Raw genomic sequence first — 72,089 nt, 5'->3', positions numbered from 1 at the left:
GGTTTATCTCAAGAGACCTATATTGACAATGTCTTGATGAGATACCAGATGCACAACCGCAAACCAATTGATACTCCAATGGAGAAGGGTTTGCATTTGAGCCTTGATATGGGTCCTAAGACTCCAGAGGAGAAAACCAAGATGGAAAGAGTTCCATATTCCAAGGTGCAGTGGGTAGCCTTATGTACGCTATGATGTGTACTAGGCCGGATATTTGTTATGCAAGTGGGTTTGGTTAGTCGATACCAATCAAACCCGGGCATAGAGCACTGGAAAGCGAGTCAAGAGGATATTGAGATATCTCGGAGGAACGAGTAACTACATGTTGTGTTACCAAGGATCGGATTTGCGGTTAGTTGGCTATAGTGATGCCGATCGGGCTGGAGACATCGATGAGCGCAAATCAACCTCTCGGATATGCTTTCTTGCTGAATGGCGGGGCCATTTCATGGTGTAGCAAGAAGCAGGCTTGTATATCCCTCTCGACCATGGAAGCAGAGTATGTGGCATGCTCCGCTGCGGTTCAAGAGGCTGTTTGGTTGAGGAGATTCCTTCGACATACTGGGATTGTGATGACATCCAAAGAGGCTGCCCTTGTCTATTGTGATAGTACGGCAGCTCTTAGCTATGTCAAGGACCCCAAGTATCATGGGAAGACCAAACATATATATACAGTTGAGATATCACTTTGTTAGAGACATTACATCAAGAAAGAAAGTTGTACTTAAGCACATTTCTACTAGTTTGATGGTAGCTGACCCTCTTACCAAACCTATAGCCAAGGATGTTTTTATTTCTCATGTGAAATCCTTGGGCTTGCGTAGATTGTGACTTATTTTTGTACTGAGACTTTCTTATTAATGAATAATATGAGTTCATTCCAGCATTTTTATTATTCACTTTCTGTGTGATTGTGTTTCTTCTAGCATAAAACAACATATGTCAATAGGCAAGAGAATGGCTCACTCACACGAGCATTCGCCTCTGGCGCCTTGGAGGCGAGCAGAGATGAGACGGATTGTGAATGACTTTGTGTAGGTCAATTCATAATCATGATGTCACCTTGATTTGGAATCAAGATGAGTTTCTCTATTGTGAAGAGAATCGACATGAATGTTCCCACTATTCATGTTGCCTATAGGAGCCAGGTGCGAGTACTTTATGTGGCGCTAGGGTGGCGACAATAAAGAAACTCGGGTTAGGCGCAAGGGGTTGCGACTGGACTAAGACCCGTATGGTGTTGAGATGGACATACGTTCTATTGTATATAGAATGCTCCACCATAGCACATATATCATACTATGTGTGCTTAGCGATCATTGGAAATGAGAGGATGGATCCCTCGCTCCTCTCATTGTGTGAGTCCTGGACCTTATGGTCCATTAGTGTTCTTAGTGACTTTCGACGACATCATGAAACGAAGGGTTGATGTGGCTACTTTGGGGTGTTACCTATGGTCATGATTGATTCGACCTAAAGGGGCACTACCGGGAAAGGAGTCAATCCTAAGTGTAGTGATGGTCTGGGGCGAAAGGAAAGGTTTGATTCAACTGCACCCTAAAAAGTGTTTGTCGGCGCCAACCGTATGTGTTACAAAGTAGTGAACATTTTAAGGACAAGAAGGTGATCTCTCAGAGGGATCGAGATACCTTTAGTCAGGTGAGTTTGAATAAACCTAGGACACTGTGTTATACTAATGCTTATTTGATTTATTTTTATGAGTGATGTGCCATTCTGGCCTTCCGGGAAGGTTTCTAGTTTGGGGCTCACGCGTGTGTGTATATCACCGGTCGCACAACCCATTTTGCCAGTATGACTTGTGGATATTAGTGTCCTGGGACACGAGGTGGTCTATGTATCTGGGATACATAATGAAGAGATCAATATATATGTATATCTGGGATATGCATGTGTGTCTGGGACACGAGGTCTATGTATCTAGGATACATAGCAGAGAGATTGAATATGTATATCTGGGATATGCATGTGTGTCTGGGACACAAGATGTCTATGTATCTGGGATACATAGCAGAGAGATTGAATGTGTATATCTGGGATATACAAGTGTGTCTGGGACACATTGAAAGATTAACACTTGCCCTTGTGCAAGTGGGAGCTGTTGGAATTTATTAATTTGATTAATAAATTAAATGCCCAAGGGCAATATTGGAAACTCACTATTAGGGCGGTTACAAAATAGGGTTATATATTTTGGTAACCACCGCATTAGTGAGCAAGTAACGGAGTGATTCATTCGCATGAGCGAATCTCTGAGAAACGGCGGCTCCACTCTCTCTCTCTCTCTCTCTTAGAATCGCAGGCTTAGATTTTCTTCTTTGCTTGTATTTGATCTTCATTCCATTAATCCACGGCATTTGGGTTGTGGATATTATTCCCTTTCCCTGTGACTGAGGAATCTCGCCGGTAAATCTTTGGTGGTGGAACGAGGACGTGGATCTAGACTTCCGCTGTGAATACTTCAAGTAAGGGAAAGCAAATCCAGGTAAGGAATTTTTTCCCCATCAATTAATTGAATTGAATTACTTTTGATGTATTACCAACAGTCCTGATGTTCTTCCAGATTTTACGGCCGAAGCGAATTTTTACAAAATTGAAGCGATTCTGAGGTGATGATACTTGCCTTTCACTTTTAATGAAACATTCTCATGTCCATTTGTTGTCTTTTTGTTTTCGTTCTTCCTATGACTCTGGAACAACCCAGGCCTTGGCGCATTCCTCAAGTTTCTTCTGTAAGATCAGAAGCATCCTGATTTTGTATTTCTATTATTCATGGCTGATGCAACTTGTAAAAATTCTACTAGACGCATGCGACCGGAACTAAGTGCAATGTAATTTCAACTGAAATACCAATTCATTATTACAAAGATTCAGGATTAATTACAACAATAAAAGAAGATTCCAAAATTTTGTAAATGGGTTGACCACAATTTTAGTTTTATTTATTTATTATTATATTGCAAGCATTGGTGCGATGATAATGTTTCTGTGAAACAGCCTCAGATGCTGGGTAAGGTTGCATACATTATGAGCTTCTAGACAATGTAGTGGAGTTCTGTGCATTGCACACTTTTTTATATTATATTTTGTATGGTGAGAATTTGCACACATTTCAGCTCCAATTGCCCCCAACCAAAAAAAAAAGTCTAAGATGAACTTGACCTTAATTATCAGATTGACTGGTTTCATGTTAAAAGATGAAAAAAATTTACAGAAATCAGCAGGGAGAAATGAATGATATCAGGAGAAAAAGTTTGCACAAAACAGTAGCCCAAAGATGGGATTAATGGATTCATGTTATCATTTTCAGTTCTTGACAAGGCCAATGAACAAACTAATAGGCGTCTTGCAAAGCATATTGTTGCTTTGCACTTCGAAAATCCTGGGGTATGATGATTGCCAATACTGCGTTTGCCTGTAAGAGATCTAATGGCATGTTGAAAAGTCTGCATGCAGAGCACCGTGCAGGATGTCTTAGACCTTCCTACGTACATTAATTGCCTACGTGAGCTATGCCAGAATGCACATTCATCCACAATTATCTGATGAAGCTGCAGAGGAATTAACAAGAGGGTATGTTGATTTGACGAAAAGAGACAACTTTCCAAGTAGCAACAACAAGGTACGAAATTTGACCATGTCTTTTTTGTTTTTAACCTATTCTTCTTGATCAGAATTTGCAATGCTTTCTTACATCCTCCAATGAGCATGTTTCCCATGTCCTCACTCCTCAACAGGTGATAACTGCAACTGCTAGGCAGCTTGAGAGCCTAATACGACTTAGTGAGGCTTTGGCTCGGATTCGTTTTTCAGAATTGGTTAGTGATGCTCTTTGTTTCAAAATTTTAGGATTTTTTGTGTCAACATAATGAGATTTGGGGAATATCTTTGAGGGTATTCAAGTTTGCTTCTAACTGCTATTGTAGATTCCTCTGAATTGTAGAGAATAAATAGGAATGGAAATATGAGAGAGAATATAGGGAGAAATTCTTGGATCGTGAGTTAGTTTTAAATAGAATTTAACATTTTATTCCTTAAAATTAAAACTAGGGGTTTAGAAAAAAGAAAGAACAACTAAATAAAATTAAAAAAAAAAAAGTTATGCTGGAATTAAGAAGCAAGAGCAAATGGATGAGAGTAAGTTTTTAATTAGAATTTAACTTTTTATTCCTTAAAATTAAAACTAGGGTTTTAATGATAACCATTAGATTATGATTAAGAATGACATTTGTACCCATAAAGTGAAAGAATGCAAAGAAAAACTCTAATTTTGATAAGTAGGTTTCTTACCTTGATGGGTAAGTCTTATGTATTTATAAATAAACATGGTTGTTGTACAATATTCGTTTACAATATTTAAATTTGAATTCAAAATTAAAAACTTGAATTCAAAAATTGAATTCAAACCATAACAGATCCGTTATGGTCTTTCATCCCCCTCAAACTCTGCATTGGCAGGTACAAGAGTTTGTCTCTATGCTTGAAGAAAGCTTGTGATGTTAAGCCCTTAGTAAACACATCTGCAATTTGATCATCTGACCGAACAAAGTGCACTTTTATGGTGCTGTTCTGAACCAAGTCTCGGACAAAATGATAGTCCACTTCTATATGTTTTGTGCGAGCATGTAGCACTGGATTTGCAGCCATTTGTGTTGCAGACACATTATCACAATAAATATCCATTCCTCTTGGAAGTTGTACTTGCAAATCACGTAGAACATAAGAAATCCATAGTAATTCAGATGCTGTGACAGCAAGGGATTTGTACTCAGCTTCCGTACTTGATCTAGATACTGTAGGTTGTTTCTTGGAAGACCATGATAACAAATTATCCCCAAGAAAAGTGCAAAACCCACTAGTTAATCGGCGTGTGTCTGGACATCCTGCTCAATCTGCATCAGTGTAAGCAGCTATGAAAGAAAGTTGGGTTGGTTTCGAGAGAACACCAGCACCAATAGTGTGCTTGACATAACGTAAAATACGTTTTGCTGTTTGTAGATGATCTTCTGTGGGAGATTGCATGAACTGACACACTTGATTGACTGCATAGGAGATATCTGGTCTAGTGATCGTCAGATATTGTAAGGCTCCTACTAATTGTCTATATGGTGTTGGATCAGGTAGGGAATAACCTGTTGTTGATGATAACTTTGTTCCAACAGCAATTGGGGTTGTGCATGGCTTTGAAGTTTCAATTCCTGTAGACGTTAATAAATCAATGGAGTATTTACTTTGAGTGAGTAAAAGACCATCTGAACTTCGATTAGCCTCAATTCCCAAGAAGTAATGCAAGTGTCCCAAATCTGTCATTGCAAATTCTTTGCTCAGGCTTTGAATAACCTCTTGAATTGTAGCTTCATTGGCTCCTGTCAATATTATATCATCTACATATAACAGCAATACTATCATTGTACCTTGGGTTTTGTGTGTAAACATGGAAGAATTTGCCACGCTTTGCTTGAAACCTTCTCCTTGTAGGTATGTTTTGAATCTGTGAAACCAAGCTCGTGGAGCTTGCTTGAGACCATAAATTGCTTTTCGTAGATGACGAACATGGGTTGGTTTAGATGTGGAAACATACCCTTGTGGTTGTTCCATGTAAACATCTTCTACTAAGTTGCCATTCAAGAAGGCATTTTTCACATCAAGTTGATGTATTGGCCATGACTTTGAGAGTGCAACGGTTAATACTGTCTGAATGGTGGCTGGCTTTACAACTGGACTAAATGTTTCATGAAAGTCCACTCCTGCCTGCTGGTTGAACCCCTTGGCAACTAAGCGTGCCTTGTATCTCTCAATGGAACCATCACTTTTTGTCTTGATCTTGTACACCCACTTACAGCCTACAATATTCATACCCTTGGAATAAGGCACCAAGTTCCAAGTCTGATTGTCTATCAAGGCTTTGTATTCTTTTTGCATTGCATCAATCCACTTTGGGTGTTTTGAGGCTGATTTGTAGGTTTTAGGTTCAGTTGGGATGTTGGAGATGGTGGTAAGAAAGATTTGAGGTATTGGGTGTCTAATAGTGAGTAAAGAGAGAGGGGGTTTTGGTTTGGCGGAATTGGTTTTACTCCTAGTAATCATAGGATGAGATGGTTGGGGCTGTGATTGGTCTATTGTTGATGAGGATTGATTAACATCGTGGGTTGGATTTTCCATTGATATGGCTGGTGATGATGTTGTAGGGGTTGTTTGTGATGGTTGGGTGCTTGAAATAGGTGAAGAAGAATATGAAGTGAGTGGAGGCACATTTGGTGGGGTGTGTGGGATGAAAACAGGTAGAGAAATAAGTTCGACTGGTGGTTTGTTTGATGATTGATGTGATGGGGGATTTGAAAAGGGAAATTCCTTTTCTTCAAAAATAACATGTCTGGATAAATATACCTTGCCAGTGTCCCTATCTAAGCATCTATAACCCTTGTGATAGAGACTGTAACCAAGAAAGACACAAGCCTTAGACTTTGGCGATAATTTGTCTTCTCTGTAGGGTGTCAAGTTGGGGTAACAAAGGCAGCCAAAAACTCTTAATAAACAATAATCTGGTTTGAAGCCAAACAATGCTTCATGAGGAGATTTTCTCTGCAATACTGGTGTTGGTAACCGGTTTATTAAATAGACAGCAGCAGTAAAGGCTTCTAACCAATATGCTTTGGGCATGTGAGCTTGGAATAGAAGAGATAAACCCATCTCTCGTAATATGTGTCGTGTTTTCTTTCTGAAACTCCATTTTGTTCTGGAGTATGAGGACATGAAATCCTGAATACAATGCCACATTCATCAAGATAGTTTTTGAAAGCTCCCCCTTGTTAACTTTAAGGCTCCATCACTTTGAAAAATTTTAATAGAAGTAGAAAGCAAGTTTTCAGCCATATTTTTAAAATGCTTGAAACAATGAATTGCATCAGATTTAAATCGCAGAGGATAAAACCAAGTAAATAAACTAAAAATCATCAACAAAAATAATATATGAATTGAATCCACTAATTGACAAAGTTTTAGTGGGACCCCACAAATCACAATGAATAAGCTGTAAAGGTTGAGTAGTTCTACTAACTGAAATAGAAAAGGGTAATTTGTGATGTTTGCCAAGTTGGCAAGCGTCACAAATTTTATTGGATCTAAGTGTTTCAAAGGAATTAAATAAGACACTATTTCTCAAATGAGTAAATACTGCAGAAGAAGGGTGACCAAGCCGGCGATGCCAAATATCAGAAGGAGCTTTATTTCCATAAATAGCCAAAGGAGGGACAGCATTGGCCGAGAAAGAATACAATTTATCTTTGACTGGACCCTTCAGTAGAGTGATGCCTGACTCCAAATCCTTAACACAGAAACCCCATGGAAAAAATTCAACAGAACAATTATTGTCAGATGTAAGTTGAGAAATGGAAATTAAATTCTTTGACAATAGGGAACTATTAGTATATCATTAAGAGATAAATGATTTAAATTTGTTTTCAAAGTTGAGGAGCCTATATGAGTTATAGGGAGTTTCTTACCATCACCAACTGAAACCTGATCTTCTCCTTTGGGTTTGTAAGTGGGTAGCATGGGTGGATCAAATGACATATGGTTGGTAGCACCTGAATCCGGTATCCACTGTGCATCATTCTGTAGTGTAATTGTTGGGTATTTTGGGTACCATGTAAGCCAGCATAAGGAATGTGAAGTGGTGGATTAGGATTATTTCGGCGCTGGGCATAACGGAAATAGCATCTATTGGCCGAATGGCCTTGCTTAACACATATTTGACATTTGAAGGAATTAGTATTAAAGGTGTTTTGGTTTGGTCGGTTATAGGAATTTTGAGATCTTGGAGAGCCATTTGATGAATTTCGGAAATCAGATCTAGGTGGGTTTCGGTTGTTGGGTGGATAGGAATTAATACTATTATTAGGCCGATTAAATTTAGGCTGATCTGTAACAAGTAATGCAGTAGGGGAATGGGAATCAGTTAAGATTGATTGGGTGTTCCCATAGCCACGGCACGGCGTAACCGTTGTTCATGAATAAGTAGTTTGGCCCTTAGGTCGGTAAAGGTAACGGGTGGGGTAATATTTTCCACAGTAATGATGAAAGTGAGATAATCCAAACCAAAACCATTTAATGTATATGCTATCAAGTCAAAGTCATTTACCTTGTCATTGATTGCCGCTAAGGAATCAGCGATGGACTTAATTTGTGAAGATAGTCCGTAATTGTGCTTGTTCCTTTATTGATCATCAGCAATTCATTGCGAAGATAAGTCCTTTGAGCAGTGGACTGTTGTTGGAAAAGTTGTGCAAGAGAATCCCATACATCTTTCGCTGTTGGAAGACCAAGAATATGAGAAGAAAGAGACGGTGTGAGGGTGGCATTGATGCAGTACCATCAAGATGATGCATTAGATCACAGGTAGTAAAAATGGATTCTAATTGTTCTCTCAACATAAGATAATTTGCTCCATCAAGATAATTTGCTCCATAAGTAGGTTTCTTACCTTGATAGGTAAGTCTTAAGTATTTATAAATAAACATGGACTGTTGTACAAGATTCGTTTACAATATTTAAATTTGAATTCAAAATTAAAAACTTGAATTCAAATTTAAAAACTTGAATTCAAACCATAACAGATCCGTTATGGTCTTTAATAAAGTGAGAAAAATTAAGAAAATATGTATGGATTTTTAAAATTTCAAAAATCTTGGGATACACACTCAATTTATCATAAATTAAATAATTAATTAAAAAATCAATGATTATGATTAGAAATAATCATATTAATTACATAAATTTAAACATCCAATTAATATAACTTAAAATTAAAATTGCTATTAATAGGAATGGAAACTTTACGAGAAAGTTTAGGGATTCAAAAATAAAATGATTATGATTAAATATAATAAGATCGATAGTTGAAATTCTAAACGAGATTTAAATTTCCATTACTAGGAATGAAATTGTAGGAAAAAGGTTTAAAGATTAAAAAAAAAATCAATGACTATAATTAGATCTGATAAAATCAATGGTTGAATTCTAACGAGATTTAAATTGCTATTATGAGAGTCAGATTTTAGGAGAAAGAAAGAACAACTAAATAAAATTAAAAAAAAAAATTATGCTAGAATCATGAAGCAACAACAATTCGTGAGTTAGTTTTTAATTAGAATTTAACTTTTAATTCCTTAAAATTAAACTAGGGGTTTAATGATAACCATTATATTATGATTAAGAATGACATTTGTACCCATAAAGTGAAAAAAATTAGGAAAATATGTAGAGATTTTTAAAATTTCAAAAATCTGGGGATAAACACTCAATTTATGATAAATTAATTAAAAAAATCAATGATTATGATTAGAAATAATAGTATTAATTGTAGAAATTTAAACATCCAACTAATAAAACTTAAAATTAAAATTGCTAATAATAGGAATGGAAATTTTATGAGAAAGTTTAGGGATTCAAAAATAAAATAAAATGATTATGATTAAATATAATAAATTTGATAGTTGGAATTCTAAACGAGATTTAAATTTCCATTAATAGAAATGAAATTGTAGGAAAAAAGTTTAAAGATTAAAAAAAAATCATATTAGAGAACATTTCACAGTATATACATATATATATATATATATTTTTTCCCCCTCTTCCCTCTCTCTTTCTTCTCCACGTTTCATAATAGGATTTTTTTTTTCCACCTCTCTTTATTATTTTTAACTCCTATTTCTCTATTTATTCAATTATCATTATTATTTTATTTCTTTTGTTATTTCTACCCCCATTCACCATCTCCTATAAATACCTTTGCCTCTTAGTCTTAGGTTACATTTTCTTTTCTCTTTAGTTTTTTAGGCATTCTCTTGTTCTTTGAATTCTTGATGAGTTTCTAGTTTTTAGATTCAATGTTTAGATCCATTTTTATTTTTTATTTTTATGTAATGCAATAATTATTCAAGTTGTTTGGTTTCTTTTATGCAAGTGTATTTTCTTTATTCCAATTAATATAATCAATTTTGGATTCAGGTTTCAAGTTTTAAGAGGATTTGTTTTTCTCTAGGTCTAACAACTGCAGATTTGGATCATTCTAGATCTAGATGTTAGGGTTGGTTGAAATTCAAATCCATCGATTAAGGGCTTCTTCTTCTTTTTTTTTTGTCGGTTATTCAATATTCAAAGAGATGCAAGTACGTAGTTTTTATCAATAATCTTCTCTCCCCCTCCATTCCCGCTTCTGTCTACCCCTCTATAATCTTAACTATCTTTTAGCATTTATTTAATGTTTTCCTTCCCCTTGGGTCCTTATCAAATATGCTTACACTCTCGCATCTCTTTGGTTAAGGTTCCTTTTTTTCTTTTTTTATTTTTTTTTTATTTTTTATTGTTTTGTTATCTTTTATGTTATTTACTTTCTCCAATTTTTCTTTTATATTTGTTCCTCTAATCAGGGGACTGTAAGCTCTGGCAAATGGTCCAATATCAAAGTCATTTTAGTTGAACTCCCTTTCCTTCAATCTAGAGTTGACACTCGAATCATCTCCATTTTTTTTATTTTATTTTTCTATTGATATCAATTTTTATTCTTGTTTTTACTTATTTATGCATTATTAGATGATGAATGGTTATGTTACATCTATTTATATTTTTATTTCCAATTCAATCATGTTAGATGCATGTACTAGGATCGCTTATTTAAATCCGTTAATTTAGTTTAAGCAATTAGTTAAAATTTTGTATTCTTCTCACTCTCGCATTATCATTAAGAAGGTTAAGTCAAAGTGGTATATCCCCCTGAGATCGACCCGTTAGCTACATGATACCGTGCGCAGTTTTATTTTGCAAAAAACAGGCTTGCAGTTAAATGGTAAATAAAAATTATGAAATGTCTTTTGTTCTTACTGTGTTTTGCTTATTTGCTTTTAGTACTAACTGATATGGAGAGTTTATGATCAGACCGGGTTCATACCTGGTCCGACCCTCGACCCCGGTCGAGACGGAGAAAACCGAATCGCTCCCGAGCGAACCGGATCCGGAAGATGGCTTGCTGAAGAAGAAAGCTTATTCGGCTACAAGCGTGCCCTAATCTTACTTATGGATTAGGGTAATCACCCTGATGATGGCAGACTCAAACTGACGGCTGCGGATAATCATTATCAAAGGGATAACTATAGCATAACCTAACGGTTATCTCAGGAGTCCTCTACTAGCCCAAACTAGTAGAAGTCTATCGCTCAACGGATCTCACTGATAGGATCCATCGACTACCCGAAGAAGGCTCGAGTGCATCCAACGAAGGAGATTCGAAGGTACACTCTATATAAACCTCACTACCATACAAGGTGAGGGACGGATCAATCGATCAAAAAGAATACTATCTGAGACTCAGGTTCAGATACATACTGATAGACCTAGACTATCAGCGATCTGCTATCTAGATCACCTTTCCTGTTTCTTCATTCATTAGCTCTGTGTTTCTAGCAGAGCCGTTTGTGATTAAGTTCATCAACTGACTTAGCCTTCGGAGGTGGACTCCCGACCCCAGCGGTCGGGCCACATCTGACACTTTCGTTTTGCAGGATATCACGTGGAGATCCAAGGGCTGAGCAGATTTTGGACGCATCATTTGGCGCCGTCTGTGGGAACGACTTGAAAAGCCATGGTGACTAGATCAGCAGCCGCTGCACAACGCAATTCCGATGTTCAGATACCTGGAGTGAATGGCCAGGGAGGACGTAATCCTCCTCCTGATACAATCCAAGATCAATTGGATCAGGTAAAGATTCAACTCTTGGAGGTGAGCCAAGCACTCCGCATGCTCACCAGACGAGTGGTTTTACCACAAGAGCTTGATCAACGCGATTCAGGGAGACGTGCATTGCCACGTGACCAGAGAATGGCTGAAGACTGGAATGTTGATCAGAATTTCTGTGAAGGAGACCGAGGACTTCGGAGGATCGATGATCAACCGAGGCGAGGCGATCGGTTCAACAGACCGCAAGAGAGTACAACTGATTCAAATACAAGGTTGGATACGGGGGTAAGAACTCACTCACCCATCGTCGAAGAACCGTTTGTGATGATCGAGCGATTTGTGACGAGAGGAATGTTCGGGAAGGACGGGCTATTCGTGATGATCGAGTAGCACGGGATGATCGTGTTAATCGAGGTCGTGATCATATTGCTGAAGATCACCCGACCCAGATTGGTCAAGAATTGGCCAACATCAATGAGAAGTTAGGGCAGTTGGTTAAGGGAAGAATAACTGAGGATATTTACTCAGTCATTCGGAAGACTCCTTTTGCTGAACCAATTGCGGGATATTGGTTTCCCCATAACTTCCGTTTGCCTAGCTTCTCAACATTCGATGGCTCCGGAGATCCAACAGCTCACATCAGCTATTACCAACAGACCATGGCAGTTTCGAGTAATTCGATGAAATTTTATGGGGGTTTTTGGTTCATCTCTAATCGGAGCAAGCACAAAAGTGGTTTTCTAACCTCCCCTCTCGGAAGGATCGTAAACTTTGACGAATTGGCGCGCCAATTCATAGGACGATTCCAGAGTGGGATACGAGTCAAGAAAACGGAAGAAACCTTGTTTCTTGTCAAACAAGGAAAGAACGAATCGATCGAGAGAGTTTCGAAAAGATTCAACAAAGTGACGATGGAGATAGAAAACTTTGACGAACAAGTAGCCAGAACAGCTCTATTCACAGGACTCACTAATCGGAAACTCCTGGAGTTATTACTACAAGATATACCCACGACTTATGCTGAGTTGGTACAGCGATGCAGAACGAGCTGAAGTCATGGAGATTCTAGATGCGCGCCAAGGAGATAATAAAGTCTCCAATAAGGAACAAAAGGCTCCTGAGCGAAGCAGAAGCCAAAGAAGAATGTTCGCGATCGGGTTGGAAAATCCCAGCCTTGGCGCCAAAGATCCCCCGGTAGAAGTGAGTACACTCCATTGAATGCTCCTCGGGCTGATATTTTGAATATCCTCAAAAGAAAAAATATTTTGAAGTGGCCGCCTAAAATTCTTTTGAAACCCGGAGAGCAGCAGGATCGGGAAAAGTATTGCCGATTCCACAAGGACTATGGTCATTATACTAATGACTGTCGTCATATCGAAGGCGGATATTGAGAGATTGATATCTCGGGGACATCTGTCCAGTTTTGTTAGCAGGAGAAGGGAGGAGCCACGTGGGCCACTTGCGGCTGCTCCAAAAAGGGATCGTTCGGTTAGTTCAGAACGATCGAGGGAGGCCCCGAAGTCTAAAAAAGGCAAGGAGGTGATTGAAGCTGCTACTCGGTCACCGATCCTTACCATCTTCGGGGGTCCAGAGCCCGAATCATTCCGGAGTCTAAAAACCAAATCCAAATTTGTTGGAGCCGGAGAGGCGCAGAAGCAGAAGAAGCTGAACGGTGAAGATTCTATCACCTTTAGCGAGGAAGACGAAAGAGACGTATGTTTACCTCATGATGATGCTATAGTCATCAAGGTAGAGATTGCACGGCGGGAAGTGCATAGAGTTTTGATTGATACGAGGTCCAGCAGCTGACCTAATTTCCTACGAAGTGTATCAAAAATTGAAGGTGGATCGGGACTTGATGAAACCTTCATCTACACACCTATATGGCTTTGCGGGGGTCATCTGCAGTAGCGGAAGGATCGGTTCGGCTTGGATCTTTCCATTGGAAGTTTTCCTAAGGAAACAAACTGTCCGAATCAATTTTTTGGTGGTTCGAGAACTACCAGCCTATAATATGATTCTCGGGCGACCATCTTTATCCAAGATAGGTGCTATTGTTTCGACAAAACACCTGAAGATAAAATTCCCGACTGATATGGGAATTGGTCAAGTCTCCTCTGACCAAAAGATCTCTCGGCAATGTTATGTTGCCTATTTAAAAGACAAGGAGGGTCCGAGGAAGGTTACTGCCCTCCCCATAGAAGTTTGAGATGATCGGGAAGAGACAGAGATGCAAAGGCCCGAACCAGTGGAGAAACTGGAGCAAATCCAGCTGTGTACCGAGGATGAGAAAAAGATTACTTATATCGGGTCCGAGCAAGTGGAAGAGTTTAAAGATGAGTTGAAGTTATTTCTTCGACGGAATAAGGATGTATTCGCATGGTCTGCTGAGGACATGCTCGGGATCGATCGGGCCATTGCAGAGCACAAACTCTGGATAGACCCTAAGGCGAAACCAGTGATACAGAAAAGAAGAAATTTCTCTATTGAAAAGTATGAAGCCGTTCGGAGCGAAGTTGAAAAACTTAAGAATTCTGGTTTCATAGAACCAATCGAGTGCCCAACTTGGTTGGCCAACGTGGTGATGGTGAAAAAGGCGAATGGGAAGTGGAGGATGTGTACAGACTACACGGATCTAAACAAAGCTTGCCCAAAAGATTGCTACCCGTTGCCTCTGATTGACCTCTTGATAGATGCGACTGCAGGATATGAAACTTTAAGTTTCATGGATGCCTACTCAGGGTATAATCAGATCCTTATGAATAAGGAGGAAGTAATCATGGTGCGCGTAAGCTGGCCCAGATGAACCTCATCCAAAAAAAAAAAAAAAAAAAAAAAGGGTTCACGCAATCTACATTTGTACTCTTCCTGGTTCAAAGAATTTGTTATAAATTGAAAAGGTATAATAAATACTTTACACCATTAGAAGGGGATACTTATGTCTTTTTGAAAAATAATATCATTAGGGGGTATAATTGGTATTTTGATTTGTTTTAGGCATTAATTTTAGAAGTAGATAAAAAATGAGAATAAAAAAAGTAAATAAAAGGACGTTGCTTTTCGAAGTCAAGTACTATTCTTCGGTATGGTATTGATAATTTGGTATGGTACCATAACATACTGAATTTCAAACCCTCATATCGAAACGTACCATACTGAATTTATATGGTACGGTATGAAAACAATATTTCTAAAAACGGTTCAGTATGGTTTCGGTATAAATTCGGTACGAGAAAAACGGTACGACTCTATATATGGTAAGGTATAATTTCGGTATTAAAAAAACCCATTCTTTTAATCTTTTCACTTGCACCTAAGAGTATTTATGATATTGGTTGTGTAATATGATCTTGTAGTTAATATTTAAACTGTTTAGATTTATAATATATGAAGAAGAAGAATGGTATACTTGTATTTTTTATACAATATACTTTTAATATAAGATTTCTTAATTTGAAATCTATTTTTCATTTTCTTTTAACAATTGGGTCACCCAACCCAGGAATAATGTTAAGATGGACTGAACCCTAAATTGGACCCAACCTAGGAGTAATGTCAAGATGGATTGGGCCTAAATTGGGCCCAACCCAACCTAGATATAAGCATGGTAGGAAAAATCGATATAACCTAGATATAAGCATGGTAAGATGATATTTGTTTCGGCAATATCTCGCCATTTCTCGCGATATATCGAAAAATATCGATATTTTCATTTTTTTTTTTGTGATTTTTATGTTATTTCTTGCAATTTTTAGGCGATTTCTCTCATGATTTTACAACAAAATCTTTAGGATCATGAACAATCTTACCAATTCTATCCCAATGATTAAAGACTCAAGAGGTAATGTGCTAAATGTAATTAGGAGGAATTACCAAAAAAAAAAAATGTAATTAGGAGGAGAATCTACATAGAATAATTTCTAGAAATAATTCAAATTAGTAAGACATTTTATAGCAAAATATTCAAGATTAATGAGCAAGCTTACAAATTATATTCTAGTAATTTAGTCTTCAAAAGTCAACATGTCAAATGTGGTTAGGGAAGAGTATATACATGAAATAATTTATGGAAAGAATTTAAATTATGAAGGGATTTTGTAATAGAATCTTAAGAGTGAACGGGTAATCATTCCAATTATGTCTGAATGATTTAGGCTTCATAAGGTAACATATTAAATGTGGCTAGGCAGGAGAATTAAATAGAAATATTTATAGGAAATAATTCAAATTTACCACATATTTGCATCAAATTATAATATGCATCAAATTTGGGCTCAAAATGACCAAAATTATTGACAAAAAATACTCCCCAAAGCTGGAGGTGAAATATCGCCGAGATCTCAACAATATTTTGTCATACCACCCAGTTCGCTGGTTAGTGAACCCGATGAATCGGGCAATATTTCGCACCTTGGATACAACGGTGTCAAATTCGGTATATAGTACGGTTTTGGTATACGATAATTTGGTACCGTATTTGGTGTATACAGTGGTATGGTATTCAATGGTATGTTACCTAAAACAAAAACCGTATTGTACTAAATTTAAAAAAACGATTTCGACACATACTGTGCTGAATTTGAAAATAGTGTAGTACGGTATTGTTTCAGACAGTTACACAATTGATGCCCTTAATTGTCTTCTTCTTTTATTATTATTTTTTTTAATGCGCTTTTTTTTTATAGCCGGGCCTCTCCAATGAGAAGTTAGGCTAGCCACCCTGATACCCCTACCCCTCCATTGGCTTAATTGTTAGATGGAAAGAAATTTTTAAGTCAATCAAGAAGGTATTTGGCCCCAAAAAATAAAAAACGTAGGATGTACAAGAACTTGGAAGAAAGTCCATTGCACGTTGTTCAACTGACTGCCCGACTTCGGTCATTGGCAATTTTGGCAGTGCTCATCAAAGACTCTCGAGTTAGTCTTCTCCTTGTTCCTTCTTTCTCCGATTCTCTGATTTATAATTTCTGATATATTTCTTCTTCTCCAGATAACTTTTGCCTTTTGGAATCTTCTGTACACCGTCAGTACCGTCTGTTGCTCGGAAGTAAGTCTCTCGCTCCTTCTTTCTCTTTCTTTCTTTATGTGGGGGTGCACCGTGAACCAGATCAGCTTAACTTACAGCTCGCTGATATCAATGAAGGCCTTCTAAACTGCTGTCATTATGTTCTATTTAGTTTGCAGTAATCTTTAATGAAACCATGAGTTCAAGGCCTGATTTTTCTGATAAATCCTCCCTTCTTTTTAGTGTTAATGTTCCTGTTAGTTCGGGTTCTGGATTCTGTTGTGCAACAACATAATCTCTGTATTGCTGGAAAGAGGTTTCAATGTCATGGTTTTAATAAGAGACAGGGGTGACTCGATCTATTTAAGGTTTGCTTATACGAAAATCAGAATGGATCTATATTTTATGGGAACTGCAGCAGTTTAGAGTCCCTTGTAGGGAAAAAAGAAATAAAATACTTCATATCTTGGCCAACCGTTGACCTGTTTAAGTGAATCAGCGAGGCAAGTGCGAGATTCCAATTGATTAATCAGCATTCATTTCAGATCAGTTATGATTCATCCTGATTCTGTAGCACACGCTTATTGGCTAAAATTGGGTTTTCAGACTGAATGCCAACCCCCCCATTTTATTTTTTTTGGAGAAAGAGGGGGAACTGAGCTGATCCGATCCCTGATACTATGTTTTCAAACATCAGGCAATGAGCGAAACATAACTTGCAAGACTGCAGATCATCTGGCAATCAAATTATCTTCTCTTTACAACATGTCCCAGGTTAGGACAAAATAAGCCAACCTAGTATTCTTAGAAATGCTAGGTGCCAAAGCTTACTCCCTGCTCATGTGCTTGACTTCTCTCCTAGCTAGCTTGCAACCAGGGATGCTCCTTTGCTTTTAATCTCCGGCATGATAGATGCCCAGAAGAAAAAGTTTTTAATGACTTTTCTAATTACATGGTGGTTGTGAATGTTTGGATTTTTTTATCATCTTTACATTGTTAATATTCCAACACGTAGCAGTTTGACTAGAACTCCATAGAGTTCCTTCCCATGGGACAAAGAGCTCTACATCTTTACAACTCCAAATTGAAGCAAAATATAATTTTTTGGGAGATGGTGGACTAATAGAGGCTATAAAAAGCAGAAACTGGTAAAAAGATGGTGTGGTTAGCATTCATCTATTACATTGTTTTATTTCGCTTGAGAAACTTCCTTCTGTAATTTGTATGCTAGATGGGTGGTTGAGTGATTTACATGTTTGCTGCTTCTGATATATCATCCATAACATGAGCTGTATCGTGATCATCCTTTTTTATGTAAAAATTTGTAAAAGTATTCTTGAAGTCTTGGCCTGTTTTGTACCCTCACGTATCCATTACTTTGTTACTTATTATGGTGCCAACTACTGGAGACTTGTTTTTTGTAAATTAAATTTGTGAAATGATTTGGGGACACTTGCTAATATGGGTGCCAGCCCTTTCATTTTTGTTTGTTAGGGCTAATCCTTTAATTTTCAGGTCTGCAACGAAGTGCAAATTGCTTAAACGCAAAGAAAGACACATATCTTGGAGAGTACATTCTAATGGCAGCTCCTTTTGCATCCTCATCTGGTTGGAGTTATGATGTGTTCCTGAATTTTAGAGGTGCAGACACTCGCAGGACCTTTACTGGACACCTTTACAATGCATTGGTTGCTGCTGGAATTCACACTTTCAAGGATGATGAAGAACTCCGAACTGGGGAGGAGATCGGCCCAGAGCTACTATCTGTGATCCAACAGTCACGAATCTCAATTCCCATCTTCTCGAAGAATTATGCTTCGAGCAAATGGTGCCTCTATGAGCTTGTCAAGATAGTTGAATGCAGGAAAACCATGAATCAACATGTCCTGCCCATCTTTTATGATGTTGATCCTTCAGACGTTCGTAACCATACTGGAAGCTATGAGGCAGCTATTCATGAACATAACAACCTCTTCCATCAGAAGGTCATAGATGAGTGGAAAGAGGCTCTAAAAGAAATTGGGGAATTGAAGGGATGGAATTTGAAGAACATTGCTAATGGGTAAATACAACAGTCCCTATTTTAATTCAGTAGGCCTCACATTCAATTACCATCTGGTCAATTTTTATTGCTCTTTATTTTCCTTTCTTATCTTTGAAAAATTAACTATATCAGTCTCACCATAAAATGACCTTTGGAGAAAGTGTTGAGGAAAAGTCTGCTTAGCTTAGGTTTGGTTTCAAGTATGACCTTGAATGGAGCTTATCGGAAGGCAAGGATCTGCTTAGCCAACCCCATTTAGGAGAAGAAAAAGAGGTAATGGGGCTGGGCTGGGGAGAATGAGGGCTGGTACTTACTTGGGATTGAATTAGGATTGCTGAACTTGAAGAATTTCTGCATAATTTACTCTGGAAGTGCCGCAAAGCGCCCCCAGGGAACCCACAACTTCTCTTCCTTGCTTTCAAAGCTTAATTTATATTTTATTCATAAATCAACTGATGTAAATCCAATTCTAGGGTTAGGGTTTCTTGATAAGATTCCCTAGAATTTAGGATTTGCCTAGAATCTTCACTATGGAATGCCTAGGATGGGCATAGATAAGCTATGTGATTTTTGGATTGTGGAAATGATGGATATGGGTCAATCCAAAATTATGTGGGAAGGCTTTTGGAGAAAAGGGAAACATTAGGGTTTTTTTCAAAACCCAAGATGGGATAGTTTACTGGGTTGTAGGATATTCAAAATAATATTAGGGAAATTAGGAAAGGTAAAGGAAACCTGCCATTAGGGTGTGGAGGGGTTTGGGGGATAACTCTTGGGAAAAGGGAGGGGAAAGAAAAGGAAACCTTAGGTATGGGAAGGGTTTGGAATAAAGGGGACAGCAATATAGACAATTTGGCATGTAATAGGGTGCTATCAACTTCTGCAAGGAAGGAAAGGGAAATATCTTGGATAAGGGAAGGGAGACTTGCCATTGGGAAGGGGTGGGGAAAAATCTTGCGGTTCTTTCTCTTATCTCTTTCTTCTTTTCTTTATTTTTTGTTCTTTATTTTTTTTCCTTTAATTATTTCTTTTGTTTTTTTCTTCTTTTGTTTTTTTCCTGCTTTTTCACTTCTGCCGCAAGAAACAGAAAATTAAAAAATAAATAAACAGAAACAAAAGGGGGGGGGGGAAGAGGGTGCCGTAGAGTTGGAGGAGGGTTTCTTTGCTGCTGCCGAGGTGGAACAGTAAAGTTTATGGAGATTCTTGGTCTGAAACAGCAGGTAATAGGAGTTGTAAGGTGTAGGGAGAAGAGGAGAAAGAAGAAGATGAGGGCTGGGGTTGGGGAGGGGTTCAACTTACTTGTTTGAAGAATCTGGAAGAGATTGGTTGATGTAACCTGGGTTGGACGCCCCAAAATTGGGCCCAAATATCTAGACCCAGAAAATGCTTCCTAAAGCTGGCTGAATTACTCCAGGGGTATTTTAGTCATTTTCAGCCCCCTTTAGGACATGATATGGTCTTGACAAAACCCCCTCGATCCAAGGGTCATGTGTCTACTTATGGTTTTTTGTTTGAGTCAGTATGAGAGTTATTGTTTTTTTTAAGTTGTGTGTTGTGGATAAGATAAGATTCCTTTTCCCAATGGGATCTTATCCGTCGGAGTTTGTTTCTATTTGGAAGTTAGTCTCTTATCTCTTAAAGTTGGCTTTTTTCTGAAATTAGTTGAGTCCTTATTTGGTAAGTAATCGTTAAAGTTCAAGTTGTGAGGTAGTTGGATCTTTGTTAGATAGGGAGTCTCAAATTGAGTCAAATTGTCTTGTAATTTGGCTATAAACAGCCTCTTTGATTAGGAGTAAGGCAGGTTGGATATTTTTGAGTTAAATACTGGCATGGGCATGGTGGGGAATGGACTCTTATGGCTAGGGCTGGAGAGTAATTCTCAAAACTTCAGAAATTCCAGCAAACATCTTCTCTTATTCTTCTTCAAAGCATTCCAGCAGCATTAATTCAAGTCATTCTGATGAAGACATTAGTGAGCAGTTTCGAGTTTACCGGCGACGCCGACGTAGAGATCATCCCACGACAGCATCTATGTGGATGGACGATGAGAAACACTGCTCATAGGCAGTTTGTCATGTTATTTTCTTAGTCTTAGTGGGTTGGGTAGTAGTTTACTATTTAAATATTTTGATTTCATGTTTGAGTCTTTATGGGCTGGGCCTAGAGTCTGTTTGGGCCCAATTTTGAATTATTTTGAGTTTGGGTTATATATACAACTTAAGTTGGGGTTATTTTGGGAATTAAACATGTAGGGTTGTGAGGAATCAATTTTTTTATTTAAACCATGTATCAAATTCGTTTTTGGCAATTTTGAATGAAAGAAAAGAATTAAAAAAGCTCACGCTGCTCTCTCTCTCTCTCTCTCCTGGCGGTGTTGGTTTTCTCTCCTCTCTCCAGGTAAGTTTTCTCTCCTCCTTTCACCTTTGTTTCCCACTAGAAAACTTCTCCTTGCTCTCCTCTACAAAGATCTACTCTTTTTTTTCTCAAAAAAGACCTAGTTTCTTCCCTGGAAATCTTCTTCTTCTTCCCCAAACCCACGGTTCTGTATTTTTTTTTGGCAGAATTAAAAAAAAAAAAACCTTTTTTTTTTTTTTTTCTTCTTTGTTAGTCTAGTTGTCTTCTGTTAGTCTCCTTTCCCTTCTCTTTGTTTTTTTCTTTTCTTTCTCTCCCTCTTTCTTATCACCTAATCTCTTTCCTAGGATACGCCATTACTTCAGAATATTATTTTCTCCTTTCTTAGGATTCCCACTTCTTCAAAATATTTTTCTTTCTATTATTTATGTTCCTAGATGCTTTCTAACCCCTGTTTTGCAGCCAGGATCAGTAGGTAACATTAGCTCTCCTAAAATATTTCTCAATTATTTGTTTAAAACAAAAACTTCCTAAGACTCCCTTTATATTGTTAATTGTTGAATTCCTTGATAGAATTCTGATCTTGATTAGGATAGTTCTATTTTTCTTTAAGTTTCTTAATAGTCTTGCACTCAATTTAGTATTATGGTGCCAAGATCCCCATCCCCTTGTTTCCCTATCGATTCTTGTTTAGTTGTGCTTACCAGTAAGACTTATCGTGTTTATTTCTCTACTTTAACTGTCTTACATGCTTGATAAATCAGATTACAAGTGCTGCAAAATTCCTTTCTTTACTATCTGTCAAGAATAGGCGTTAATTCTAAGAGTCTAGTAGCCACTTTGTAGGTCCCCTAGTTTCTAGGGTTTCTTCTACATCAATTTTGGTATCAGAGCCAAGTTTAGAGTGTCAGTACTGCTGGACTTTTAGGTTTCGAGTTGTTAGAATTGCTGGTTTTAGTTTAGGTGTCTTTAGGTCAGACTGTGTATGGTAGTAACCCGAAGTGGAAACGAATATTCCAATATGAGTTGGTTCATCAAGTGCCCAATTGACCCCTGACCAATTGACTCAGTTGCTCCAACAAAATGGAGAGATCTTAAAGGCCATTCAAACAACTCAAGAAGAGTTAAATAACCAAAGGGCAGCACAGGCAGCCCAAGCCACCACCATTCAGGCCATAGAATGTAATGTTCGGACCCTTGCAACACGACTTACAGCCATAGAGGGACAGCAAGAGCAGCATGGACATAATACTCAAGCCAATGGACCTAGGAATGAAAACTACCAAGTGGACCTCCAAAACTTTGACCACCGCCTTGAGGATCTTGATAGAATTGGGGATAATTTCCAAGGTAATGGAAGAGGTAGAGGTAGAGGTCGTGGAGCACGTGGACATCTTGGACCTATGCATCATGCAACCTATGAGCATGAAAATGCTCTTGACACCCATGATAGAGGGTTCGATATTAGGAGGATAATCAAGGTAGAGGCCCCATCTTATGATGGCCAAATAGATGCAAAAGTCTTACTAGATTGGATTAGACAAATGGACAGGTACTTTGATTTTTATAATATGTCGGAAGAGGTTTGCTTTAGGTTTGCTAAGATTAAGCTTACCGGGGCTGCCCAAGATTTTTGGACAGAATTAGAGTACCAAGAGAACAATCTAGGACTTGAGCCAGTGACCACTTGGGTTGAGATGCAAGAAAGGCTTAAAAGGGAGTTCTTACCTATCACCTATAGGCTGAACTTGTTGAATGAAATGAACACCCTAAAGCAAGGGAAATAAACTATGACTGAGTATATGGCCAAATTCAATGAACTTAAGATTAGAAGCCGTACTCGTGAGGATGTTGAGCAAACACTTTCTAGGTTTATTACTGGACTTAACTCAGATATCCGGTTACGACTTGCACCCCACTTAGTGCGAGATGTCCCTCAAGCCTTTAGGATTGCTCTAGAACTTGAGACGTCCATGAAGATTTTTCCTCAAAAGAAGAGCTTTCAGCCCGAAGAATCTAGTTTCTGAAGGTCTACCCCCAACACTACCAATTTCCAAAGACCCCCTGTTAACCCACAGCACCCAATTGATAACAAGGGTAAAGGCATTTTAGGAATTCCCCCATGAAAGCTGGCCAGGTCCAGTGTTTCAAATGTCAAGGATTTGGACATGTTGCTAGGGAATGCCCCAATAGAAATCTTTATGTTGGAGGGCAAGACCATGTGGATTTAGATCAGGATGATGATCAGGAGCCTGAGTATGAAGACCATAGACCAGATGAGGACATATCTGATGAGGATCTCGATATGGTATATGGGTCTAAGCTTGGAGTTGTGCGTTGTATGGTATCACAACCCAAAGATACTGATGATTGGCGGCGGACTAATATTTTTATTACCTACACTTGCCATCAAGGTAAGAACTGCCGAGTCGCCATAGATAGTGGAAGCTGCATGAATGTAGTTGCTCAAAGTGCTATTTCCAGAATGGGGCTCAAACCAGAGGCTCACCCCAAACCGTACAAGGTTGCTTGGGTTGATCAGTCTACTATCCCTGTAACCCTTAGGTGTTTAGTTCCCTTACATTTTTCTAGTTATGAGGATAGAGTGTGGTGTGATGTCCTAGAGATGGATGTTGCTCACATCATTCTAGGGAGACCATGGTTATATGATAGGGATGTCACTACCTACGGGAAATCTAACATCTGTATCTTTGAATATAAAGGGAAAAAGATTCGATTGACCCTTAGTGCCCCAAAAGAGTTTAAGGTTGTGGAGCATAAAGGCAGTACTATCAAACAAACTTGCTCTAAAACACTTGGCATACTAAATCAGCAAGAATTTGAAGTTGAGTGTAAAGAATCAGGAGTTGTTTATGCTCTAGTTGCCTCGCAAAGTAATCCAGATACACATCACACATCAGACAAATTTGTTAATGTTCCAAGAAAAGTGCAACCCTTATTAGAGGAGTTTCGGCAATCGTTTCCCGAGGACCTACCAGATGAATTACCACCTATGCGTGATGTCCATCACGTCATTGATTTAGTCCCGAGGTCCTCATTGCCAAACTTGCCCCATTATCGCATGAATCCCAAAGAACACGCTGAGTTGAAGCGGCAAGTAGATGAATTGCTTCAAAAGGGATTCATTAGAGAGAGTCTTAGCCCTTGTGCAGTACCTGCCCTACTCACACCAAAGAAGGATGGTACTTGGCGTATGTGTGTAGATAGCCGAGCCATTAATAAGATCACCATTAAGTATAGGTTTCCCATACCTAGGCTTGATGACATGCTAGATATGATGGCTGGTTCATTAATCTTTTCCAAGATTGATCTTAAGAGCGGGTACCACTAGATTAGGGTTAGACCTGGGGATGAATGGAAAACGGCCTTTAAGACAAAGGATGGCCTCTTTGAATGGTTAGTTATGCCTTTTGGCTTAACTAACGCACCTAGCACGTTTATGAGAATAATGAATCAAGTGCTACAACCATTCAATGGCAAATTTTTAGTGGTTTACTTTGATGACATCCTCATCTATAGTAAAACCCCGTCTTCCCACTTAGATCACTTACGTCAAGTTTTCCAAGTGCTTCAACGAGAAAAGTTGTATGCCAATCTCAAGAAGTGCACATTCATGAGTGATCAAGTTATTTTCTTAGGATTTATTGTGTCAGCTCAGGGAGTATCTGCTGATCCTGAGAAAGTGAGAGCCATTGTTGAGTGGCCAGAACCGACTAACATCCATAAGGTACGAAGCTTCCATGGCTTAGCCACTTTTTGTAGGAGGTTTATCTACCGGTTTAGTACCATTATGTCTCCTATCACAGATTGCATGAAAAAGAAGGAGTTTCGATGGACTAAAAGTGCTGAGAAGGCTTTTAAAGAGATTAAGAAGTTGATGACTGAGGCTCCAGTCCTGCGCCTTCCAGACTTCTCTAAAGTCTTCGAGGTTAATTGTGATGCATTTGGCATTGGGATAGGTGGTGTCCTTAGTCAAGAAGGACATCCTGCTGCATACTTTAGTGAGAAGCTTAACGAAGCCAAGCAACACTATTCCACTTATGACAAAGAGTTCTATGCGGTTGTCCAAGCCTTGCGCTATTGGCGCCATTATCTTTTACTGCAAGAGTTTGTGTTATATTCTGATCACCAGGCCCTAAAATACTTGAGTGCCCAAAAGAAGCTAAATCAGAGGCATGCCAAGTGGGTTGAATTTCTACAAGAGTACACCTTTGTACCCAAACATCGACCTGGTGTTGAAAATACTGCTGCTGATGCATTAAGCAGAGTTAATATATACCTCCACCACACCAATGCTACAAGTCGGGCCAATGTGTTACTTCAAACAATGAGTGTTGAGGTTATAGGATTTGAGCGAATCAAGGGCCAATACCCCACTTGCCCTGATTTTAGTGAGGTATTCACTTCCCTCAGTGGAGACCCTCCTATTAGCCGCTTAGATTACCTTCTGAGAGATGGTTTCCTTTTTAAAGGAACCAAACTATGCATTCCTAGGACCTCACTTCGAGATTTCTTGATCTGGGAATTGCATGCTGGGGGAGTTACTGGTCACTTTGGTCGAGATAAGACAATTAGCCTAGTAGAGGACCGATTTTACTGGCCAGGACTCAAAAGAGATGTTGCTAGGGTAGTGAGTCAATGTAAGACATGTCAGACTGCTAAGCAACAAAAACAGAACACAGGGTTGTATACTCCCCTGCCTGTACCACGTGCTCCGTGGCAGGACCTTAGTATGGATTTTGTGCTTGGCCTTCCTAGGACTTTGAGAGGTCATGATTCCGTATTTGTAGTAGTAGACCGTTTCTCAAAGATGGCTCATTTCATTCCTTGTTCTAAGACAAGCGATGCATCAATTGTGGCTAAACTCTTCTTCCATGAGATTGTCAATTACCATGGGTTACCTAATACCATAGTATCCGATAGGGATGTTAAGTTCACTAGTCACTTTTGGCGGACTCTATGGAGGATGATGGGAACCAAACTCCGTTTCTCTTCTGCATTTCACCCCCAAACCGATGGTCAGACCGAGGTTGTTAATAGAAGTCTAGGGAACTTGTTGCGTTGCCTAATAGGAGAGTACCTTACCAGTTGGGATCGGGTCCTTACCCTGGCCGAGTTTGCCTATAATAGCTCTAAGAACCGAACCACTGGTCTGTCACCTTTTGAGGTTTGTCTAGGATACCAGCCCAAGGCTCCTATAGACCTTATTCCAGTTGTGTCTAGCTCTAGGACTTCCCCATCAGCCGAGTCTTTTGCGCAGCACATATCTGATTTACATGCAAGTATAAGACAACGAATAGCACTGAGTAATGATCAATATAAGTCCAAAGCTGATGTGCATCGACGACTGCAAGAGTTTCAAGAAGGAGATATGGTGATGGTTAGGATCAGACCACAGCGTTTCACTAAAGGTAAAGCGAGCAAGCTACATGCTCGTAGTGCAGGACCATTTGAGATTCTGAAGAAAATAGGAGCTAATGCCTATGTTCTTAATCTACCAACTAACATGGGAATCAGCAATATTTTCAATGTGGAGGACCTTATCCCCTTCCATGGCACTCCTACTACTGCATCTTTCTATCCAGATGACCTTAACACCCTTCCTTTTGTTTTTGATGACCCTGTTGGTATGACCCCTTCACTCCCTACTAATTCAGTACCACCTATGCCTAAATTTCACAACAGAGTTGAGACAGTTGAAGAGATTCTTGATGAGAGAGTTACAACTACAAAAGAGGGAGGTTACAGAGAATTCCTCGTTAAATGGCGGGGGCATCCTTAGATCGACAGCACTTGGATCACGATGGAAGAGCTACAACGACTTGACCCAGACATGCTAGAGTACTACCAGAGCCTTTATTCACCGGAGGTGAATTCTTCAAAGTCGGGGAGAGTTGATGAAGACATTAGTAAGCAGTTTTGAGTTTACCGGCGACGCCGACGTAGAGATCATCCCACGACAGCATCTATGTGGATGGACGATGAGAAACACTGCTCATAGGCAGTTTGTCATGTTATTTTCTTAGTCTTAGTGGGTTGGGTAGTAGTTTACTATTTAAATATTTTGATTTCATGTTTGAGTCTTTATGGGCTGGGCCTAGAGTCTGTTTGGGCCCAATTTTGAATTATTTTGAGTTTGGGTTATATATACAACTTAAGTTGGGGTTATTTTGGGAATTAAACATGTAGGGTTGTGAGGAATCAATTTTTTTATTTAAACCATGTATCAAATTCGTTTTTGGCAATTTTGAATGAAAGAAAAGAATTAAAAAAGCTCACGCTGCTCTCTCTCTCTCTCTCTCCTGGCGGTGTTGGTTTTCTCTCCTCTCTCCAGGTAAGTTTTCTCTCCTCCTTTCACCTTTGTTTCCCACTAGAAAACTTCTCCTTGCTCTCCTCTACAAAGATCTACTCTTTTTTCTCTCAAAAAAGACCTAGTTTCTTCCCTGGAAATCTTCCTCTTCTTCCCCAAACCCACGGTTCTGTATTTTTTTTGGCAGAATAAAAAAAAAAAAAAACCTTCTTTTTTTTTTCTTCCTTCTTTGTTAGTCTAGTTGTCTTCTGTTAGTCTCCTTTCCCTTCTCTTTGTTTCTTTTCTTTCTCTCCCTCTTTCTTATCACCTAATCTCTTTCCTAGGATACGCCATTACTTCAGAATATTATTTTCTCCTTTCTTAGGATTCCCACTTCTTCAAAATATTTTTCTTTCTATTATTTATGTTCCTAGATGCTTTCTAACCCCTGTTTTGCAGCCAGGATCAGCAGGTAACATTAGCTCTCCTAAAATATTTCTCAATTATTTGTTTAAAACAAAAACTTCCTAAGACTCCCTTTATATTGTTAATTGTTGAATTCCTTGATAGAATTCTGATCTTGATTAGGATAGTTCTATTTTTCTTTAAGTTTCTTAATAGTCTTGCACTCAATTTAGTATTATGGTGCCAAGATCCCCATCCCCTTGTTTCCCTATCGATTCTTGTTTAGTTGTGCTTACCAGTAAGACTTATCGTGTTTATTTCTCTACTTTAACTGTCTTACATGCTTGATAAATCAGATTACAAGTGCTGCAAAATCCCTTTCTTTACTATCTGTCAAGAATAGGCGTTAATTCTAAGAGTCTAGTAGCCACTTTGTAGGTCCCCTAGTTTCTAGGGTTTCTCCTACATCACATTCACAGAAGTGCACACGCAGTTTACAGCAGTCCCAAGTAAGTTGAAGCCCCTCACCCCCCATCACATCCTTTCCCTCACCTTCTCCCCCATTCGCAAGACACTCCTGCCCCTCCCCTTTCTTGTGCATAGCAGAATGTTTCCCTTTTCCCAGTTGGTCCCTGTTTTGATCAAATTCAGAGACAAAGTAATTCAAAATTTCTACTACATCGAACCTCCTGAAGCCTGAGCCTAATTCAGACCTTGCCCATGTTCCTGAACCATTAGAATAAGTTCTGAATCTGCAGAAGCAGCAAGGGCATAGCTTGGCATAACCCTCCTGGATCCTTTTTCAAACCCTAAGTTGGGTTTTAATTTGAAATTTCAGACCTGATTCCCCTATCAGAGCAGGGTTTTTAGAGCCTTAGCATACCCTAAACCACCTAGTTCAGCCTTTTTAATTGCTGGAAATCCTGGGCAATCCTAAGAATCTAGGGAATTTATGAACCTACCGCTAGCCCTTGATTCGGGGTTTCATCATTGGTTGCTGGATTTCTTGCTGAAGTCTTGCTTGAATGCTTGTAGATGCTGGAATAAAGAAGAAAGGCTGCAAATCGATGGTTGGTTAGTTGATCTTGAACAAAATCTTACTTCAACCATGGCCCTCTCAGCTAGGAAACCATGATCCTTAATAACTTTATTCAATCAAAGACTGAAGAATTACAAAGACTACTAGGCTATTTATAACCTTCAAAGACTTGGAACCTCTGTGGGAATCCTTAGTAGACAAGGATCCCACCACTTGACCTAAACCCTTGGATTGGATTCTACTAACTAAGACACTGAAATTAGACTTTAAGTTAGCTTAAATAAGCACATGCTGAATTCTCTTTTAGTCAAAACTTTTACTCACATGTGCCAATTTAAGATAACCAATGACTTAAAACAAATTTTAATCAAAACACAACTCTTAAGATCACTTCAAAACAAGGTCAATTTAAGAAATAATAAAAAGACTCAAAACTCTAGAAACAGAGTTGGAAATAATTCCAACTCTCAAAATAGGGCTTAAATGCAGTAAATACCCCTACTGGTGGGTTCGGCCAGGTCAAGGGGGCTTCTTGGAGCCATCCAGGCGGCCCCACTTGGGTTCAACCAAGGGATCTTTGTGTTAACATCATCTACTTGCTGATTACAATGCTAGGAGGCTTATTTATAGCCTATTGAAAGAAATTAAACCAGGACTCTTAGCTTAATGCAAATCAAACTAAAACTCCTAATTAACTAGGACTTTAACCCACACAAGGAGCATTCATAACTTTAGAGGAATCCAATTTGAATCCTAAGAGTAGATATGGATTCCTTACAAGAAGTAGGACAACTCTACGGGGCTCGTTCACAACTTAGGAATCCAACTGTAATCAGGACTCTTCAATAACTTGACAATTAAGGACTCAAATTCAAAAACAAAAATAGATCTAGGGTCCCACAAACATAATGGTCCCAACTAAACCCTAATTTGGACTCAATGAAAATATGCAAAAAATTACCCGAATAACCACTATGGTACTAGGGGCCATAGGGTTTGGGAGAACAACCTTGGGCCCTATTTCAGCCCTAAATATGGTTTACATCAATAAGTTTAACCTGTTCCGAAGAACAACTTATTAGCTGCCAGATAATGATGTACGAAAAATGGCTTGAAAATAGAGGGATCGTGATGCAAATTCATCACACAAAATGGACTTGTTTTATACTTTTATTAGGAATAAGTCTAGGTTGAGTTCTACATGTGTTGGGCCCTTGATCATTGGTTCTAATAGGCCACTTTCATGAGCCTAAATCATGTTAATGAGATTGCTTACTAGATTTCCTTTATTAGGACTTAGTTTATTGTATTTGTTTGCTTTTAGTTGTGTTGAGTCACTGAATGTGATGCATATGGGGTGACCCATGAGGTATCTCAGGGTCCCGGACTTGGAATGGGCTGAAATTCGTCACGTTGATCCGAAATGAGCCCGTGAGAAGGACACACTTTGTTGCAGTGATGAACTTCATTTTTGCGCCTTTCGGGATCGTTTTGAGTGTGTTTTGGGCATTTTACTGTTTTTAGTGGCATTTTCATTTTAGGGTTTCTTGGCACTATAAAACCATGTTTTGTGCGTCTTTTGGAGAGAAGCTGAATATTGTTGTTTTTGAAGAAACTTTTGAGAGACAGAGTTCTCCACTTTTTATCCAATCTTCTGTTTGGTCTTGTTCTTTGTCGTTTCGGCATTCGAATGCATCTCAACATAGGCTAAGTTTGGCTGAGTTCAGTTATCAGATTCCTGTTCCAACTCGAAGTCTTTGTTATTAGTTATTTTCATTGTCACTTAGGAGTCATAGGAATGTTAGGACTTAAAGTTTGACTACAGTCTGGGTTAGTTTTGGTCAAATAAGGTTACCTTGTTAGTTAAGGAATGGATACGCCTTTCCTTTTTAGTGTTTGTCTCTATTTTTGAGTTTCTGAGTAAGTTTGTGACGGAGGTCAGCATTGTACACACATCTGATTAATGAAAAGGGTATTTCTGCTCTCCTTTTGATGTAAGTAAGTTAGAATTCACATCAAATCACAAAGTCCATAGCATTTCTGGGGTTTACCAATTGCTGTAGTTGAAAGAACAAATGGAAGGCTCTAGAAAAATGAAAATAGAGGTTGGAAAAAAAAAAAAATATATATATATATATATATATATATATATATATATATATATATATATATATATATATATTTTTTTTTTGGGGTGGTGGGGTGGGGTTGGAGAAAACGTTGATGGTTTGTTGTAGATATAGAGTATGAAAGGGAGGAAGAGTAGATAGAAGAAGAAGGTCATCTTTGATGCAGTTCTAAATTGTTAGGGAACTAACCAGAAGCCAATTTCCGGGATCTGAGATGAAAAGTTGAGTTCAGTTATGTTAAGTGAGTATAGGTTTTTAGGACAAAACTAGGGTTAGCGGTTAGGATCTCGTAGAACCTATGGTTGTTGATGAGGTTAGGTCAAGTAAGTGTAGGGGATTCTAGTGATGAATGTTTGTTTCAGTGGTGTAATGTTGCTGAATTTGATGAAACAACGAATAAAGGTTTGGTTTTGGGTTTCTGAAAAGGAATCTTGGAGGGAATTTAGGGTTTATGATAGAAATTTGGATAGGACTTTGGGTCGAGTTTTCTGAGGGCAGAGAGGGTTTTTAGACCCAAATATGGGACTTTCTAATGGTTGATTAGGTCTTGGCAGGATTTAGTTTCCCCAGGAAGAAACTAAGAGGGGGGGGGGTTTGCTAGGTTTAATTGAACAACTGAGGCTGCAAATTGGATTGAGTACTATTGCAGGTAATTATTTGATCCAAAATTGGGTTCTCGTGGATGGCTGGAATGGCTGGACAAAATTGGTTTTGGGGATATGTATGAAAACAGAAGGTTGATGTTTAGAGGATTAGAAGAATAGCAGCAGAGTTGGGAGAAGATTCAAGTCATTCAACTTACCAATCAATGACTAATGGAAGGCTAATTAGCTTAGAAGACCTTGATCTTATGAGAATTTCTTGCAAACAAAAAGGTTGCTCAAGAGTACAGGATATTTGCAGTTTCAGGTGCTATAAGAATTTGGGGGCAGGGATTGGGAATTAGAACCGATTATTCAAGAGGTAGCAATTCTCAAACAAGAACTATTATTCATCAAATTATGGGGTGCTGATCTAGCCTCAAGTGAATGAGGGCTAGTTCTTTTAGGATCTTATCAAACCAACCATAGCCTGAGGTTCAAATTAGGGTTTCACAATTTTAGGGTTAGGGTTTGGGAATTTGAAGTAGTAAGGAATTAGGGCTTAGACTAGGGTTTGATTGGTCTAATAGGGCTGAAATTGTGATGGAAGGTTACTAAGGTTGGGGGGATGAGGTTCCCAAAATTTGGGACAGATCTAATGGTTAGATTGGCGTAGATCTGATCTTGAATTTTGGGTCTCTAGAAAAGTCCAAAAATTCAAGAATATTATGCGCCGGGGGGGGGAGATAGTGATATGAGAATTAGGATTTAGGGAAGATAGGGAGGGCCTAATGGATTAGAAAATAGAAACAGTAGTTTAAGATGGGAGAAGATGAATGGGATGAACTGAATGGTTACTTACCAAATATGGAGTGGTTGGAATGGAGTGAAGGAAGATCAGCAGTATGCCGAAGGAAAATTCCTTCAATCTGAATGTCATAAACCAGGGCTGGGGTATTTTAGTAATTTCCCTAGACTCAGGGTTTACCGTTTGCCCAGGAAATTCCAACAAAAGGTAGAAGGGTCTCAGGGTTTCTAAGGAGGTTCGAGAGCCTGCTGAAACTTAACTTCAGATTTGAATTGTTTTGTAATTTGAATTTCAGATTTGAAAATTCTGCAACTTTATATTTTCTGCAATTCTCAAGGTTGAAGGTGAAGTGCAGAATTTTTAAAGCAAAGGGAATTGGACAGAACTGCAGAAAATAATGGTAGAACTTGAGTCTATGGCTTCCTGCGATCCTAATTGATGTGAAAAGGCTGGAGAAGGGGCTGGGAATCAGGGTTTCCTCAAATGATTAGGATTTAGCTGCCATGGGCAAGAAGGAGGGGGGGGGGCCTGTGGGTGCTAGGGTAAGTGGGGGAAGGTGCTGGGGAGTTGTGGGGGTTAAGGAAAGGGCTTAAGGGAGTCGTGGGAGCTAGAGGAGGCTGCTGGAATGATGTAGCAGCAAGGCAGGGGGCTTGGGGAGGTTGGGCAGGGCAGGGGAGGGGTGGGGGAAGGTTGCGGATGAGAGAGGGAGGCTGGGAGTGGTGGTCGGAGCTCTTGGACTTACTTGAATGCTTGCTGGTCTTGATGATTTAATGCTTCTGAGCTTGAAGATGGCTGCTTGAATGCTGGAAGTAATTAGGAAACTCTCAATGACAACCACAGGGTCCTCCTCAAAGGAACCCTGTTGCTCACTCTGGCAATTAATCAATCAAAATTCTTATTCATAAAAACTGAAAATCACAATGCAAGAAGAGGCTGTTTATAGCCTAAAATAATAGACTCTGACTGCAACTTGGATCTCCTTAACTAATATGATCCCATTACATATTGGATTGGATTCTTATCCAAAACTCCTAACAGATACGATAAGGAGTCTTATCTTATCTAAACTACTAGGTAGGACTCCTTCAAAAGCAACTTCAACTCAAAATATAATACTCCAAACAAATCCATACCTGTCTCAAACTGACTCGATGACATTCTGAAAAATTCCTAAATTAATTTCAGGGGTAAATTAAAGGCTAAGAAGCCCAAAATACCCCTCATAAAGGGTTTGGCCAACCTATGAAGGTTTCTTCGAGCCATCCTGGGGTCCCACTTGGACGGTCGGCCAAAGGGGGTCTTTGTGTTCACATCACTGAATCCCTAGATGCTTGACATTTTGATCTCCTGCAAAAAAACTCAATAATTTTTTTCATCAAATCTGTCTTTGTTACAAGCATAGATTGTCTATTTATAATAATAGCCTTTAACAAATACTCCAGATAACATTCAAATAGGACTTCTACTGGGACATCTACTTCTGACCTTAAAAGATTCGTCACAATCTGGGCTGACTCAAATAATTAGTTTAAAACAGAATTGAACTCCTGACAGTACTTTACATCAAAACAGAATTAAAACAGGACTTCTTTCTTAAATAGGACTCTTACTTATCTCAACCTAGACTCACTCAAATAATAATTTAAAAACAGATTTGGACTCCTGGCAATCTTCTAATCATAATTATGCCCAGCTGGATTCAAGTTGGGCTGTCAAAATGGCCAAAACCCCCTGGTATCGAATTATGCTTCTAATGCTGTTGTGCGGTAGCCTAGGCTGATGCTGGCACAACTGAGCAATTACATTTATTTGTAGGCATACATGGCTAACATTAAACTTAGAGACAACATTAAATTAGAATTCCCGACTAGGATTCACTGTCAAGTCCTAACCAAATTACAACTGCAAAGATAAGACTGAACTAGAGGACTAAAAAGATTTTTAAATACCATAAGCCTATGGCCACTATTTTGGTGTTAGCGTAGAGAGGAAACCTTCACCTGCTCTACACTTGTGGGGGGCTGATCTAGGGAGAAATCCCTACACCTGGGACTGGTTTTTGGCAGCCAAACTGCGTCACTCTTAACTTCATCATCTTTGAAGCGCTCTGTCTTGGTTTCGCTACTAGAATCTTGATTCTTTATTCTTTCCTTGCTTGTCTTCAATCTTGAAAGAGTTTTATCTAAATCAAAAATGGAATTGAAGGAATACCTACTTTCCAGGCAATAACTATTCCCTAATAATTGCTTTCCGGCAATATTTCCCCTTTAAGGTTAGTTCAAACCAGTTCAGACCCCGAATGATAATAGAATGAAGGGAAAATTACTAATCAAACCCTATGCTGTATCTACTTTTACTGTTACCCCCAGGGGTGGACCCACTAAGGGGCCGGGGGGCATGCCCCCCCCCCCGGATTTTTAAAATTTTTTACTATTTCCTTAGCTTTTTCATTTTTTATATTAATTTCCTTCATTTTTCCAGCTTTTTTCTCTTCTCACATGTGTAAAAATCACTATTTGGCCCTCCCAAAATTTGAAAACAATTTTTAAAGGTAAAATAATGGGTATAAATGTCATCTCTATTTAAAAAATAAATCTTCAATCCCTATTTATTCTCCCTTCTCTTTTCTCTCACATCTTTTCTTCCTATTTATTCTCCTTCTATAAACGTGGGTTAAGGGAAATTTTTGAAAAAGCCATTTCTAATGGAAACTAACTTAATTCCTATTAATTCTCTTCTCTCTCACATCTTTTCTTTCTATATATTCTCCTTGTATAAACGTGGGTTAAGGGAAATTTTTGAAAAAAAAAATATTATTAAATATTCAAAATGTCATTTCTAATGGAAATTAACTCCTCAATCCCTATTTATTCTCTCATATCTCCTTTTTTCTCTCTCCTCTTTTTTTCCTATTTATTATTCTCTTCGGTTTCTTTCATTTTATTTATTCTATAAGTGCGGATTAAGGAAATTTGGGAAAAAATCTTCTGCACAATTAGGTTCTCTTTCTCTTTTACTTATTTTTTATGTTATTCTTTATTTGATTTTATATCCTTTGTTTTTGTATTTCTTTTGCAATTTTTATTATTTGATTTTATATTGTAAATAAAATGTCTATAATTGTAAGGTAACTAACTACCATTGGTTTGCATTTCTTACCTAAATTTTTTTTTGTTTGCAAATTTTTTAGGGTTAAAGTCACGTGTATTTTTGTTTTAACTGATGCTTTAATTTACCTTGTTGAAAAAAGTACCATTATTAATAATTTACCTATTTTTGTCAAATATACATGGGCCCCACAAAATATATGTAGGCGTATTTCTTAATATAATAAAATAATTCATAGGTGGGACCTTAATGGGTCTTATAAGGGCCCACAAAATATGTGTGGCGATAAAGCATTGGTGATTCCCCAATGTGAACTTTTATTATTCGCCCCCCCCCCCCACTATTGAATCCTGGTTCCGCCCCTGGTTACCCCCAACTGTTACTAGCCGTTTATTAACTGATGATGTGGCAACTTTTCATTTTTTCAAAATTCTCTGGAGTACTGCAGGCCAATAGGCTTTACGGCCATGCACCTTGAGATCTGAAAGAATATCCCGGAGTTTTTCAATGGGGAATTTACCCCCTCTTTTGTTGACAAGGACCCCCTCCCGGATCAGAGGGTGATGCAGGACACCTCCAACTTTGACCTCGTCTTCTTCATCCGTACACGTATCAAAATTATTCTTTCCTGAGAGGGATATTCATACTACACTAATTTTCAAGTCTTTGACCAAGGATCTGCCTGAACTAGTGCCAAGGAGTGATGAAATCCCAGTGGTTGAACTGGTTCCCATCACTGTCTTAGGGAATAGCCCAGACAGTGATAAGATGGCAACCCCTCCGTCAATAGATCAGTAGAAATCAGCGAGTGGGTACTTCTTGGATAAGGAGCAGTTAGAAAGACTTAGCCAGAACTACTTATCCCAGGGGATGGGCTAAGATCTTCTTTTTGACTGAAGAAGAAAGGCGAGATTGGAATTGAGAAGGCGTGGGATCCGCTACTATGGCTCCGAAATGGGCCCGTTTATTAACCACTTATCAGATCCTATTTCCTTCACTGTCATGGAACTGACATTATGGCGATGAAAACCACCACGGTAACCATTAAACCTATTTCCAAAATAACGATACATCAATTTACTGTTCTACCCTTTCCCTTTTTTTGAGTGAATGCTCTTTCCATCTTCTTCGGCCTAAAACATTAGAAACCCATGGCGGTGGTGTTTCTTGATCTTCGCAAATTGGGAGAGTTGTTTTTGCTTCCTGCAACCCCTTCGTTGGATCAATCCACAATAGCACATATTGCACCTAAAATGTCTTTGTTAAAAAATTTGATGACCTTACCAGCAATACCTGGTGTTATCATTACATATGATGCAATGTCACCATTCTTGTTAGGTTTTTTTATTAAGATCTATATTATTTATATATTAAGTTTCAAAATTGGTTTTTGCATTTCTTTTATTTAATTGTTTTGTTTGTGTGTGGGACCCTTGAGGTAAGGGTGGTAATAAGGCACCATGAGGTAAGGGTGGTAATGAGGCACCATGAGTAAAGGAGGCCCTTCATGACCTTGGTTATGAGGCCCTTCATGACCTTGGTTATGAGGCTCTTCATGACATTGGTCATGGGTCTTAAAGGTCTTGATCATGGTGATGAGGTGGGCTTACTTGAATGGTGGAATTACTCAAATTCTACCTCTTGACCTTCATTTCTCATTTCAACTTCATGACCATTCATGGCCATTACCATGAGTGGGGGTTAAGGTCTTTGAATGGGTTAAAGCCTATTCATTCCAAAGAAGTGAATATGAGAGTTACTTCCCCAAGTAGTGGGGAGGTTAGGTCAAGGGGGGTTTATTCACATTAGTGGAGGAGGGACAAACCATTGATTCTCCATTAGTGGAGAATTGATTCTCCCCTTGTGAGGAGGTGTGGTTTGGGCCTATATAAACCCAACCCTTCCTTGCATATTGTGTGCTATTGTGACACTCCTCACTCACATTATTTGTTTACAAAGTTCATTTCTTTCTTGAGTTGTCTAGGTGTTGTGCTATAGCTTTTGGCTCCTTGAAGGGACTAGAAGAACTACCTCATCTTCTAGTTGGAGGTTGCTTTATCTTGGAGGTGGTGGTGCGAAGAACCCTTGGTAGTAGGGTGCATCAATTACCTTAAAGACAGCATCAAGGTGTGACTCAACCTCATCGATCAGTGGTTCGTTCGGTTGCAACTTCAAGCTCTTCAGATTTGCTAAAGATCTTCATCTCTCAATTGTATTGCAATTTCATTTTTGTATGTTTGGAGAATTTGTAATACAATTACCCCAACAAGTTTAAGGTAATTGATTTGGAAGATCCAATGGCAAGTCTTGGAGATGGTGACTTCAACAAAGACGGAGACAACAACATTGAGGTTGTTGATGGAATTAACACCGGAGGAGATCCTTCAAACAATACTATTGAAGACAAAATCAACAAACAAGGAGACAACACATTCGTTGGCATGGTAAGTTAGGTCATAGTAGTGTGAAATATATCACCAAACTATGCAAGTTAGGGATGATCACCAATAAGATGGAATCTCCCAAGGACATGTGTAAAACTTGTGTGGAGGCTAAGTTAACCAAAATGCCTCATAAGACTATGGATAGAAAGAGTGATCTCTTGGAATTGATCCATAGTGACTTAAGTGACTAAAAGTTATATGAGTCAAGGGGAGGAAACAATTATGTTATCACCTTCATAGATGATCATTCAAGATATACCATGATATTTTTGCTCAAATCAAAGGATGATGTCGGAAAGGCATTTATATCTTACAAAATGGAAGTTGAAAATCAACTTGGCAAGAAGATTAAAAGACTTGGAACCAATAGAGGGACTGAGTATTTTAGTCTTGATAAGTTTTGTGAGGAAAATGGAATTATCCATGAAACGACTGCTCCTTACCAACCGGAATCAAATGGGGTAGCGAAAGGAAAAATAGATCTCTTAAAGAGATGATGAACTCCATGTTGTTGAGTTCTAATGTACCACTTGATATGTGGGGGGAAGCCATGTTGACTTCATGTTATCTATTAAATAGAATCCCACATAACAAGACCGGTATGGTTCCATTTGAAAAATGGTTTGGTAGAAAACCAAGTATAAAACATTTACGTGTTTGGGGCTGTTTGGCCAAGGTGTTGTTACCGGATTCCAAGAAAAGGAAACTAGGTCCCAAAACATGTGATTGTGTGTTTTTGGGGTATGCGATAAATAGCACGGCATACCGATTCATGGTAATTAAATCCATGGATGATGTTATTGAACCAAATAGCATCATAGAATCAAAGGACGTTGAGTTCTTTGAAAGAATATTCCCCTTTAACTCCGCCTTACCTATAAGTAAGGAGAGCCAATTGATCAATGGGGAATTGGATCAAATTGAAGAGAATATCAATCAATTGGGTATTAGTGATGGGAATCAATCAAGAACAAGCAAACGACTCAAAAGACCCAAATATAAGGATGATGAGTGGCTTGTTTACTTGGTAGATAAGGATCCTCTTAATTATAAAGAGGCTATCACATCACTAGATGCCATCTTTTGGAAGGAGGCAATCAAGAGTGAACTTGGTTCAATCTTAGTGAATAATACTTGGGAATTGGTAGATTTACCAATTGGCTCTAAAACTTTGGAGACCAAGTGGATATTTCGGAAGAAGTTAAAAAGTGATGGGTCCCTTGATCGTTTCAAGGCTAGACTTGTTGTCAAGGGATTTAGGCAAAAACCAAACATCGATTATTTTGACACATTTGCCCTTGTGTCGAGAATTGCCTCAATAAGGGTTATGTTGGCAATGGCGTCAATACATAATTTGGTCATCCATCAAATGGATGTAAAAACTGTTTTTCTAAATGGTGATTTAGAAGAGGAAATTTACATAAAACAACCAGAAGGTTGTATTGTAAAAGGACAAGAGCAAAAAGTTTGCAAGCTTCGAAAATTCTTATATGGATTGAAGCAAGCGCCTAAGCAATGTCATGAAAAATTAGACAAGGCTCTAATTTCAAATGGCTTTATCATCAACAATGCCGAAAGGTGCTTATATAGCAAGTTTCATGGTGGTAAAGGTGTATTTATTCTATTATACGTAGATGATATGTTGATAATGGGGACGAGCTTGGCAATAGTGAATCAAACTAAGCATATTTTGATGTCTAATTTTGACATAAAAGACTTAGGGGAAGCTGATATGATTCTTGGGATCAAGATCATCAAGCAAGGGAATTGAATTTCACTATCTCAAGCTCGTTATGTGGAAAACATACAAAGTATGGCTACCATGAACTTTCAGCATTCAAAACACCTTTTGAGGTGGGATGTCATTTGAAAAGGAGCTTGGGTGAACCAGTGAACCAGAAAAGGTATGCACAAATCATTGGTTTAGTTTCATATCTTATGAATTGTACACGTCCGGATATTGCTCTTGTGGTAGGAAAGTTGAGTCAACATACTCAAAATCCTAGTAAAGAGCATTGGAGTGCAATTGATAGATTACTAAGGCACCTAAAAGGTACTATAGACTATAGTTTACACTATAGTGGTAAACCAATAGTTTTAGAAGGGTATTGCGATGCTAATTGGATTTCGGATACAAACGAATCCTTAGCCACTAGTGGGTATGTGTTTACACTAGCAAGCGGTGCAATATCTTGGAAGTCCACAAAGCAATCATGTGGAACAGGCTCTACCATGGAAGCTGAGTTCATAGCCTTAGAGAAGGCAGGAACAGAAGCCGAATGGCTTAGTAGTTTAATGGCGGATATACCATTGTGGGAAAAACCGACGCCATCGGTATCATTACATTGTGATAACCAAGCGGCTATTCACTTAGCCAAGAATAAAGTGTACAATGGTAAAAGGAGGCATATACGCCTCAGACACAATCTTGTGCGACAGTACATAGATGAAGGAATGATAGCTATCGATTATGTGAAGTCAGAAAGGAATCAAGCTGACATGTTCACAAAGGCTATGTCTGTCAAAAATTTGTGTATTGCATCTACAGGAATGGGGTTAATGCCTAATCCTCGGGTCACATGATGGATACCCTATTTATGTGAAGAGGCTAAATACCTAAATTAGGTTCAAGCGGTACAAACGAAGTCATGGGAAGACCGGTTCAGTACTATTATTTATAATTATTCCATTCTAGGGTGTAGATGAAGGTAATAGTACTACCACAAGGGTAAGGTTAAGCGAAGCTCTTAATTAGTCTAATCCCAAGGAATGTGGGGGTGTGTTAGTTGTGGTGCACATAAGAGACTAACCTAAGTGGATGTAGGTGGTTTGGCTGCTGCCGATGAGAACTTATAGGCGAGTTCTTTAAACATTCATGAATCCAGGATAAGGGACATGGCCGGTTCAAAAGTCCAATGTGTAGTACAAAAGGTAGCTCCAAAAGTCGACCTTTAGGACATGGATGATGGGACGGTCAGCTACCCTAATGAGGAAAGGTTCAAGGAGTTTGACTCTACCTGTACTCTGTAGCGCGACTCATTAGACCTAGTGTAGGTTCAAGTCCGAAAGACACCTACAACGATGTGTCCTTTAGTGTCTAATAAAGTCACAACACGAGTCCTTTTTTGCAATTTTGAAACTTGTGGGGGATTGTTAGGTTTTTTATTAAAATCTTATTTATATGTTAAGTTTCAAAATTGGTTTTTGCATTTCTTTTATTTAATTGTTTTGTTTGTGTGTGGGACCCTTGAGGTAAGGGTGGTAATAAGGCACCATGAGGTAAGGGTGGTAATGAGGCACCATGAGTAAAGGAGGCCCTTCATGACCTTGGTTATGAGGCCCTTCATGACCTTGGTTATGAGGCTCTTCATAACATTGGTCATGGGTCTTAAAGGTCTTGATCATGGTGATGAGGTGGGCTTACTTGAATGGTGGAATTACTCAAATTCTACCTCTTGACCTTCATTTCTCATTTCAACTTCATGACCATTCATGGCCATTACCATGAGTGGGGGTTAAGGTCTTTGAATGGGTTAAAGCCTATTCATTCCAAAGAAGTGAATATGAGAGTTACTTCCCCAAGTAGTGGGGAGGTTAGGTCAAGGGGGTTTATTCACATTAGTGGAGGAGGGACAAACCATTGATTCTCCATTAGTGGAGAATTGATTCTCCCCTTGTGAGGAGGTGTGGTTTGGGCCTATATAAACCCAACCCTTCCTTGCATATTGTGTGCTATTGTGACACTCCTCACTCACATTATTTGTTTACAAAGTTCATTTCTTTCTTGAGTTGTCTAGGTGTTGTGCTATAGCTTTTGGCTCCTTGAAGGGACTAGAAGAACTACCTCATCTTCTAGTTGGAGGTTGCTTTATCTTGGAGGTGGTGGTTCGAAGAACCCTTGGTAGTAGGGTTCATTAATTACCTTAAAGACAGCATCAAGGTGTGACTCAACCTCATCGATCAGTGGTTCATTCGGTTGCAACTTCAAGCTCTTCAGATTTGCTAAAGATCTTCATCTCTCAATTGTATTGCAATTTCATTTTTGTATGTTTGGAGAATTTGTAATACAATTACCCCAACAATTCTTGTTGGTCTTTTGCTTTTTGGTGGCAGAATTCAAAGTTTCTACATGTGTCTCTGAAAATTCTAACTTTATTTCATTCAAGAAGCATTTCTCTATTTCTGAATGTGTGAATACATCCTGAACTAGGAAAAAAATCCAGCGTATCCCTTTTTTTGAATATTATCTAAACTAGAAACAGAGAAGAAATTTGAGATCTCAGCAGTCCAAACTTATACCCGAAGTTCAAATCTCTGTGAGGAACTGAAGTTTAAAAGTAGAAGAAAAGAGAGAGAGAAAGAAATGAAAAGTCAATAATGGATAGAATGAAACCAATCCCTTTCTTTTCCTTTTTGTATTACGTTAAAGCAGTGGAAATGTCGAAAATTACTTGAGCCCAAGGAAGAAAAGGAATTGACAGTGGATTTTATAAATTTCTTTCACAACAGAAAATCCTGGAGACTTTGCAGGAATCTGTTCAGGAAATTATCGTCTCATAGCAGGTTGGAGCCCAAACCGTCAATGTCGCTTGAATGGTGCTGTGAAGACTTGCCGGGGTGAAGGATTCTTCTAGGTCTAGAAAACAGAAATTACTCTTGCTCACTCATCATCTTAAGAACGAGTTTTATGAGAAAGAGAAAGGGGTTTGATTGAAGAAACATCTCTTAAAACCATAAATTTAAAATCAGATTTGTGAATGAAGGGTAAAATGGATAATTTGCACCAGAAACTAATGGTCTCTTGAGTCTTAACATTGTTTGAAGTGAGGGGGTCAACAGTAATTTCATAAAGTACAGGGTTGGATATATAACTAAGGTATAGTATGGGTGGCATCTATTATTATCCCTAGAATAAAATAATAAAAAGAACCCTACAACTCTGGCATCTAGCCATAATGAAGTGACATGTAGCTGCAATTCTTAAGTGATGTCCTTATCAACTCTCCTTGCTGGGAAGAATTTTCCCCCTCAAACAGTTCAGGTTTAAGTCATTGGGGCTTGATGATCGAAAGTTGTAGTCAGTTGTCTCTAAGAAACCACATTGAATCACAACTCAGTCCTATTCAAGCCTCAGTATGGTTTCATGGGTTTTATGGGCTACTGTAGTTGAATGGACAATGCAGTGCTCTTATGTAATGAAAATAAGAGTTCGGAGAATGATGATGGAATAAGAACAATGGATTTGGGGAATCAAATAGAGATGGTTTGCTGCTAGTAAAGTGTTTGAAAGAGAGGAGTGGATAGAAGAAGAACTTAGAGAAGAAAGAAGAGGATCATCGTGGCTTCACATTTTGTTAGATTCACTCCAAGAATTGCATAGAATAATCGTTCATTTTATTCCTTCTTTGTTGCAGTACATTCATTATACCCTTTCTTTTTAACTTGTTGCTATGCTGATCTGCTATACATTGAGCCCAGGTTTGCTGTGTTTGTCCTCTGTATACCCTTTGAAAAATGCTGCCAAAAAGGCCCTGCCTTTGTTCTGCTGTTTTAACCTCTTGAATGTCTCTGAATTTGAAGTATAATAGTGGTATGATACACCACTTGACATGCTTTGCTGGTGATTTCTGTTTTTTGTCCCTTGATTATTTTGGGGTTTTGGAATGCTAGAACAGCCCTGTGTTTGTCATATCCTGCCCCCCAATACCTAACCTTAAGGATTCAAATTCTGTGGCTGCTCATGGTGAATGGGTGTGAGAAGATTCTGTTGTTAAAATTTGATTATGGGATAGCGTTGAGCCCTCCATTGCCACCATCTAATGTTTCACAGTTCAGCTAAGGCGGTGAGGGAAGACCTCTACACAAGCAACTCTTGAGCTAAGAATGCCTTTCGTACCTATAAATCGTATGAAAAGATTTTAAAGTTTTCTCAAGGAGACAAATCTCTGAATGATTAGTTCAGTACTTAAAGGCTATCTTTAGGAACTATAGGTTTACCAGCCCATCACCGTTAACCTTGAAAAATTGGAGGAGGAACAAACTAAGTTTATGTTGTTAAGTTTTTGGCTCGGTTTCATCCTGATTATTAGACAGTCAAGGGTCAATTGTTTACTGGAGAAAAGGTGCCATCACTTAATGAGATCTCCTCTTGATTGAATCGGCTAGCCCCTAGCTCTTCCAAATCCTCAATACGTCCTCTGAGAACTTTGCCTTTGTGGCTGGTGTGGAAAGTCCTCCTCAAGAGCGCATGGAGAAAATTGTGGTCTTGGTCATGGCTGCACTAGTCATGGTGGAACTGCTTGATAAATCCTCTTGCCAATGCACCTTTTGTGGAAAGCCTAATCACAATTACACATGTTGGGCAAACAATGGTAAACTAGACTAGGCTTATGAATTGGCAGACACAAGATTTTTCAGAGAATACTTGTGAATCCACTAGCAACTCAACTAACTTTGCATTTGGGGACAAACTACTGTTGCCACTGTTTCTTGTGAGGATTATGAACTACTTCTCAAATGACTAAAATAGCTTGAAACAAATTTGGCCTCCACATTTGCTATTACTTTAGCCCATATAGGTAATATCATGGTTCAAGATCTCGCTCTCGAGCGATATCTCGCCCCTTTCAAAAACTGAAATCTTGACCTAGTTGGCGAGATCTCGGTCGAGATTTGGTCTTTTTTTTTTTTTTTTTGTGCCAACTCGATGGCCCATCTCGGTGGGTTTTAGGGTCAAGACTTGGCTCAAACTTGGTAGTTAGCCTAATTTAGGCCTTTTGAACACACTAGTGGCCTTGGAGTTGTTAGAAAACAATCCTAAGTATGAGTTCTAAGTCAACCCTAAGTGTGAAACCAAAATGCTTCAGGATTGGGGAATGCAAGGTTATACAACATGTACTATAGAACATTTAAGGCATATAAATGAAAAGCTAGTGTATCAAATACCTCAAGTAACTTAAATGTTATCAAAATTCCATTTATATGAGTATCACAATCTCGACTCTCAAGAATAGAACAATAAAAGTTTACAACCATTAGAAGTTCTATATAAGTCATAACTCATAAGTTCATAAGACAAGCATAGAATGATTGATCTTCCTTTGGTGTTCTAGATATGCTAAGAGTAGTTGTAAGTGAAAATCCAGCTGAAATCCACACACAAAATTTGGCAGCGGGATATGGCGAGATCTGAGTAGAGATTTGGTGAGATATGGTGAGATGTGGGAATCTCTCCCTTTATGTCACCCCGCCCTTCATCTCGCCTTGCCTTCTTAAAAAAAGAGATATCTTGCGAGATCTCAAACCATGGGTAATATTGCTCGTACCACATCTACATCCACTTTATGAGTCGTTGTTTTCGGTGCTTCTGGCCATATAATTGGTAAGTCTCATTTATTTCATCATTGACCATGTGTACTATTTCTCCTCCTGTTATTTCGGCTGATGGCTCCTTTCTAAAGTTCTTGGACAGGGATCAGTCCTTCCTGCAACTTCCATGCATTTGCTCTTGTTCTATTTATACCTAAAATGTCCTTGAACTTGCTTCTTAGTCAACTTGCTAAGACCCTTAATTGCTTTATCACTTTTTTTTTCCCTCATTGTTTTTTTCTCATAATTTGACACGCATCACTCTACTAAAGTGGTATTTTTGTCTAGGCTATCTCTCTTTGTTGAAGTTACTACTTATGGTTTTTGGTTGTCAGTATACTAATTCTCTTCAATGCGGATTATGCGACTGGTAAAGCATCATAGGAGCGACATTTCTTAGTAGTAGTACACCATATTGCTCATCTTTATTTTCTTTAGTACATTCTAATATTTAGGGTCCTTGTCGAGTCAAAAATAGATTAGGTTTTCATTACTTTGTGAGTTCGATAGAATGATAGATGATCATTCTTGTTTGATACGGGTGTATATATTAAAGTATTGATTGCAATTTGTTTTTATTTTTCAAAGTTTTTATAATGAAATAAAGACCCAATTTGATGCTTCAATTAAAATTTCCCTGTCTAATAATGCCCTGAAATATGTTCAAACTGAGCTATCTGATTTTCGTTAATGTAAGAGGATGATACATCAAACAAGCTGTTCTTATACGACCCCAAACCCCCCCCCCCCCCCAAAAAAAAAAAAAAAAAAAAAAAAAAAGAGAAAAACACCACCAAAGTGGGGTTGCTGAATGTAAGAATAAACATCATTTGGACTTTGATCATTCTCTTATGTTTCATATAGAAGTTTTAAATAACTTTTGGGGTGATGCAATTCTTACTACACGTTTTTTGATTAATCGGATGCCTTCATTTGTGTTGAATAATAGAATATCATGTTCTATTTTGCATCCTAACACCTCTTTATTTTTAACCACCAAAAAAGGTTACTGTATTCTGACCCAATTTTGAATCGTCATTTTGTGGATGTTGATTTTAACTTCTTCATGAATGCTCCTTTTTACTCTTCTCCTATTGATTAAACTATGAAGAAGAAAAGGTCGCCGACTGCTACTAAGAACCTAACAGAACTTTTCCAAAATTGGGGTTCTAAAACCAAGGGAGGGGTTGAGAATTCAGTCTCACCCTGGACCACCTTAAGGGCGAGCGAAGTCTTTGATCTTCGAACCTACTCTCCTCTTTGTTGAGTTTCTTGCCGAATTCATACAATTGAGGGGTGAGCTTATTGATCTTCCTCAACGGTATACCTCCAACTATCGTGCTTCCTACTACTAAGGATGGCCGGTGATTCTGTATCAATGGCGACACCGATGGCAGGACCCTCTCTACTGCCACCAGCTACTTCTACACTATCTCAGGCTCTTTCCAGTCCACCATCTGCTTCTAAGATCCTGTTGACTTAGCACAGAAGGACCCCCTGGCTGAAATGCTAAATGGGAATCCTTGGAGCCACCCTAACCTGGCTGAACTACCATTAGGGGGTATTTTTGGTGTTTTTGCCCCCTTTATAAGTCTGGAGTTATTTCCAGATTAATTCAGAATTCTATTTGAGTTTAAGTTTGTAAGTTGATTTGTGTTTGGATTGGTCTTAGGAGTTTGTTTCATGGTTTTGTGAGTCCTTAGTTATCTTAAGTTTGCACATGAGTTTTAATTAAAAAAGAATTCAAGTGTTTTTTAATTAGTAGATTCCAAATCAAGAGTTCATGTATTGTGGTAGGATCCTAATGTATAAAGAAATTCCACTTAGAGTTATGGTCTTTAATTAGAATCCAAGTCAAGTGGTGGGATCCTTCTTTACTTACGATTCCCGCTTAGGTTCCAAATCTTAAAAGGCTATAAATGACTGAGTGTTCATTGTAGCTTTTCAGTTTTGATGATTGAATAAAGTTATTGAGTTTGGGACTAGGATTTCCTAGTTGAGGAGGCCTTGGTTGGTAAAATTTGTTCAAGTTCATCTTCTTCTGCTCCATTCCAGCCATCTTCAAGCAATCAAGCAACTTCCTTTAAGAGATACAACAGTGCACAAGCAATCATGGCAGCCCCAAGTAAGTTCAAGACCTCCCCCCCCCCCCTCCCTGCCCCTTTCCCCCCTTGCGCAGGCCAAGAAACTACCCCACCCCCATTGCACCCTCTGTCTCTTCCCCTTCAGTTCCAGCAAGTCCCCAGCCCTTCCCTTAACCCTCTCCAACACCTGCAAGATACCTCTGCCCCTCCCCTGTCCTGCGCATAGCAGAACCATCACTCCCCTCACCCCTTCAGGCCCTAGAACCCTTCCCCTTTGCTGTTTTAGATCCCTAGGCATCCCCTCCCCCTTCCTGCAACCCTATTACTCCCTTTCTACAACCTGTCCTGCCCCTGCAATTTCCCCAAGGACCTTCCCTCATCCTTCGGTTCTCTGTTTTGATAGAAATTAGAAAACCAGAACAAATTCAGAAATTCCTGCACTTATTAGAAGACTTCTAGGATTTGAAACCTAATTCTGTTACAATTCAGACCCTTCCCTGTTCCAGAACTACTAAATTAAGGTCTAAACACGGGGCAGCAAAACCCAACACTTCTCCAACCCTTGTCATTGCCCTAGTTTTTTTTGTTTCTGTTCAAATTTCAAATATGAAATTATATTACAGTAGGGTTTATAACTAATAAAATATCCTATAAACCCTAGGATCACTACTTGCTTTAACTAGGAATTCCTGAGCAGCCCTTAGATTTAGGGAAATTCCCAAAATACCCTTAACCCTAGATTTGGGTTTACATCAAGTGGTATTAGAGCTGCGGTTCCAGCACCTTTCTAGGAGTTTGTAGTCATCATGGATGAACCAAGTATCTACAAACATTTGGAACAAATTCTGAAAGTTCTACAAGATGACTAAATGACTAAGATGAATACAAGAGTCACAAACCTAGAGCAAGCCAGAAAAGTAGAGCCAGTACAAACTCTACCCCCACCACTCCCTAGACTTAATTCTCAAGTCAATGTACCACATGGTGAAGGAGCAAGTGGAGCAAGAAGATACAAAGATGATGAGCTAGAGCCATATCACCCTAGGCAGTTTAGAGAGAGAAATTGCCATACCAAAGAGTTCAGGTATGAGAACCCCATATTTGAGCAAGAGATGGACAACAAAGGAGAGCAATAGCAACCCACCCATCATTTGTAGAAATACACGAGGGCCTACTTCACTGGAGGCCAAGAATAGAGAAGGGGTACAGACCACCACAAGGTGAAGCTAGAGTTGAAGGAGTTTAGTGGGTCTCTTGATCCACAAGCCTTTTCTATGATTGAAGGGCATACCTAGATGACTATTTTGACTGGCATGGCCTATAGGAAGACAAAAAGATGTGGCTAGCCAAGGCTAATTGGTTGGAGCTGCTGAAGATTCATGGAGCACAACGGAAAAGCTTTACTATGTAGGTAGAGAACTCAGGAGTTAGATGCATAGAGAATTGACACGGAGAGGTACCTTCCAGAAAGCTACAAGGCTGGATTACAGGAATAGTTCCATACACTGAAGTAAGGTATGATGTCAGTTGTAGATTATATATAGCAGTTTGATTCCTTAGCTTCCAAGACAGGAACTAGAGGAAGCAAACTCCAGACATGACCCAGTTCAAACTTGGTCTGAAGTTTGAGATCCAATTAACCTTGGGAGTCACTAACATGATCGATTTGAGAGATCTTTTCGATAAGGCTGTATGAGCAAAGTCCTTGTTAGCACAAAAGAAGCCAGGTAGCCAAGACTTTAGAAGAGACCCACCCACTACCAAGCCCTATAGTCCCACTACAGCTACAACACCAAAGGTAACTACGCCTGCTTGAATAGGGCCAGTCTTTAGCAACAATCCAAGACGATGGTGCCATGAAGGAGGACACTTTGCTAGAGAGTGTCCTAGGAAGAGAGGACTTGCAGTCCTGAAGGTACCCCCACCAGACACAACTACTGAATAGACCCATGAATCTCCCACCACTAGAGTTTGAGGATGAAGAGGACTGAAGATAAAGTAGATCCAGAAGCCCAACTCAATATAGTGTCTAAAATTTTGATGACTGCTACTAAAGAAGAAGATTGGTAGAGGAACACTATCTTTCACACCGGACTTAGAGTGGGAGGACTCAAAGCCATAGCCATCATGGACAGTGGCAGCAGTCTCAATGCAGTGTTAGAAGACTTCCTACAGAAGACAGGATTCACACCAAAAAAGCACCCTAGACCCTACATGTTTGAATGACTCCAGATTAGGTGTGGTTACCAGGTGCCTTATCCAATAAGTCTACACTCCTATTCAGATGCAATTTGGTGTGATGTCATTCCCATGAAGACAATTGGTATCATCTTAGGAAGGCCGTGGCTGTATGATAGAGATGTCACCATCCCCTGCAAGGAGAACAAGTGCATCTTTGAGCATGAAGGACAACAAATCTTACTTCTACCATTAAATCTAGCTAAAGATGCCAAGAAGAGACAAGCCATGCACACCAGTCAACAGAGTCCCACTCAGAGCCATTTTGTTATGGTAACTCAGTCCAACAAAACTCTATAGAGGTCTAGTGTGAAGATAGTCCCAGCCGCATCTAGAGTCCCAACAATAGGCAACCATTCATCAAGGATGAACGTCTTCGCGCCGGGGGGGGGCTGATGTGAACACAAGGACCCCTTGGCCGAGTGGGGTCCCTAGGATGGCTCCAATAAGTTACCCTCACCTGGTGGAACCACTATCAGGGGGTAGTTTTGGTATTTTTGCCCCCTTTTTAAGTCTGGAATTATTTTCTGATTAATTCAGAATTTTATTTGAGTTTAAGAGTAAGTTTGAGTTGTGTTTGGATTAGACTTGGGAGTTTGTTTTATAATTGTTTTCTGAGTCCTTAGTTATCTTAAATTGGCATTGAGTTTTGATTAAATAAGAATTCAACATGTGCTTATTTAAGTTAAATTAAAATCTAATTGAGTTTTTTGCATGGCACCCCCTTAAGTGGGGCCCAAATTCGTGACTGCCCCCTTATATGGTATATATTGCACAGCACCCATTTGGTAAAAGTCAAATATTGCAAGTTACCCCCCTTAACGGTCAAGCCTTTTGACTGTTAAGTATGGGCTGTAAATTGTCTAATATACCCTCACTTAAGGGATTCTCCCTTCACCCATCTTCTTCCCATAACCCGCCCCTCCCCTGCCGGCAACAACCGCCTCCACCGGAATATTGGTCTCTGTGTACTCACCGGTGCCAACACCGTTGGTAATGTTACCCTTCGCCAACCCTCCGCCGCTCTTGGTGCTACTCTCACCTTCCATGGTCGCTTCGATATTCTCTCCATCTCTGCTACTTTGGTTTTGCTATCTTCTTTGTCTTTAATACTCTCTTCAGTTAATACCTTCAGTATCTCTCTTGCTGGCCCATTTGGGAAATTCGTCGGAGGTCCTGTTGCTGGTCTCTACTTGCTGCCGGAACTATTTATGTCGTCTTTGCAGCATTTAGTAGTCCATCTGATCACTCTTTGTTCACAGAAGATGAGTTGTAGAGTCCGATTGCGGGTAAACTAGATCAATCTCCACCAGGTTCTTCTTCTGGTAGTGGCGAAGGAAGCCATGGGCACCCAGCTCCGCCGCTTGCTCCATCGGAATCATGTGGGGTTTCAATCTATAGTTGTCATTTTCCTTCCGATGTGATTTGGGTTCCAACTTCTCGGCAACATCCACCGCCACCACACTTTTGAATTGAGCCATCTTTTGCCCTTAAGTGAGGGTATATTAGACAATTTACAACCCATACTTAATGGTCAAAAGGCTTTGACTGTTAAGAGGGATAACTTGCAATATTGGACTTTAACCAAAGGGGGCACCGTGCAATATATACCATATAAGCGGGCAGTCAAGAATTTGGGCCCCACTTAAGGGGTGCCATGCAACAATTCAATCTAATTTTAGTAGATTCCAAATCAAGAGTCCGTGTATTGTGGTGGGATCATAACTATAAAGTTAAGGTCTTTAATTAGGGTCCAATTCAAGTGTTGAAGTCAAATGGTGGGATACTTATCTATTAAGGATTCCCGCTTAGGTTCCAAGTCTTAAAGGGCTATAGATAGCCAAGTGTTCATTGTAGTTTTTCAGTTTTGATGATTGAATTAAGTTATCATTTCGGATTAGGGTTTCCTAGTTGAGGGAACCCTAGTTGAGTAAACTTGGTTGAGTAAAATTTGTTCAAGTTCATCGTCTTCTTCTCCATTCCAACCATCTTCAAGCAACTTCCTTCAAGAGATACAGCAGTACACAAGCAAGCACACCAGCCCCAATTAAGTTCAAAAGACCTCCTCCACCCCTCCCTTGTCTCCTCTCTCATTCGTACCTGTCCCTGCCCCTTTCCCCTCTTGTGTAGACCAAGAAACCCACCCCACCTCCCATCGCACCCTCTCTCTTCCTTCCCCTTCAGTTCTAGCAAGTCCCCAGCCCTCCCTCCACCCTCTCCAACACTGGAAAGATACCCCTGCCCACTCCCCTGTTGTGCACATAGCAGAACCATCACTCCCTTACTCCTGCAGGCCCTAGAACCCTTCCCCTTTGCTATTTCAAATCCCTGGGCATCCCCTCCCCCTTTTTGTGACCCTAATACTCCCTCTCCCCAACATGTCCAGCCCCTGCAAGTTCTAGGACCTTCCCTCCCCATTTGGTTCTCTGTGTTGATCGAAATTAGAAAACCTGACGAAATTTAGAAATTCCTGCACTTATTAGAAGACTCATAGAATCTGAAACCTAATTCTGTTACAATTCAGACCCACCCCTATTCCAGAACTACTAAATTAAGGTCTGAAACACAGGACTGCAAAACCCAGCTCTTCTCCTACCCTAGCTGTAGCCCTAGTTTTCTGTCTGTTCAAATTTCAAATCTGAAATTATATAACAGCAGGGTTTGCGACGATTAAAAGATCCTATAAACCCTAGGATCACTACTCTCTTTAGTTGGAAATTCCTGGGCAGCCCTTAGATTTAGGGAAATTTCCAAAATACACTTAACCCTAAATCTGGGTTTCGATCAGTTGCTCTTCAAAAAGGTAAAAACTTTTGTACTATCTTCCGTTGCTTATCCCATTGGGAACTTTGTTTTTTCTGACCATCTTCCTCTTTTACACTAGTCTTTTATGTCCTTGTCTGCTACCATACTTCCAAATTCCCATTTGAGGCTCTTTCTCGAAATGGGTTGGAAAGCTACTTGGATGTCAAGATGGACGCTTTGTTATCACCGAAAATGTGGTCTATTGTGGGTTTGCCCCTTAATAAAGAGGGTGTTCTTTGTCACTGGATTTACACCATTAACTATCAAGTACTTTCTGATGGATCAATTGAACACCTTAAAGCACGCGGATGCTTTGTTATCCCCGAAAATGTGGTCTATTGTGGATTTGCCCCTTAATAAACAGGGCATCCTTTGTCACTAGGTGTACACTATTAAGTACTTCCCGATGGATCAATAGAGCACCTTAAGGCATGCTTAGTTGTTGAAGGCTATAGTCAGACATTTGATGTTTGATTATTTTGAGACATTTTCTCCATTTACCAGACTCAATTCTATTTGCATCATTATTTCTGTAGCTCCAAATCTTGATTGGCCCTTGTATTAGTTGGATGTGAAGAATGCTTTTCTTTATGCTGATCTTCATAAAGAAGTATATATGGAACAACCTCCTAGGTATGTTGCTTAGGGGAGGTGACAAGGAAAGTGTGCAAGCTTCACAAAGCCATATATTGACATACAAATCTCCATGAGTGTGGTTTGACAAGTTTAGTTTCATTGTTACTCAATATGGCTTTTCACACGTTATTCTGACCATTCTGTCTTTCTTTGATGTCAAGTTTCTGAAGTGTTAATTTTGGTAGTATTTCTAGTTAATATAATCATATCTGGCAATGATTCTACTAGTATATCTGAAGTTAAAACCTATCTTTATGAGTATTTCCAAATGAAGGACTTGGGTTTATATTTCAGTATTTTCTTGGAATCAAAAGTGATCTGATTTCATTTGGATTTATATCAGTATTTTCTTGGAATCAAAGTGATCAATTTGTCTTAAACGGAAGTATGTCGTTGATTCACTGGTTGACGCAAGGTTCTTCCTAGCTAAACCTGTAGATACTCCAATGTGTCCTTATCAGAAATTTGGCTCTACTGACAATGAAGATTTTGATGATCCGCCATCAGTACAGGCAACTTGTAGTAAAGCTGATATATCTTATTGTCCACTAGACTTGATATATCCTCTGCGGTGGGTATTGTGAGTCAGTTTATACATTCTCCAAAGAAGATCCATTGGGAAGCTATATGTTGCATCTTACACTGTCTTAGTGGAGCATCAGGAGAGATGCTCATTTATCGTCCTCATCACCATATTGATATCACTGGTTTTTCTGATGTTGATTGGGCAGGGCCAATTGGTGATCGACAATCTACTACTAGCTATTGTATCTTTGTGGGTGGTAACCTCGTTTTTGGCAAGCAAAAAGCAGACTACTATTGGATGATCAATTGCCAAAGTTGAATATAGAGCCATGGCTCAAACCATTGCTACATTGTCGTTGGTCAAATCTTTCTTTCTTTAGTTGGGGCTGCTACTCACTCAACCCATGAAGATGTTTTATGATAATTAAGCTGCAATCTATAATGCTAGTAATCCTTTCTTCTTCTTCCTTTCTCTCTCTCTCTCTTTTTTTTTTTTTGGGGGGGGGGGTTGTGGGTACAATAGTAATCTTTATTCTCGAGGGCACTAAGCATATTGAAGTTGATTGTTACTCCCTTCATTGCTAGTACTGAGCAATTAGGCAACATCTTTACCAAGCTACTCTTTCGACCTGCTTTCAAGAATGGATGTTGCAAGTTGTGCATGAGTGATTTATATATTCCAGCTTGAGGGGAAGTGTTAAGAGTCATGGAGGATATTGGCTGTAATTACTTACTAGTATTTATCTTTATACTAATTTCCCTTTCCCTTTTTGCTTGGTCAAGAATTAAATCATATTTAGGATTGTTTCCTTTTTTAGATCTTTCTTTTTTGCAGCCAATATTGGGTTTCTATTTTCTGTTATCTAGTTTAGGAAAGATATCCTAGATTTCTTGATTATTGGTCTATTAAGTAGGAGAGGGGGAGCCTTGCATGCACAAGATCCCTCTTCCTCGTCTCCTCTTTCCTTTCTCTTCTCCATCATCCTCTCTTTCTTCTCTGTTCTATGGTTCTGGTTTTTTGAGTTGCTGGATTTTTACATATTATCTTAGCCTTAGTCTTCCACCCATTGCTATCTCAACTGTTGGAGAAAAAGTCTTTCCCAAACCAAATACTTACAAGCAAGCAATATAAATTCCGTTAATCAAGTCTCAGTTTTAGCAAGGTTGATGGGGCCTATTTATACATTGGCCTAAGCTTCAAAATGTAGGAAGTCTGAAAATTTGAAATCAAAGGAGAAACAAAATCTAACTAAAGGAAACAAAGGACTGAGAAACATAAGAATGACTTCCAAATAAAAGCTAAGCAACTAAAATAGGAACTCCTACAAACAAAATAATAACAAACTCTCCTACAAACAAAATAATAACAAACTGAATTAGAAGATATCTAAATGAGATATGACTGGTAACAAACCATAAACAAAACAAAACAGAAAGGAGAGGAAGAAGATGGGAGGGATTACAATTGAAGAACATAAGCAATCTACTCCCTGCGATAATTATCTGTAAGCACAGCAATCCCAGTTTAGGAAAAACTCCTTCCTAACTGGTTGCACATATAAAAGGAAGCAAATGCTTAGCAAATAAACGAAAACTTGAGTAATAATCCTATTGTTACAAAGATAATACAAAGGACATAAAAATTGAAATCACAGTAATACATGTGAATCACATATTACCCCCACGATACATATCGTTCATGTATCCCATTGTAAACAAGTTAACGCTCCCCCTTAATTCAGAGCGTGCAGATCACCTATGTCCAGCTTGGAACACCCATTTAGGGCTTTGGCTTAACTAAGACTTCATAAATATGTCGCCAAGCTGATAGGTGAATGATATAAAGGGAGACAAATTTCTTCTTGAGGACAAATCTCAAATAAATGACAGTCAAAGTGCACAAAACCAATGTCATTGTTATAGTTCTTTTTCTTACTTTAGTTCTCAATCTTTATATATCTAATAAATTAGATGGGAAACCAAAATAGTTATCCTTCCTTCTGGTCTTTTTTTCTTTTCTTTTTTTGGTTGTGGGGGGTTGTTGGGGAAATGTTGTAAATGATGGTCTATTTGCTAGCCTTTCACTTGTAAGAAGAGTAGCTTAGGCTTAGGGGCATAAAAAAATGTGATATTTGGCTTGTTATTGGTCGTTTCGCTGCCCTTTTTACTTGTATGATTTCTTTTTGAATTAACCAACAATTGATCTATTTGCCTTATTCCCATGTGTATGTGTGTGTATATATATATATTCCTTGGAGGGAGAGAGGACGTATAATGAAATTTCTCTTTCTACATTAATGCAAATTATTGCTTTATGGTTTGGTCCAACTAAAATTTTATGGTTCCATTCTATGTAATCTGTTTGCTCTTCAAGTTACTTATCTTTTATCTTCATTTTAATTGAATAGGGATGAAGCAACATTAACAAACTTAGTTGCTGCGGAAGTTCTCCATATATTGAGAAAAGACTGCCAGTTTATTTCTGATGACCTGGTTGGAATCCAACCTCATGTAGATGAAATGATGAGCTTGCTAAACCTGAAATCTGAAGATGTGAAAATTGTTGGAGTTTGGGGGCTGGGTGGAATTGGCAAGACAACTATTGCCAAGGTTGTCTACGATGCAATTTCACATAACTTTGATGGATGTAGTTTTTTGGCAGACATCCGAGAAACTTCGCAATGTTATGGTCTTGTCTATTTGCAAAATCAACTTCTCTCTAATATATTGGAAGGTAAAAGGCACACAATCTATAATATAGACAATGGGAAGAAGGTGATCAGAGATAAGCTTTGTAGGAAGAGAGTTCTTATTATTCTTGATGATGTTGATGAAAATAATCAATTAGATGCGTTAGTCGGGAAGCATAATTGGTTTGGGTTGGGCAGCAGGATTATAATCACAACAAGAAATGGGCATATCCTAGTTAATGCTGAAGTGAATGAGATATATGAACCCCGTGAAATGGATGCAAATCATTCTCTTCAACTGTTTTCTAGGCATGCCTTTAGAAGGGACCAAATTCCGGCGGACTTTCAAGATCTCTCAAAAGACATTGTAAAGATTACTGGAGGGCTTCCCTTGGCTCTTGAGGTGATCGGTTCATACTTATTCCGCATAAAGAAATCAGCGTGGCATGATACATTGAAGATGTTGCAAGAAATTCCTAATGATGAAGTTCAGAAAAAACTGAGAATAAGTTTTGATGGCTTAACGTATTTGGAGAAAGAGATATTTCTTGATGTTGCATGCTTTTTCATTGGAATGGATAGAGACATTGCATGTTTCATGTGGAGCCAGTGTAAATTTTACCCTGAAATAGGAATTGAGGTTCTTTGCCAAAAGTCTTTGATAAAGATTGGTGAAAATAATGAACTAATGATGCATGATCAGCTTAGAGATCTTGGAAGGGAAATCATTCGTCAAGAAAACTTTAAGGTTCCAGGAGAGCGTAGTAGATTGTGGTCTCACAAAGTCGCTGCAGATGTATTGGATAAATGTATGGTAGGTTCTCAATAACTGGTTTGTATATTTTATGCATTCCATCTTTCATGATTTATGCTTTTAAGCATAGAAAGTATATATTTCCATTGAAAACACTAGCCATTAGGTGATGAAGTTTGATAGCCTAATACCTAGAGGCATTTCTTCATCTTTTAAGTTTTAATAAATTTGAGTAAATATGTTTTTTTTTTATTATTTATTTTTATAAATACAAATGTCATGTGTTAATGAACTTGCTGCTGCATGGGACTGTTAGATATCAGGATCCATGTTATAGATGTCTTTGCTTTCATTTAATTCAAACTATACGAGCATGTAACTGAGACAACATTATTCAGAGTTACAACTACGAAAACACCATTAATGCACGACAGTTCCACAAACGCTGTTTACATTTGCAAGTTCTGGTTATGATAGTTTTTCTTATCCAAATCTTTTGTTTTAGGGCACGGACAAAGTTGAAGGGCTCTCTGTTAACTTCAAAGGTAGTCCAAGAAGCCAAAGTTGTTTGACGAGTTCAGGATTTTCTAAGATGACCAAGCTGAGGTTACTCCAAGTTGATTATGCACATTTTGCTCCAGACTTCTTGCCGTCCTTTTCAGAACTAGTATGGCTTAGCTGGAAAGGATGCGCGGATCTAGAATTTACACTAACGAGATTTGATCCAGTGAACCTTGTTGTTCTTGATCTATCATATAGTGATGTTGCATTTTCTTGGAAGGGTTGGCACTACCTGAAGGTCACATAGAAAGTCATCACTTTTGTTTGATCTAGGTCAGAAACCTTTCTAAAAGTACTCTCTAATAGGTCCATCCCCCACCCCTTTCTTTTTCTGGATGCAGGTGGCAAAATTTCTTAAAGTTTTGAATCTGACGGGGTGTCACTGCCTATCAAAAACTCCTTCACTAGCAAATCGTCGGTTGGAGGTCTTGATTCTTCAAAATTGTAAAAGTTTGGCCGAGATTGATGAATCAATCGACTATCTTGAGATGCTAGTCACATTGGATATGAGAGGATGCTCAAAACTCAGGGATCTTCCATATGGTATTGGAGGGTTGACTTATCTCAAAAACCTCAACTTACATTTATGTGAAGGATTTGAAAAGCTACCTGATTCCATTGGTCTTTTGGAAAACCTAAAGACTTTTGATGCCAGCTTTTGTTATATTAAGGATGAGGGAATTACAGATGCGATTGGGTGGCTATCCTCTTTGGAAATCTTGAAACTTGGTGGAAATGATTTTCATTTCCTACCAGTGACACTTTCCAGCCTTAACATGCTCCAAACACTTGATCTGAGGTTCTGCAGCAAACTAGAATCACTCCCGGAACTTCCTTCTAGTTTGAAATATTTGAATGTTCTACGATGCATATCCTTGAAGTCACTCCCCGTGCTTTCAAAGCTGATAAAGTTAGAGGTACTGTGCCTTGATGATTGTGTGAATCTGGTGAAGATACCGGCTTTGTTAGGGTCAAGAAATTTGAAGAGATTAAATCTTGATAATTTTCCTATCTTAGAGGAGGTTGAAGGCCTCGAAGACTTGGATTCTTTGGAACATTTGACAATTAAAAACTGTGGATCACTGAGGAAGATTGGGAGATTATCCAAGTTGAGAAAACTGAAGAGATTAAATCTTGATAATTTTCCGAGCTTACAGGAGTTTGAAGGCCTGGCAGACTTGGATTCATTGGAACATTTGACAATTAGTAACTGCAGATTGCTGAGGAAAATCGGGAGATTATCCAACTTGAGAAAACTGGAAGAGTTGGTACTCTGTTATTGTGAGAAGTTAAATAAGATTGAGAGTCTTGGGGAACTGGACTCCCTGGAGCTGTTGATGTTAAATGGGTGTGATCTTAAAATTCTGAAACTGGTTGAGTTGAAAAAACTGAAGAGATTAAATCTTGCTAATTTGTCGAATTTAGAGGAGGTTGAAGGCCTCGAAGACTTGGATTCATTGGAACATTTGACAATTAGACACTGCGGATTACTGAGGCTCGGGAGATTATCCAACTTGAGAAAACTGGAAGTGTTGGACCTCAGGGATTGTGAGAAGTTAGTTGAGATTGAGAGTCTGGGGGGACTGGACTCCTTGGAGCTGTTGACGTTTGTTGGGTTGTATAAAATTCCGAAACTGGTTGAGTTGAAAAAACTAAGGGTTTTAGATGTGTGGTACTGCAGTTGGTTGGATGAGATTGAGGGGCTTGTGGGATTGGATTCTCTGGAGAGGTTGACGATACATCATTGCAATTCATTAAGAAAAATACCAGACCTGTGTGACTTGAAAAAACTAAGGGTGTTAGATGTGGGGAACTGTGGTATGTTGTCCCAGATTGATGGGCATGTGGGATTGGATTCTCTGGAGTGGTTGGTAATATATTACTGCTCGTCCTTAATAGAAATACCTGATTCATCTGGCTTGAAAAGGCTAAGGGTATTCGAAGTTGGGTGGTGCGAGAACTTGTTGAAGATTGAGGGGCTTGTGGGTTTGGATTCGCTGCAGCTGTTGACAATACATAACTGCAAATCATTGATAGAAATACCATGCTTGTGTGGGCTGAGAAAACTGAGCGTGTTAGAAGTTGTGAACTGCCAGAAATTGTCAGAGATAGAGGGCCTTGTGGGGTTGGATTCCCTGGAGCAGTTGACAGTGTTTGGTTGCACCTCATTAACAAGAGTATCAAACTTGTTTGAGCTGCAAAAACTAAGGATATTAGAAGTTGGGATCTGCAGTGAATTGCTCGAGATTAAGGGCATTGCGGGGTTGGATTCCCTGGAGCAGCTGACGGTTCTTACTAATTTCAATGTGGACAAATCTTTAATAAAAGCATCAGACTTGTCGAAATTGAAAAAGCTAGGTGTCGTGAACGTGTGGAGTTTAGAGGATTTCACCAAAGGAGTAATAAGCTTTAAAGACTTGGATTCATTGGAGCGGTTGGCAATAAACAGCTGCGAATCATTTACACAAGTGTCTCAACTAACTAATTATAAAGGACTAGGGGAAGCGGATGTGCAGAATTGTGAGAAATCACTCAAGATTGAGATTGAGGGCCTGAAATTAGATTCGGAGCGGTTGCCAGCTGGGTCGACACCGCGCCTTGAGGCATTCGAGACCTGTGGTCGGTTTACTCTGCGTTCACCTCGACTGCGAGATATGATATATCAATCAGTCCATTCCTCTCGTATATCGTCGTAACGCGCCCTTAATGATCGGTTTTGAAAAAGACGTTTCATGTCATTCCCATTTAGGTCCGATTCGGATCCCTCCGTTGTTGTCTTTTCCTCCCTAAGCAATCACGTAGTGGAAAAGGAAGTGGAGGTGGACTTGGAACTTGGAAGTAGCCATCCTTTTTTCATCCATTGCTTCTGCTTCGACGCTTGGTCACTTATTTTTCTGTTCCTCCTATTACCATAATACCATTCATGAACGTACATGGTAGATTTTTTTTTTTTTAATTTTTTTTTGGATAAAAAATGTCAAAAGTTAATTTGTTTTAAACAACTTGGAATGAATGTATGAAGAGGATTTGTTTTTAAATTCTTCTACAAGTACTGCATCATATATAAGAAGATATTTCAAGTTAAACCAAAGAGTATACGTACGTAGGTATTTAAATATTGCAAGGAACACGGAAACGAATATATACGTTATGTCTTGGGACCGTTGGCGCAATCATTTTGATCGGAACTTCATGGATTAAATTGCTTGAAAAGAAACAAAGACACACGAGATGTTGCAGATTCGATTTCTCTTTCAGATGCTCAACCAATTCTGGTGCATAATATTTTAAAGCAAAATGTAGTTATTACTACTAGTGTTGGGGTAATTGTATTACAAATTCTTCAAACATACAAAAATGAAATTGCAATACAATTGAGAGATGAAGATCCTTAGCTAATCCGGAGAGCTTGATGTTGCAACCAAACGAACCACCGATCAATGAGGTTGAGTCACACCTTGAGTGCTGTCTTTAAGGTAATTGATGCACCCTACTACCAAGGGTTCTTCACACCACCACCTCCAAGATAAAGCAACCTCCAACTAGAAGATAAGGTAGTTCTTCTAGTCCCTTCAAGGAGCCAAAAGCTAGAGCACAACACTTAGACAACTCAAGAAAGAAATGAACTTTGTAAACAAATAATGTGAGTGAGGAGTGCCTCAATTGCACACAACAATTGCACACAATATGCAAGGAAGGGTTGGGTTTATATAGGCCCAAACCACACCTCCTCACAAGGGAAGAATCAATTCTCCACTAATGGAGAATCAATGGTTTGTCCCTCCTCCACTAATGTGAATAAACCCCTTAGGATTCTTAAGGCAATGAATTGGATTTAATCCATTCAATAACCTCAACCCCACTCATGGTAATGACCATGAATGGTCATGAAGTTGAAATGAGAATTGATGGTCAAGAGTTAAAATTGAAGTAACTTCCACCCTTCAAGTAACCCCACCACACCACCATGACCAAGACCATTAAGACCCATGACCAATATCATGAAGAGCCTCATAACCAAGGTCATGAAGGGCCTCCTTTACTCATGGTGCCTCATTACCACCCTCACCTCATGGGTCCCACACACAAACAAAACAATTAAATAAAAGAAATGCAAAACACTAATTTTGAAACTTAATATAGTTTTTTAATAAAAAACCTAACAACTAGTCATCATTTTGCTTTAAAAAAGGATGGCTACTTCTAAGTCACCCAAGATTGAGGGCCTGAAATTAGATTTGGAGCGGTTGCCAGCTGGGTCGACCGTGTGCCTTCGGGATTTTGAGACCCTTGGTCGGTTTACTCTGTGTTCACCTCGACTGCGAGAAATGATATATCAATCAGCCCTAGAAATTTCGTTCAGAATGTCCTTGGTTCGGTCCGAATCGTTGTGTTGTCATGTACTTTTATTTTCCTATTCTTTTGGGTGTCTTTAGTTATCTTTTCTTATGTGTGTATGAATGAAGTGTTCCCTTCTTACCTACACCAAAAAAAATAAAAAAAAAATTAAAATTTAAAAAAAATTTGAAATTTTTTTTTGCTTGAACGACATTTGATTAAGTGTTTTTTTTTTTTTTTTTTTTTTTTTTTTTTTAAAATAGAAGTAGCTACTTAGTATTTTAATTAACAAAATTAGCTAAATTTGATTTTGAATTTACAAAACTAATCACAATAGTGATTTTCCATTGCTTTTAGACGAAAGTAATTGAAAAAGAAAAGGAAAGTTGGGGTTTTTGAAAGAAGAAGATGGTTGTTTAATACGCTGGTATGGTTAATTCTAGGGGTGAAAATGTTTAAAGGAGATGAAAATTAATTGTTTTGATTAGTTTTGTAAATTCAATTTTGTTAATTAAAACATTCAGTGATTTTATAAAAGTAACTAATTATATGATTTTTTTTATTTTTTATTTTGTAATGATTGCCTTCACGCTTAGCATTGTTATTGACCTCTAAACTTGAAATGTGATTTTACATTCTTTCCTTCACTTAATAAAATCATTCTAAGACATAATTGAAAATTATTATTCTATCTTGAACATTATTAGTTCTTTAAAATATCACTTTTAAGAGATGGGTGGGTGGGTGAAGAAATATTCTCTTCATGGACTTCAAATCCCAAAACAAGCACTCCCATGAGAAGATGAAATCTAAAAAGAATTAGAAGAAAAAAAATGATGGTTTAAAAAAACAAAATGCTCTTTGTTTTATCTTCCACCAACACTGATTTTCAAATGTCCAGAGACCTAAGAGGTGCAACAATGGCAGAAAACGCCCCAAAGTTGGTTTCTTTGAGGTTTTGGGTAGGGAGAATCTTGCCATCACAACTCATTGCCATCAAGGCGAAACCTTTTGTTACAAGAGTGAAGGAACAGGAAAGAAACTGTAACTAAGTATGCGTTTGGTAACGTTTCTACTCTGAGAAACCAGTTCTTATGCAAAACTGTTTTTTAATGTTTCGTGCTAAAAGACTGGTTCTTTGCTTGAAATTGGGCGTTTGATAAACCCGTTCTGAAAATATTTTTAAAACACTAATAGAATTTGTTAGTGTTTTTTTCTTTTTCTTTTTTGTTGAAAAATAAATAAGTTGGTGTTTGATAAACTTGTTCTAAGGCTTCAATTTGAACCAATTTTATCACTTCAGTTTCTGTTTTTCGGTAAAAACATCTTTTTTATGTTCTGCAAAAAGCGTTCTTTAGAACACTTTTCTGACTGGTCTATTCTTAAAGAACAGAAGAACGAACCATTTTATCAAACGCCTCTAATCCGTTCTTCCGTTCCCAAAGAACAGAAGAACGTCAGAAAAGTTTTTTAAGAACGTTATCAAACGCGCCCTAAGTCTTTGTTTTTTATCCCATCCCTGCTACTTTGTTTTCGTATCATTTGTCCCTGCAATAATAAAAGTACATTGAGAATTGAATATCCAAATTGAGGGTTCCAACGTTTTTACCCCCCGGTTGGGTCAAACAATTGAATATTTCAAGCTATCCATTTCAAGGTCAGATGAAGGTCGTAGACTGACAAGGTTGAACATCTTTATAGACGACTAGGTTACACGCATACCATATGAAATAGCATTGTTAGAATTATTTTGATAAAAATCTAATTTTATTAAATTAAGATTCAAGGTTTTTTTTTTTTCCTTTTATTATTTTTTCTTTATTTTAAAGATGGTAATGAGGTCCTTCATGATCTTAATTATAGGTAGTGAGGGGACTATGAATATTAATTGGAATTGATATGGAAGCCTTAAAGATCTTAATCATAGATGATGAGGTGGACTTGTTTATTGGATATAATTTTCTTAAATTCAAATATAGGTAATCACTAGCCCTAAATTTCTATTGGCACTTTGTAATCATTCATGGCCATCAATGAGTGGGGTTAAGACAATTTAATGTATTAACTCTAATTCATAACCATGAGGTGAATGTAGGACTTGATTATCCTCTTAGCGTAAAATGTTGGATCACGGCGATTTATTCTCCATTAGTGGAAATGAGGCAAGATTATTGATCTCCATTAGTAGGGAATTGATTATTTACTTTGTGGGGGAGGTAGGTTAATGGTCCAACTCATTATCATGAAGAATTCAACGAGTGTCTCAACAGGTGTAAGGTGTGGTCTTGGGTCTACATAAACTTAATCCCATCTTTGCATATCATATGAGTTATATAACACAACACACCCCTGCATTCTTATTTACTTAATTCATGCAAAGTCTCAGTTCTTTGTTGAGTTTATTTTGGTATTATGTATTATGCTATAACTTTTGGATCCTTGGGGGGAATTAGTAGAATTCCTTCATTTCTTAGTTGGAGATTGATTTATTCTGGAGGTGGTGGTGTAGAACGACACTTGGCAGTAGAGTTTATCAATTACCGTAAAGGCAACACTCAAGCTTTGACTGAATTTCTTTCATCGGTGGTTTGCTCGATTACTACATCAAGTACTCCAATCAACTAAAAAGATCTTTAAATTCCAACTATATTATAATTTTATTTTTTGTATTTGTAAAAATTTGTTAAACATTTCTTTGTTATTCTTTAGCCAAGATATATATCAATACAAAGAGAGTAAAGAGAAAGAAGTTGGTATTGTTCTCCACCAATGGGGCCTCCAAACGAAATTCTTTTTGACTAATTTTTCCCCCCTTTTTGGAATTGAGGTTTTTATTATTAATAATAATAGGGTGGCGACTATGTTGGGTTTTGTGGGCTTAACTAACACTGGTCCTTTTATCTGGGCTCATATTCATTCAGGAGTATTACCTGACCTTTACTATTGTGGGAGTGGTTAAAGGTTAGGGATTTATATTATAAATAACTCCTTGGGTCCCGTAGCCGTCACACGCAATATTTGGGTTTGAGATTGTTTCCACGAACACTCAAACGAAGGATTCCAAAAGGTGAAAGGCTACGGAAGATTCAAGGAGAGTGAAGAAAGCAGAAAGCAGATCTACAACAAAACACTGAGGTATTTATTCATCTACGCTTCCGCGATTGTACTCATAACATGCTTTAATTATTATGGAAATAATATAGATCCTTAGGATCCAACAATTGGCATCAGAGCCATTTTTCTATAATAATTTAATGTTGTGAATTATTGATTTCTACTGTGCAATTAGCTGGGTGAAAGCCTGATATCCTAACCAATGGGAGGATTAAGGTTTAATTGAAATCTAGATTGATTTATTATTGAGATCCATTGGGAAGTCTATTGATTTGATTTGATTTATTAGAGAGGATCCATGTTTTTAATTGAAACCAAGGAAGCAGATTAGCTCCGTAACTCCGTTGAACGGAGGTGATGATTACCTCCAGATTAGTTTAATATTTTAATCTGATTTCATATCAGTTAAAGTGGAAATTAGTTTAATTTGATTGTTACTTTAATTTTCTCTGTTCGGCGACGCACAAAACGAAAATTTAATCCTCTTCGCTCCCACTGTGTCTTCTGAGTGTTGTTCGTCTGAACTCTTGACAAAGAAATTCTCAAAAGACTTTTCATTATTGAGATATTGAATACCATAACAAAGAAAGATAAGAAATCCCACAAAAAAAAAGCTCTAGCCGATCCTTCTTTTCGCTTCTTCAAAATTGGTTAGTGTCAATTTTTCTGTTTTTTTTTTCTTTTCTCTGGATTATTTCTTCCGTCAATTTTACATTTTGGTTGACAAGGTCCTTTTTGCTTTTGGGTGAAAACGTAACTCATTTGTGTGATGGTAGATCCGGGTTGAAAGTTTTTTATGCCAATGAATTGATTTGCCTTTTGTTCGTATGAGTTCTTTGGGGTGAAGTGTTGGGTTCATTTCGGATGCACAATGTTGTTTCCTTTTATTTCCCCCTCCATTTTTTGTACTGGAATTTATTATTATAACTTGGTAACTTACTTAGACTCACCTGGTTACATTCCAACATTCCTCGGATATGTTCCTGTGGAGCAATGGGAACGTTGGAAATGTATATGGGTAAGAGACCACATGGTGTCTTGTTGTGTGAAACGTAAGCTTCCACTATGGAGATCTGGCTTTGTAGCTTATTGACAACAAAACACGTCTGAGTCCAATCTTACCACCAGAAGTCCTAAAAGCTGCAGAATTACTTAATACTCTGGGTGATCTGCAATGTTATTAGCCTTCGGAAGTCCTGGGAATGTTGTGCCTGAAAACAGCCTCTGTGGAAACAGGAATAAGGTCTGTACATTTTGATCCACCCCAGAACCTGCTGAACCGAAAGCCTAGTGCAGTATGGCCTTTTTGTGTTGACAAAAAAAAAAAAAAAAAAAACAAAACAAAGAATGGTTCCTGGGATTGCTTGCATTACTCGACTTCTTTCTTGTATAAAACTGGGAATGGTGACATATATCTCAAACAGTAGTGCACTACAGTACGTCTTGAGACGGGTTTCGTCTGATGCAGAAGAAACACTACCCAGTTTGGATGATGTTCTTATGGATTAAATAATTCTAACAGAAGATTCGGGTGGATTCTTACATCATTAGTTGACTTCTATTTTTGGTAGAGAACTTGAAAACTATTATATCTCTCTAAGTTCTGAGTGGCTTGAAAGACTAATTGCTGTTAGATTATCCTATGGTTATGCTGGAATTGGAAGATTGAGTATGCAGTTTTCAAGATAATTGGTGTACCATGTCTTTGTGAATGGCGTATAAAGTGATCATTAAAGTGGCAATAAGTTTTTAGATGTAACTAATCACATTTTGACTTTAAACGCTAATTGTTGTTCATCCATCTTTTCTTTATGATGGATTCAAGAAGATCATGTTGGAAGGAATTCTTAAGAGTGTTGATTGGATTTACCTCTTAGTTAATGATCGTTAGATCATTTAAGAAATGATTTTAGTTTCAATTTTTTTAAGGTTTAATGGTCTTTAAATAAGGATAAAATCATTGAATTTATTATCATTCTAAAATCGTTGATTTTTATATGGTTTAATCGTTGAATTAATTCTGTAATTTTCATCTGGTTTTCGATATTTGAATCAGAACTAGATCATTGATTTTACTAGTTCATCAGGTTGTATTGAGAATCAGAAGACATGGTTTCAAGTGGATTTATGATGATAATAAGTGTGGAACAATGTTTCTTCTAAATATATTAAATTTAATCTGTTGGTTCCCCTCTTTGTTACTAAGGTTTGATATGTGTGAGGCGTCATTGCTTTGTGGGATATGAGATGTCTTCGTGTACGTTACTCGAGTATGTGGCTTCCCAATTTTGTAACTTCTCATTTTCTGAGGCTTACCTTTACTCTCTTGGCACTACAGTTTGTTTTTCAGTATTATTGCCTTCCAACGTGCATCATGAGTGCTTTGATGAATATCTGGATCCCATAATAGCATCTTGATTTTGGTAACCCATATTCGGTGAAGTTGGTTAGAGATCCAAAAAGTTTTTCCCAGTAACAATTAAATCCAATCCAAGTTGACTCAACCATCTAGGTGATAAGAATTTCAGAGTATTGTATGTGCACCACTTATGTTTCAATTTTGATGTACTGGCAATTCAAGCCTGGGTGCAAGATGACCATTGTATCACATTGTTTGCTTGACATTATACTTTTGGTGCAATCAGTTAGAGTAAAAGCTTATCTTACTAACTCGTAAATACTTCTCTCCAGAGAGACGATTAGGGTACACTTTGGTAAATAGTTTATCTGAAATGTGAGATCTTGGTGAGGGCTTGTGGTATGCAGAAATTTGCATTGATTATTGATTCTTACTTTATCATGGCTTTTGTAGAATTGTGGCTAATGATATTGTTTAGGATGGAACTAACGCTTTTCTAATAGAAAATCATGAGAACCTTATGAATTTGCTGCTCTGCTTTCCTGTATGATTTAATTGGAAATGGTAGAGTATCCTTGGTAAACTGTTTGGTAAATTGAAAGTTCATGCAAAGTACATGGTTTTGATGTAGTTGACTTAGATAGTTATCTAACCCAACTGTCATCCAATCCTATGAAAATAGTCATGCATTTCTAATTATAAAAGAGAATAAAATATTAAAGCATCTTACCAGATTCTAGAGATTGGATTTTGGGCATATTTATTCTCTTTCTCTTGAAGAAACTTGGAAGTTTCCACGAAAGTCAGTGTGAACCCTCCTATTGTCTTTAAATACTATGTTGGACTAGGGTTTAAGTTATTCAACTTAATTTGATTACTGCAATGCTTGGTTTATCAATTCTCCTACCGTTGGGAGTCCAGGATTGGGATGACTGCCTAAGTGAAAAGTTAGCTTGGGATATCTTGGCATGGTTTGCAATTTTGGTAAGCATGGCAGGCCAACTGACAAATCTTGGTATTGCAACATGGTTAGCCCATCCTCTACCCTCTGAATGATGATACACATGGATGATTTTACATCATGATATGGATGTCATGCGGTTTTATAAACCTTTTAGAACACACTTCTTTATAATGCATTTTGGAAAAGGTATGGAGATTGGTGACTTGAAACCTTAATTGGTTGTATTTTATACTAATATATATTGTGCGTATTTTTGTTTTTCGACTACAAATTTTGGATGGAGATAATAAGAAGAGGAGTGTAATTCATCAAAGTGGCATCGCTCTACTTTCCTATTGTCTGTCATAATAGTCAAAGTTTGGTGACATTTGTTTAAATATGATATCATAAATGTAATGATAGTATATGCACACAAGTGGGAGTGAATAATAATTTAAGGAATTTCATTTACCTAAATGTAATGAGATTTTCAAGGATTGTTGTTGCACTCATTTTTAATGTGGGATAATATATTTGTTTTGTGCCAAAGAAATATTTCTGTAAAATGTTTATGCTTTTTATAAAAGTTTCTAGAATATGGAAACAATTTACATTGGATGTGCATAGTTGTTTTTGCCAAAGAAATATTTCTGTAAAATGTTTTTGCTTTATAAAAGTTTCTAGAATATGGAAACAATTTACATTGGATGTGCATAGTTGTTTTCTCATTGAAAGAATCCCATTATAAATTATCTGCAAATAGGATTACATAAAATTATGATAGAATTATATGGAACCCACCAAAGTGGTAAAATATAATTTTATTATAGTATTTTGTGATCCAATGTATATATAATTATTGCAGTAGATTGATGGTGTTCACCCAAAGGTGTCTTCATCAAATAAGATTATGCACATGTTTTTAAAAGAATATGATGACTTAGAAGTACCATTAACCCAAAGGTGTTGGCACTTTCAAAATCATATATTCCGCGGTAATTGCAAATTGTAAGAGGACTAGTGCATTCCCAACCCAAAGGTTGAAATGTAGTAACAGTCGGCAACTCTTACCAGTATTATGGTAATTTTTCCTTCTTTGGCAATATATATATTTTTTGTCATTATTATTAAATGAATGCCTAAGATTGACTTTGATAAGTTATATATGTCATTTAAAGTACCATCAAAATGTTTTCCGTTTAATAAGGCACTTTCAGTGGGAGTTGTTAAAAATCATGTTTCCAGTATGGGTGTCTTATAATATTTTGATACTTTCTTTTAGTGGGAGTTGTTGTTGTTTGTTTTTATTCAACATTCTTTGACTTCACTATGAAATTTATTCATTAATAAGATGATTAATTCGTTTTCATCTTGTGTTAATGATTAAAGTAAATAGTGTAGATTTATATTTGCTACATTTGATGTTCTAATGACAATAGCGGTATTTAGCCAAAATTCTGATTTATGACGGTATTTAGTCAAGATTCAGATTTATGGCGGTATTTAGCCAAAATTCTGGTCAGGTTTTGATTTATGGCGGTATTTAGCCTAAATCCTGGTTAGCAATTTTGCCAATAGGCGGTTATGCCAATGGGCGGTTTTGCCAATGGGTGATTACGCCAATGGGCGGTTTTGCCATAGGCGGTTTTGCCATAGGCGGTTATGCCAATTGGCGGTATTGCTAAAGTCAGATATTAATGTTAGATCGATCAATGACGGTTTGCCAAATTATAATATCTGAGTATTCTACCTATGAGGTAATTCAAGGTAGGCTGATCATTGATCAGGAAAGGATCCACAAGAGGGAATGCTTTTGTGATCACATAAGGTTTTGCATTCTTTACCTCTTATATGCACCCCAAGGATTCATATCAGCGAGTTGTTAATGACTGTAATGGCAGATAGTTGTGTTCCGTATATTGAGGAGCATCTCCTACTGTCGTTCACATTAATTGTTTGTTGGTTGAATCAGGTTTTCTGAGTGATGAAGGATTATGGGCATTATGGCCGAATACTTAGATAAATGTACTTGTGTTAGTATAGCCCAAGTGGGAGATTGTTGGGTTTTGTGGGCTTAACTAACACTGGTCCTTTTATCTGGGCTCATATTCATTCAGGGGTATTACTGACCTTTACTATTGTGGGAGTGGTTAAAGGTTAGGGATTTATATTATAAATAACTCCTTGGGTCCCCGTAGCCGTCACACGCAATATTTGGGTTTGAGATTGTTTCCACGAACACTCAAACGAAGGATTCCAAAAGGTCAAAGGCTACGGAAGATTCAAGGAGAGTGAAGAAAGCAGAAAGTAGATCTACAACAAAACACTGAGGTATTTATTCATCTACGCTTCCGCGATTGTACTCATAACATGCTTTAATTATTATGGAAATAATATAGATCCTTAGGATCCAACAGACTATTCGCTTCTTCTTTTAATTTTTTTGGGTAGATTTATCCTTGAGGTGGTGCAGAACGACCCTTGGCAATAGGCTGCATCAATTACATTAAAGGCAACACCTCAAGTTGTGGAGTCTTTTCAATTTTTTTTTTCTAAGAATTCCATCCTTAGGGCTCATTTTTTCAACTCTAGCTGAGGGCTCATTTCTCGGAATTCTACCGTAACATTTCATGCAAAATTTCAGCCAATCTAAACATTGAACGCCCTAATTCAAATTGTTCTTCAGAAGAGAGATACAGAGCCATTTTCTTCCACAAATCTGAGAAACCGAACGAGGTCTTTACTCCTTATCAGCCTAATCAAGTTCCTCTTTGGCTGAAAGATGCCATTAATCATCCTCAAAGTGAAAGCGATTTGTGGGCAAAATATTTGACCAATGGAGATCTACATTTTGGGGTATACCTGGAGAAGTCTAGAAACGACATGTGCAACACAAAGTTGTATAATCCTCAATTAGTGGCATGTCAATTTGGCTTATGCCAACAAATAAATTTCCCCTGCTACTATGCCCATCCTTGTGGTTTATTTGAATGTAGGAAGTTGAAAATAAAACAAGTCATTTCAAGAGTCACAGACCTGAGTTCCAGTCTTTAGAATTTTTTCAACAACCCCTCTGTTACCCTTGCATTCTTGCCATGGTGGACAAATTACTTTGAGCTCCTTAAGTTAAGATCAAAGTTGTGATATTCCATCTTTGCCCTTGCAGAAAGGTATGCATTACTCCTACATCCTTGCCTATGATTGAACGCCATAGAAAGGCTTTGGCTGATCTTGAACTTAAGAGGAGGAGGATTAAGTTTCTCCAACATCCATCTTGGCCTAAGAACTTTATGGATCAACAACCAAAAATTACAAACCTTTTGGATGTGAGATGGATAGACTGTTCAACATACAACCCCTCTCCCCATTGCTGCTTTTGCAGTGGCTGATTTGGTCAATCCCACAACACATGACCAAATGGATCGATGTGAGTCCAACTGGTTGTATGCTCTTTGAGGGCCTTGTTGGGTTGGCACCTGTTGGTGCTATTTCTGCTGATCGCCTTGAACCGTAGTTTTCCGCACCGAACTCCTCAGATCTGATTCGATCTGGTTTGCTCTTCCATGAATCAACCCCCCACTCCTGAAAGAAATAGAATACTAGTAAGAAATGGAGCCGATCGTCTTGATCGGCGTCTCGTCTCCGACGATCTAGTCAGTATGGTCAAGTTTATGCTTCAGAGCTCTCTGGAGCTTCT

General features: G+C 38.3%; 1 protein-coding gene and 1 pseudogene across 2 annotated transcripts; both read left to right on the top strand.

Moving 5' to 3' along the window:
- Nucleotides 1–16,564: 16,564 nt before the first annotated feature.
- LOC149010875 (TMV resistance protein N-like) lies at nucleotides 16,565–60,956 on the top strand. 2 transcript variants are annotated; one of them, XM_089162281.1, is made up of 6 exons: nucleotides 16,565–16,669; nucleotides 16,743–16,799; nucleotides 18,273–18,819; nucleotides 56,042–57,137; nucleotides 57,583–57,876; nucleotides 57,980–60,956. In XM_089162281.1, the coding sequence occupies exons 3-6, from the start codon at nucleotides 18,338–18,340 to the stop codon at nucleotides 60,332–60,334; spliced, it is 4,227 nt and encodes a 1,408-aa protein (XP_089018407.1). In that variant the 5' UTR covers nucleotides 16,565–16,669; nucleotides 16,743–16,799; nucleotides 18,273–18,337; the 3' UTR covers nucleotides 60,335–60,956. The 2 variants fall into 2 exon arrangements, with proteins under 2 accessions (XP_089018407.1, XP_089018408.1); XM_089162282.1 differs by having other exon boundaries at nucleotides 18,252–18,819.
- Nucleotides 46,724–51,138, top strand: LOC149010876 (AT-hook motif nuclear-localized protein 17 pseudogene; annotated as a pseudogene).
- Nucleotides 60,957–72,089: the final 11,133 nt, after the last annotated feature.

Source organism: Hakea prostrata, chromosome 7 (genome assembly GCF_041222555.1).
Source record: "Hakea prostrata isolate BN-2017 chromosome 7, UWA_Hpros_2, whole genome shotgun sequence".
Taxonomy (NCBI): Eukaryota; Viridiplantae; Streptophyta; class Magnoliopsida; order Proteales; family Proteaceae; genus Hakea; species Hakea prostrata.
The sequence above is the reverse complement of the archived record's forward strand: the minus strand, read 5'-3'. Positions and strand labels throughout refer to the sequence as shown.

Coding starts and splice junctions, on each gene's coding strand:
- LOC149010875 (XM_089162281.1), top strand. CDS start 18,338: ATGGCAGCTCCTTTTGCATCCTCATCTGGTTGGAGTTATGATGTGTTC. Junction 57,138..57,582: donor ATGTATTGGATAAATGTATG/GTAGGTTCTCAA, acceptor CTTTTGTTTTAG/GGCACGGACAAAGTTGAAGG. Junction 57,877..57,979: donor AGGGTTGGCACTACCTGAAG/GTCACATAGAAA, acceptor TTCTGGATGCAG/GTGGCAAAATTTCTTAAAGT.